Raw genomic sequence first — 71,547 nt, 5'->3', positions numbered from 1 at the left:
TATTGGTGTTCAATTTGCCAACATGTAGAATAACACCCAGTGCTCATCCTGTCAAGTGCCCCCCTAAGTGCCCGCCACCCAGTCACCCCCACCCCCCGCCCTCCTCTCCTTCCACCACCCCTAGTTCGTTTCCCAGAGTTAGGAGTCTCTCATGTTCTGTCTCCCTTTCTGATATTTCCTACCCATTTCTTCTCCCTTCCCCTCCATTCCCTTTCACTATTATTTATATTCCCCCAAATGAATGAGACCATATAATGTTTGTCCTTCTCCAATTGACTTATTTCACTCAGCATAATACCCTCCAGTTCCATCAACTTTTATTTTTTATTTTTAAATGTTACTTACAGCATAATTAACATACAGTGTTATACTAGTTTTAGGTGTACAATATAGTGATTCAACAATTCTATACATTACTCACTTGACAGATGTACTCAGTCCCTTTCACCATTTACCCATCCTCACATTCACCTCTCCTCTGGTGACTATCAGTTTGTTCTATATAATTTATGTTTTCATTGTTAAAAATGAAAACAATAGGTAGAAAAAGCAAGGAACAAAGTTATTTGTAAGGAATTCTAGTAGATTCCTCTGCTACATTCTGTGTTTCAGTTTCACCATCCACTTAGTGATTCTCTCTACAGTGCTATCCATTCTCCTAATCAGTACATCTATACTTTTTAATCTTAAAAATCAATATGCTGAATTCCAAGATCTTTGATTGATTATTTTAAAAAGATATGTTATGTACTAATTTCTGAGTATGTCAGTTTTACTTATTACTAAATTCTTGTCTGGTGATCTTCAACTGTTTTTCTCAGTTGTAAGCTATTTGTTTTTTCAGTTTAATATCTTAATTTCAAGTTGTTAATATTTAACATTTGGCGATTCATGTTTATGTTTGGGGATTTCCAGCTGGCCTGTCTCAGAGTACCTGTCTGTTAATTGCAAAATTTATCCAACAAAATGAGACAGATGTTGACACACACCCAACCATGGTTGATGCATTGTCTTGGTCATCTAGGCTTTGGGGATTTCCTTTGTCCAGGTGTTTTCCCAGCTACCAGAGTAATTTCCTGCCTTTTCCCCAAGTATAATGGGATTTTCCTGTCTTGTACTTCTTTTGCCTCCTCTTGCTCCAATGCTAGAGGTGAAGCCCGAGGAAGGGATATAAAAAGGTCAGCCATGCCCCTTTAGCATTACAGACATCAAGCCTAAAGCAGAGAATCTGGAGAATAGGTAAAACTTTAACCTTGAAATTCAGCATACAATTTTAGATGACTAGAATGACTTTCCTTATAACTGGAAATCATCAGGGTACTTTTTATTTCTAATTACCAAAAGTAAAAGTAATGTAATATACATGTAATTTGATTCATAGAGAAAGAATTGATCCTTGCATTAGGTCAGAGGAGACAATGCTTTATGTTTAACTAGCTGTTATTGCTGGTTACACAAGCCCGGGTATGCTTCTGCACTTTGTGAGGAGGTAGAAGGTGTTGATTATCTTCTCATATATTTATTTGCCATGTCGATGATTCTCCATATCAGATTTCTCATATTGTGTTTTCCTAGACTGTGCATGCATGTACTGAAAATTTAGGCCTAGGACCATGGTATGAATATTCAGGGTAATCTTCCTTGGGTGTCCAGAGAAAAAATAGAGGGATTATTCTTTGACAGGGGAGACAATTCCTCCAATAAGGAGGATGGAGGAGTGGGTGAGAGCAGATACAGATATGTTTTTATATTCAGTGTCTTGAATTTGTATGAGTTTCCAACTGATTGATTCTGATTTAGTAGGCAAGGTTTTCTGCCCAAAGTAAAGAACTAGATTCTGGAATCAAGGCTGGAAGTTTGGATAGGGTGTACCTATGAAGTGTTAATTAGGTAGAGTGAAAGAGTGAGCTGACTTGAGTAAATGTGTAAAGTTGCTGGGCTCTGCTAACAGTCTAGGTTGGTAATTATTTTAGTGGCACCATTTTGCTCTCCAGGTGATCACCCAAATATGGCTTTTGTTTTGTTTTATAATAATGTTGAGATGGACCAGATAGAATGGAGAAAAAGATTTGAAAGATTTGAGCATACTTAAAAGAAATGTATATTAATGAAGGGCAATAGAATATAAAAGTTAATTAAGAAATAAAATCATAAAGTGGAGGTTTAGAAAGGCAATTGTGGTATTAGTAGATTAGCAGTTTGGGGGAAATTAGTACACAAATACAGTCCGCATATGGTTGGGCAAGTAATTGTGGCTAGGCAGTGGGATGTTTGAATTGGTAAACTTGGAGGATGAGAAAGGATGTGATTGTAGGAGTGCATAACTAAAGTAGAGTGAAGGGAAGTGCAATTGAGATCAGAGGAGGAAATGATTTCAAGAGCATAAGGTGAAGAATTGGTTTTCTAGATGGACGTTGAAGTCCCTCTGATATGAGTGCAGAATTTGCATGCATTTGTTTATGAGAGAATCCAGAGGATCTTCAGTCTTGAGGAATAGGAAAGGTAGATAACTTGTGTCTCAAAGCAGTGTTAGATCCTACACTAAAGTGAATGAACATTAGTCTGGAACAAAATTATTAAAGAAAAATTTCTATCAATAATAAATACTACATGGGCCTAGAAACATTGCTATAACAATATTTAAATAAAATTCAGGACACAAATGCAAATTTATATATAAACATGTTCACTACAGAATATTTTTAACAGAGAAAAACAGCAGCCTTATAAATATTAATAATATTGAAATGGTTAAATGTATTATAGTATGTCACCAAGGTGGAATATTTAGTCACTCAAATTTTTCAGGAAATATTTATAGACTACTATGTGGCACTGCATCAGACTAGAGACACATGCAGCTGAATTAAATGAGCTATATGGTATACAGGACATTTGTTAAAACTGGGAATATTTATTACCAATTGTTTTTTTTTTAATTTTTTATTTATTTACGATAGTCACACAGAGAGAGAGAGAGAGAGAGGCAGAGACACAGGCGGAGGGAGAAGCAGGCTCCATGCACCGGGAGCCCGATGTGGGATTCGATCCCGGGTCTCCAGGATCGCTCCCTGGGCCAAAGGCAGGCGCCAAACCGCTGCGCCACCCAGGGATCCCTTATTACCAATTGTTAATTGAAAATTCCTACATTAGGAAATTAAAGTGTGCCACATGTATAGTTTTATCTTATATAAATCCATGAATAAAGAAAAATCTTAGAGGGTCTTCAATTAAAATGTTCCATTGAAAATCCTTGGATGATGGACTCAAAGCATTAGTCGTATATACAAAATAATATAAATATATTTTCAGTGGATTTTATTTATTAACCTTTAATCATGGTGTGGGCAACACAGCACTTAATATATGTTTGTTGAATAGATGGTGAAGCAATAAATGAATGGTTGAAAGAATCTACAGGATTCTAGCTCCTAATATGCTTGCGTGCCCTCTGGAAGTCAAAGCTGAAGAGGATGAGCTGGAGTGAGGTGTGAGGACTTGAAGTTCTCTAACCACAATCCTAGTCTCTGCCCTGCTGTCTCCCCTCTAAAACCTCTCTCCCACCTCTTTTCTTCTCCCAATTTCATATAGCCTCTCAGGGATACTTTTCACAGAGGGCTTTTGGCATTCAGACAAGGAAAGGTTAAGAGCTTATTGTCACTGTCACTGGCAGTAGAGGAGATCCTAGGGGAGAAGAAAGTCACATGAATAAGTCTATGGTCTCCAAAGATGCTCAGAGAAAGAATAATTTGCCTTGCAGTTCCTCTTCCAGCTTGGTCCCTTGGCCATGGCACACAGTCTGCTGGTTGTGGAAACATTCTGCCGTCCAGGCAGGGGCATAGCTCCAGTCTGTTGTTCCTGATGGCTGTGATGGACTGTTTGGAGTGAGGAGAGATGTAGGTTGGTATTGATCCATGATAGCCTGGTTCCTCTCTAGGCCCTTCTGTTCATGGGCATCAATGGTGGGGTCTCACTGAGTATAGGGATACAGGAGGTGAAAAACACTGAGTTTATTGATGAGAGACATAGGAATTATGATGGATTGTTTTCACCATTTGGTAACACTTTAGAGGCTGTATTTGGAATTCTCCATCCCCTGAGAGCAGAGGCAGAGAGGACAGACCGAACTGTTTCTCTAGACACCCTGTGGCATAGTGGAAATACTAGTGGAAGGAGAGGCAAGAGACCTCTTGACTCATTTCCTCTGTGAACTTGGGAAAATTGCCTTTCCTTCTGTGCCCTTGGTAAAACATTCTATGAGAAGATGATTCTAAAGCAAGAGATTGATAAATCTTTTTTGTAAAGAGCAAGCGTAAAAGTCTTAAACTTCAAACATGGTCTCCATCACAACTACTCTGTCCCATAAAAGCAGCCCTAGACAATATGTAAATGTGGGGAATGGCTGTATGTCAATAAAATCTTATTTACAAAAGTAGGTGGTGGGCAAGATTTGGCCCACAGGCTGCAATTTGATGACCTCTGGTATAAAGTGCCAACCAGAATTGATGTTTTATATCTCTGACATATATTTGGGTAAATCAAGAGTGGAATTGATGAAACAGGAGTATTGTCCTATGAGTTGCATTTCTATGAAAGTCCTGTCTTCTGGCAGTGGTAAGGGGACTATAAGCCTGGAGACAGGGGTAAGAATGGAGTAGCCTCTGGAAGCTCCACCTCCTTGAAGAAACTTATGTGATGAGAGGAGAATCAGTGTACTGAATGAAGATTGGCAAATTTATGACATAGATAAGTCATAACTTATTTCTGTGAATGAGTTTGTTTGGTTAATAATGGTGTGTGAATTGGGTGAGTATATATGTGAAGAAAAGTTTAAAAGTGTGTGTGTGAATGTATTCACAGTAAAAACCTATTTGTATGACTAGTGAAAATGTGTGTTAGTGTGTTAATCTTCATCAAAATTTGTATAAGTGAATATGTGTGTGGTGGCTGTATAAATAAATGTGTATGTTAAAATGCACCTGAATGGAAGATTGTGTGTCTGTATGTGGATTTGTAGCAGGCAGAACTGGATTTTTTTTTCTTCAGAACTGGAATTGAACCCAAGTAGGTTTGGCTCTAAACCCCTATTATTTTTTCTTTATCACATTGTCCTGCATATCTTAGATATTATGGAATAAGTAGGAGAATTAGAAGAGACTGGAGAGGAAGCCAAAGAAAAGTGGCTTAGGTAGTCAAAACAACAAAATGGAAGTTTTTAAAGCTAATGGAAGCTTTGATTCCAATCTTGGATTCAAATATCAGCTTATCTACTAACAAGTTGTTTGATTTTGGACAATTTCTTGTCTGAGAGTCAATTTCTTCATGCATGAACTGGTGATACATTCAGTTTCATAGGTTTGCTGTGATAAGTAGAAGTAATATATCTAACAGTAGGTATTTTATGATTGCTATTATCACATAAAAATATTAACAGAAATTGGAAATTCCTAATAATAACAACAAATTAAAAGTAACCTTAGATTTGGCAACTGTTTATGTAATAGATTATTTTAGAGAAGGCAGCCTTAGCAGCATATTAGGGTGATAAGTAAAGTGGCTTTGGCAAAGATTAGGGGGTGGTAAGAGAATAGAAAGAGAGAGCACATGCTTTTTTCTGTGAAACTGAGGTGAAGGGGGAAGAGACAGCTGAACATATTTTCATATGAAGGAGAGGAGCCAACAGAAAGGGAGAATTTGAAGTTACTGGAGTGACAGATTTGTGGGGAGAAGTACTTAAAGAGAAGGTTGTGGTCCAGTGTACAGATGGACAGCTGAACTCTGAATAGGAGGCAAAGGTGATTCAAATATAAATAAATTTGTGGATGGCAGACTGAGGGTGGGAAAGTTAAAGGAATGAAAAGAAATAGATGTTTTTATTGCTTTTCTCCTTGAACCAGGAGTCAGGAAAACATGATCATCTGATGAAGGGGGGCCAAGGTGGAGTAGGGCAGATATGAAGTGATCCTAAGGATGCTATGGGTAGCCACATTCTAGCTCTACCATTTACTAACCAGTGGCCTTGGGTGGCGGCACTATTGAAACTCTCTAAGCTCTATTTTCTCCTCTATCAGTAAAATGGGAGAAATGGCTGTAGTTATCTTAATGACCACAGTGTGAGATAACATACATGCAGCCTTTAGCACACAGACCCTCCTAATTGATCCGCCTCCATTTTCCAACCTGTCTCCTTCCTTTGCACCCACTTTATACAATGCTGCTGGAGAGAGCTACCTAAAATATTAACTTCATCATGCCATTCATCACAAATCCTTCAGTGGCTTTTACTGCTTCAACATAAATTCTAACTTCCTTATACTGGCACTCAAAGTCCTCAGTGATTTGGCCCCCACCTCACTGCATGACATTATTTTCTTGTATTTGGTACCATGCCTTGTTTGCTACGGTAATTGCGAATCATTGTAATTTCCTTCTAAACTCTTATGTTCTTTGGGATCTCTGTGACTTTGTTCATGTTATTCCCTCCTCAGATGACTTTGAAAAAACATTACTTCTTCAAGATTCCACTTAGGGTCTCATCTTTATAAAACCTTTTCCAAACTCCTGGGAAGCTCTCCATGTTTCCACAGCTCCTTGTGTTTAATATTTCCTTTACATTATCCATATCGTTTAGGTATTTTACTTAATTGTCTTCCCCAAGTAGGTCCTCCAGGAGCCATGGTAGGTGCTCGGTGAGACTTGATAAATTATAGTCAGTTCAGTGACCAGTTTCTTTTTGAGATGCATATCACATTCTGATGGTCAAAGTGGAAATTGCAGGATTTGTTTTTCACAGCTCTTAACTGTTTATAACAACCTGAGATTAAGATCTATGGCATTCTAGAACTGGAATAATTCTCTTAAAGGTCAGCTAATCCAACTTCTTTGCAACATTATATTTAAAGCAATAAAAGAGAGACCCATAGCAGGGCAATAATTTTACTGAGATCACATAGTGAATAAAATGTCAAAATCTTAACCCATGTTTCCTGACTTTCTGTCTAGGATTCTTTGCACTGCTCATCCAGTGAAAAATGATCTATTCCTATCTCCCCTACTTCAACTCTATTCACCTTTTTTGGCAAAAGAGAAGAGGTGACTGCAAATCTTTTTTTTAATTAGATAAAATCTTTAAAAGATTATTATTATTTTTTTAAATTTTTATTTATTCATGATAGGCACACAGTGAGAGAGAGAGAGAGAGAGAGAGAGAGAGAGAGAGAGAGAGAGAGAGAGGCAGAGACACAGGCAGAGGGAGAAGCAGGCTCCATGCACTGGGAGCCTGACGTGGGATTCGATCCCGGGTCTCCAGGATCGCACCCTGGGCCAAAGGCAGGCGCCAAACCACTGCACCACCCAGGGATCCCTTTAAAAGATTATTAATCTACTTATGAGAGACAGAGGGAGAAAGGCAGAGACATAGGCAGAGGGAGAAGCAGGCTTCCAGCAAGGGAGCCTGATGTGGACTTGATCCTAGGACCCCGGGATCATAACCTGAGCCAAAGGCAGAGGCTTAACCACTAAGCCACCCTGGTGCCCTGCAAATCTTATACACCAACACCCAGTGACTTGTCTTGGGTATGGCAACCCTCAACCACACTAGTATCAGCCACTCATTCTTCATTCTGCTGGGCATCCCTGGCCTGGAAGACCAGCACACATGGATTTCTCTTCCTTTCTTTATTTCCTACCTGGTTGCTGTCCTTGGGAATATCCTCCTTGTCTTCATCATCATCACTGAACGCAGTCTCCATGAACCTATGTACCTCTTCCTCTGCATGCTAGCTGTGGCCGACCTCATCCTGTCCACTACCACTGTGCCCAAAGCACTGGCCATATTCTGGTTCCATGCAGGGGAGATCTCTCTTGATGGCTGTGTTACTCAAATCTTTTTCATCCACGCCACATTCATTGCTGAATCAGGGATTCTGCTGGCCATGGCATTTGACCGCTATGTGGCCATCTGTGACCCATTGCGCTATACTATGGTGCTCAGTCATACAGTAATCATAAGGGTTGGCTTGGCTGTGGTTCTGAGAAGCTTCTCTGTGATACTCCCAGATGTGTTCCTGGTGAAGAGACTGTCTTTCTGCCATAGCAATGTGCTACCACATACTTACTGCGAGCACATGGCTGTTGCCAAGTTTGCTTGTGCTGATATTCGTGTCAATGTCTGGTACGGCTTGTCTGTTCTCCTCTCTACTGTAGTGGTAGATGCCTTGCTCATCTTGGTTTCCTACACCCTCATCCTCAATGCAGTCTTCCACCTCCCTTCCCGAGGAGCCCGGCAAAAGGCCCTGGGCACATGTGGCTCCCACCTTGGGGTCATTTCCATGTTCTACTTGCCTGGCATTTTTACAATAATTACCCAGAGGTTTGGGCAACATGTTCCTCTCCACACTCACATTCTGCTGGCCAATATCTGCATGTTAGCTCCTCCCATGCTGAACCCTATCATTTATGGGGTCAAGACCAAACAGATTCGAGAGCGTGTGGTCAGTACTTTTCACAGTGGAACCATGCTGAGTCTATGTGACTGATAAGGTGGTATGTTTACCGTTATAGGGTCTGTGACTACTACGGACTACGGTCCGTAGACTACTACGGACTGTGAACAAAGTGATATATTATGACTTTAAAAGATAGATTGCTATGTTGCCTTAAGAACGGTAGTGTTTGGAAAAGAGCATGAGCTTTTTTGAATATCACACCAAAAGTATAAGCAATAAAAACAAAATATACACGTGGGTCTACATCAAACTAAAAAGCTTCTGCACACCAGAGGAAGCAATCAACAAAACTAGCAGACAACATATGGAATGGGAGAAAATATTTGTAAATCATGCATCTGACAAGGGATTAATATTCAGAATATATAAGGAACCCACACAATTCAATAACAAAACTCAATGGCAAAAGAATAACCCGATTAAAATATGGGCAAATGACCTGAAAAGACATTTTTTTCCATAGAAGACATACAAATGGCCAATAGGTACATGAAAAAATTCTCAACATCACTAATTATCAGAGAAATGCAAATTAAAATCACAATGAGATCACCCCATGCCTTTTAGCATGGCTGCTATAAAAAAGACAAGAGATAACATGTGTTGGTGAGGAAGGATGTGGAGAAAAGGAACCCTTTCCACTGTTGGTGAGAACGTAAATTGGTAGAGCCGTTAAGGAAAACATCATGGGGTTCTTCAAGAAATGAAAACTAGAACTGCTATATAACCCAGAAATTCCACTTCTGCATGGAATATATATGAAGGAAATGAAATCACTCAAAGAGATAATTGCACTCCCTCATGTTCATCAGAGCATTATTTACTATAGCCAAGACATGGAAACAACCTATTTGTCCACAAAGAAAATGGTAAAGAAAATGTGATACACACACACACACACACACACACACACACACACACACACAATGGAATACTATTCAGTCACAAAAGGAAATTTGTACCATTTATGACAACATGGATGAATCTTGAGGGCATTTTGTTGAGTAAAATAAGTCAGAAAAAGACAAATATTGTATGATCTCACTTATATATGGAATCTAAAAGTAAACCAAACTCATAGAACAGATTGATGTTTGCCAGAGGTGAGTAGTGGGGTATGGGAGAAATTGGTGAAGGAAGTAAAAGTGTACAACTTCCAGGTGTAAGAGAAATAAGTTCTGGGAATATAATGTACATGCATGGTGACTACTATAGTCAATAATGTATTGTATGTTTGAAGGCCTCTAAGAGAGTAGATCTTAAAGTTAACACATGCAGAAATATTTAACTATGTAAAGTGGTTGTATGAGTTAACTAACCTTAACTGTGGTAATCATTTTGCAATATAGATGTATTAAATCATTATGTTGTATACCTTAAACTTATAAAATGTTGTATATCAATTATATCTTAATAAAGCTGGAAAAAATGGTACATATATACAGTGGAATATTATTAAACTAATAAAAAGGAGAAAATTCTGTCATTTGTAACAAGGATGAACCTAAAGGATGTTATACTAAATGAAATAAGACAGACACAGAAAAAGAAATACTATATGATCATTTATATGTGTAATGTAAAAAAGACAGACTTACAGAAAGCAGAGAGTAGAATGGTGGTTTGCCAGGGGCACAGGGACTGGGGTGGGGAGGGGATAGGTGTTGGCTGAAGATTACACACTTTCAGTTATGAATTCGGAGATCTAATGTACAATATGATGACTATAGTTAATTCATTATTGTATACTTGCTGAGAATTGATATTAAGTGTTCTTACTACACATACACAAAAGATAACTATGTGAGAATCTGTCAATCAGGCTGAATGTGGTAATTATTTCACAAAATATACATATATATTGTAAACCTTAGATGTACACAGTTTTACTGTCAATTGCACCACAATGATGCTGGAAAAAAATTAGAATATGTAGTTTTGTAAAAAGGGAGGGGTACAATAATTTCTAAATTCCTTGATTATTCCTTTATCATACGGCTGTGATAGAACTAAAAAATATAAACAGGATCTTGAATATGTATGATAGTAAACAGTAGATAAGTTTTTAACTTCTGCCTTAGCTTCTTTATCTTTAAATATTTGGTGTGAAATCTCTACTATTTAATTCCTTTCAATGGGGCCTAAGGGGATGGCAGCATATCATTTTGTAGTGGACATCCCCAAGTACTGTGGTAATCTGATATGACAAAGTATTTCGATTTTGAGAAATGAGAATATTTAAATTCATATCATTATTGTAGTTTTCTCCTACCAGTATATAGATAAAGGGAACAAACCATCTTTATACTGGCCAAGTCAGAGACCTAGAAGCAGAAAAGTGGATTTTAAAATTTACCCTTAAAAAATTTCTCTGTGAACTTGACATACAGAATCATGCCATTCCCCAGTACACCCCTATTTACATAGGACTAAGTGCTCCTTTTCTTCCTTCATTTTATCAACTAAGACATCATTGACTTAGCCAACTTACATTGATTTATCTCTGTAATACTGTCATCTTTACTGAGGATTCTGTTCTTTTTATCCTTCCTTCAAAGTAACTTCATTCTGTCCAGTGTTAAGAAAGACCTGTATTTATTCTTAAAAATAATTCTATCAATAAACTTCAAGGTCACTGATCTTTGTTTTTTTTTTAATAAATTAATTTTTATTGGTGTTCAATTTACCAACATACAGAAAAACACCCAGTGCTCATCCCGTCAAGTGCCCCCCTCAGTGCCCGTCACCCATCCCTCCCACCCCCCCGCCCTCCTCCCCTTCCACCACCCCTAGTTCGTTTCCCAGAGTTAGGAGTCTTTATGTTCTGTCTCCCTTCCTGATATTTCCCACACATTTCTTCTCCCTTCCTTTATATTCCCTTTCACTATTATTTATATTCCCCAAATTAATGAGAACATACACTGTTTGTCCTTCTCCAATTGACTTACTTCACTCAGCATAATACCCTCCAGTTCCATCCACGTTGAAGCAAATGGTGGGTATTTGTCGTTTCTAATGGCTGAGTAATATTCCATTGTATACATAAACCACATCTTCTTTATCCATTCATCTTTCGATGGACACCGAGGCTCCTTCCACAGTTTGGCTATTGTGGACATTGCTGCTAGAAACATCGGGGTGCAGGTGTCCCGGCGTTTCATTGCATCTGAATCTTTGGGGTAAATCCCCAACAGTGCAATTGCTGGGTCGTAGGGCACGCCTACCCTTAACTCTTTGAGGAACCTCCACACAGTTTTCCTGAGTGGCTGCACAAGTTCACATTCCCACCAACAGTGTAAGAGGGTTCCCTTTTCTCCGCATCCTCTCCAACATTTGTGGTTTCCTGCCTTGTTAATTTTCCCCATTCTCACTGGTGTGAGGTGGTATCTCATTGTGGTTTTGATTTGTATTTCCCTGATGGCCAGTGATGCAGAGTATTTTCTCATGTGCATGTTGGCCATGTCCATGTCTTCCTCTGTGAGATTTCTCTTCATGTCTGTTGCCCATTTCATGATTGGATTGTTTGTTCCTTTGGTGTTGAGTTTAAGAAGTTCTTTACAGATTTTGGAAACTAGCCCTTTATCTGATATGTCAGATATTCTTGCAAATATCTTCTCTCATTCTGTAGGTTGTCTTTTAGTTTTGTTGACTGTATCCTTTGCTGTGCAAAAGCTTCTTATCTTGATGAAGTCCCAATAGTTCATTTTTGCTTTTGTTTCTTTTGCCTTTGTGGATGAATCTTGCAAGAAGTTACTGTGGCCGAGTTCAAAAAGGGTGTTGCCTGTGTTCTCCTCTAGGATTTTGATGGAATCTTGTCTCACATTTAGATCTTTCATCCATTTTGAGTTTATCTTTGTGTATGGTGAAAGAGAGTGGTCCAGTTTCATTCTTCTGCATGTGGATGTCCAATTTTCCCAACACCATTTATTGAAGAGACTGTCTTTCTTCCAATGGATTGTCTTTCCTCCTTTATCAAATATTAGTTGACCATACAGTTCAGGGTCCACTTCTGGATTCTCTAATCTGTTCCATTGATCTATGTGTCTGTTTTTGTGCCGGTACCACAGTGTCTTGAAGACCACAGCTTTGTAGTACAACCTGAAATCTGGCATTGTGATGCCCCCAGCTATGGTTTTCTTTTTTAAAATTCCCCTGGCTATTTGGGGTCTTTTCTGATTCCACACAAATCTTAAAATAATTTGTTCTAACTCTCTGAAGAAAGTCCATGGTATTTTGATAGGGATTGCATTAAACGTGTAATTTGCCCTGGGTAACATTGACATTTTCACAATATTATTTCTGCCAATCCATGAGCATGGAATATTTTTACATCTCTTTGTGTCTTCCTCAGTTTCTTTCAGAAGTGTTCTGTAGTTTTTAGGGTATAGATGCTTTACCTCTTTGGTTAGGTTTATTCCTAGGTATCTTATGCTTTTGGGTGCAATTGTAAATGGGATTGACTCCTTAATTTCTCTTTCTTCAGTCTCATTGTTAGTGTATAGAAATGCCACTGATTTCTGGGCATTGATTTTGTATCCTGCCACGCTACCAAATTGCTGTATGAGTTTAGCAATCTTGGGGTGGAGGCTTTTGGGTTTTCTATGTAGAGTATCATGTCATCGGCGAAGAGGGAGAGTTTGACTTCTTCTTTGCCAATTTGAATGCCTTTAATGTCTTTTTGTTGTCTGATTGCTGAGGCGAGGACTTCCAGTACTACGTTGAACAGCAGTGGTGAGAGTGGACATCCCTGTCTTGTTCCTGATCTTAGGGGAAAGGCTCCCAGTGCTTCCCCATTGAGAATGATATTTGCTGTGGGCTTTTCATAGATGGCTTTTAAGATGTTGAGGAATGTTCCCTCTATCCCTACACTCTGAAGAGTTTTGATCAGGAATGGATGCTGTATTTTGTCAAATGCTTTCTCTGCATCTAATGAGAGTATCATATGGTTCTTGGTTTTTCTCTTGCTGATATGATGAATCATATTGATGGTTTTATGACTGTTGAACCAGCCTTGTGTCCCAGGGATAAATCCTACTTGGTCATGGTGAATAATTTTCTTAATGTACTGTTGGATCCTATTGGCTAGTATCTTGTTGAGAATTTTTGCATCCATGTTCAACAGGGATATTGGCCTGTAATTCTCCTTTTTGGTGGGGTCTTTGTCTGGTTTCGGAATTAAGGTGATGCTGGCCTCATAGAACGAATTTGGAAGTACTCCATCTCTTTCTATCTTTCCAAACAGCTTTAGTAGAATAGGTGTGATTTCTTCTTTAAACGTTTGATAGAATTCCCCTGGGAAGCCATCTGGCCCTGGACTCTTGTGTCTTGGGAGGTTTTTGATGACTGCTTCAATTTCCTCCCTGGTATTTGGCCTGTTCAGGTTTTCTATTTCTTCCTGCTTCAGTTTTGGTAGTTTGTGGCTTTCCAGGAATGCGTCCATTTCTTCTAGATTTCCTAATTTATTGGTGTACAGCTGTTCATAATATGTTTTAAAATCGTTTGTATTTCCTTGGTGTTGGTAGTGATCTCTCCTTTCTCATTCATGATTTTATTAATTTTAGTCCTCTCTCTCTTCTTTTTAATAAGGTTGGCTAATGGTTTATCTATCTTATTAATTCTTTCAAAGAACCAACTCCTGGTTCTGTTGATCTGTTCCACAGTTCTTTTGGTCTCGATTTCATTTATTTCTGCTCGAATTTAATTAACTCTCTTCTTCTGCTGGGGGTGGGGTCTATTTGCTGCTTTTTCTCTAGTTCCTTTATGTGTAAGGTGAGCTTTTGTATTTGAGTTCTTTCCAGTTTTTGAATGGATGCTTGTGTTGCAATGTATTTCCCCCTCAGGACTGCTTTTGCTGCATCCCAAAGATTTTGAACGGTTGTATCTTCATTCTCATTAGTTTCCATGAATCTTTTTAATTCTTCCTTAATTTCCTGGTTGACCTTTTCATCTTTTAGCAGGATGGTCCTTAACCTCCACGTGTTTGTGGTCCTTCCAAACTTCTTGTTGTGATTAAGTTCTAATTTCAAGGCATTATGGTCTGAGAATATACAGGGACTATCCCAATCTTTTGGTATCAGTTCAGACCCGATTTGTGACCCAGTATGTGGTGTATTCTGGAAAAAGTTCCATGTGCACTTGAGAAGAATGTGTATTCAGTTGAGTTTGGATGTAAAGTTCTGTAGATATCTGTGAAATCCATCTGGTCCAGGGTACTTTTTAAAGCTCTCATTTCTTTGGAGATGTTGTGCTTAGAATCCCTGTCAATTGTAGAAAGCACGACATTGAAGTCACCAAGTATAAGTGTATTATTATCAAAGCATGTCTTAATTTGGTTATTAATTGATTGATATACTTGGCAGCTCCCACATTTGGGGCATATATATTGATGATTGTTAAGTCCTCTTGTTGGATAGATCCTTTAAGTATGATATAGTGTCCCTCTTCATCTCTCACTACAGTCTTTGGGATAAACTTTAGTTTACCTGATATAAGGATGGCTACCCCTGCTTTTCTTTGAGGACCATTTGAATGGTCCATGGTTCTCCAACCTTTTATTTTCAGGCTGTAGGTGTCCTTCTGTCTAAAATGAATCTCTTGTAGACAGCAAATAGATGGGTCCTGCTTTTTTATCCAGTCTGACACCCTCACCTTTTGATGGGGTCATCAAGCCCATTCAAGTTCAGAGTTCATATTGAAATATATGAGTTTAGTGTCATCATGATACCTATTCAGTCCCTGTTTTTGTGGATTGTTCCATTGGACTTTCTCTTTCTATTATAGAGTTCCCCTTAGTATTTCTTGGAGAACTGGTTTGGTGGTCACATATTCTTTCAGTTCCTGCCCATCTTGGAAGTTCTTTATCTCTCCTTCTTTTCTGAATGAGAGCCCTGCTGGATAAAGTATTTTTGGCTGCAGGTTCTTCTCATTTAGGTCCCTGAATATATCCTGCCAGTCCTTTCTGGCATGGCAGGTCTCTGTGGATAGGTCTGCTGTTAATCTAATATTTCTCCCCATAAAATTTAGAGATTTGTTGTCTCTTGTGGCTTTAAGGATTTTCTCTTTATCTTTGGCATTTGCAAGCTTCACTATTAAATGTCAAGGTGTTAAGCAGTTTTTATTGATTTTAGGGGGAGGATCTCTCTATTTCCTGGATCTGAATGCCTGTTTCCCATCCCAGATAAGGACGTTTTCAGCTGTGACTTGTTCAAATACACTTTCTGGTCCTCTGTCCCTTTCGGCGCCCTTGGGAACTACAATTAAACGTAGATTTTTCTTCCTGAGGCTTTCATTTATTTTCCTTAATCTATCCTCATGATCTTTTAATTGTTTTTTTCTGTTTTTCTCAGTTTCCCTCTTTGCTATCAACTTGTGTTCTTCGTCACTCACTCGTTCTTCTACCTCGTTAACCCTAGTTGTCGTTAGGACCTCTAGTTTGGATTGCATCTCATTAAATTGATTTTTAACTTCTGCCTGATTAGATGTAAATTCTGAAGTCATGAGGTCTCTCCAGTCCTTTATGCTTTTTTCTAGAGACACCAGTAGCTTTATAATTGTGCTTGTGAATTGGCTTTCTGTCATTGAATTGTAATCCAAAATTTGTAACTCTGTGGGAGAGAGGACTGTGTCTGATTCTTTCTTTTGAGGTGAAGTTTTCCTTCTAGTCATTTTGCTCAGTGCAGAGTGGCCAGAAACAAGTTGTATTAGAAAAAGGAGAAAAAGAGAGAAGAGAAAGAAGAAAAGAAAAAGAAAAGGAAAATAAAAGAAGAAGGCAAAAAAAAAAAAAAAACCACATAAGAGAAGAAAAGAAAAAAAAAGGGGGTGTGTGAAGCAAACAGAAAACAAAAAATAAGAGGGAGAATCCTCTGATTCTATATGTTGTAAATCCCTCGGCTTCCCCTTGAGCTTTCCATTGCTGCTTGGTCAATATTTGTTTTTCCCCTGTCCGTCTAGCTGGTATTCTGGGGGCGGGGTCTGCTGCGCTGATTCTCAGGTGTCAGCACTTGGGTGAGCTGCTCCGCCCTCTCTGGTACATGGCTCAGTGGGAGTTGTGTATCCTGTTTACCCTGTGAGGCCCTGTCAAGCTCAGTGTGAGTTGTTTATCCTTTGAGGCCCCAGAAGGAACAAGAGTGGCGGCGGCCAGCTCTCCAGCCCTGGAGTCATCTCCCTCAGTAACTACCACAGCTCCCAGTCCGCAGGGGCCTCGATGCTCCCGGGGCGCGGGGTGGGTGGGGGGCGATCTGCACAGCTCCGGCGGTCAGGTGGCAGGAGCGTCCTCACTGTCCTGTGTCCTCCCGGCCTCTGCCTGTCCTGGGGGCAGTGCTGGGTCCTGGGCTGTGTCCCCCGGGCCCTGGGCTTCCCGGCCTGCCCCACTGGAATCGCACTCCGCAGCCGCGCAGCTCCCTTCGAGTGACGCCTCTGCCGGAGCCACCGCCGAGCTGTTCCTGGGGCCTTTCTGGGCATGCTCTGCAGCCCTTTAGGGAGCTCGGCCGAGGGGTGTGGCACTCTCTCCGGGGCGCAGGTGTCTGTTAGTGTCCCAGGGAGCCCGAGGGCATCCCCGCCCTCCTGGGGTCCTGCTCTAACTCCCTGCGGGCGCCTTTCCGCCGGGGAAGTTTGGTGCAGCTCCTGCTTCTCCGGGACGGGGCTCTCCTTTCCTGGGGACACTCGCCCCGGCCTCAGCCCGGCTCCTCGTGGGGCCCCTCCCCCTTGGATGGCTTTTGTTTCTTTATTTCTTTTTCCCCGTCTTCCTACCTTGATAAAAGCGCAAACTCTTCTCACTGTAGCGTTCCAGCTGTTCTCTCTTTAATCTCAAGCTGAATTCGTAGGTTTTCAGGATGATTTGAAATTATCTAGGTAATTTGGTGGGGACAGGTGACTTGGGGACCCTACTCCTCTGCCATCTTACCCTGCCTCCTGATTCTTTCTTTTGTTGTGAGTTCTTTCTAGTCATTTTGCTCATTGCAGAGTGGGTAAAAACGAGTTGTACTTGTTAGAAGTGCAAACTCTTCTCTCTGTTGTGTTCCAGCTGTTCTCTCTTTAAATGTCATGTTGAATTTGTATGTTTTCAGGATGATCTGAAATTTATCTAGGTAAGTTGGTAGGGACAGGTGACTTGGGGATCCTACTCCTCTGCCATCTTGCCCTGGCACCCCCCCTTTTAAGTTTTTATTTATTTTTTATTTTTTTAATAATAAATTTATTTTTTATTGGTGTTCAATTTGCCAACATACAGAATAACACCCAGTGCTCATCCCATCAAGTGCCCCCCTCAGTGCCCGTCACCCATTCACCCCCACCCCCTGCCCTCCTCCCCTTCCACCACCCTTAGTTCATTTCCCAGAGTTAGGAGTCTTTATGTTCTGTCTCCTTTTCTGATGTTTCCTACCCATTTCTTCTCCCTTCCCTTCTATTTCCTTTCACTATTATTTATATTCCCCAAATGAATGAGAACATACAATGTTTGTCCTTCTCCAATTGACTTATTTCACTCAGCATAATACCCTCCAGTTCCATCCACGTTGAAGCAAATGGTGGGTATTTGTCGTTTCTAATGGCTGAGTTATATTCCATTGTATACATAGACCACATCTTCTTTATCCATTCATCTTTCGATGGACACCGAGGCTCCTTCCACAGTTTGGCTATTGTGGACATTGCTGCTATAAACATCGGGGTGCAGGTGTCCCGGCATTTCATTGCATCTGTATCTTTGGGGTAAATCCCCAGCAGTGCAATTGCTGGGTCGTAGGGCAGGTCTATTTTTCTTTTATAATTTTTTTAAGTAGGCTCCATGCCCAGTGTGGAGCCCAACATGGGGCCTGAACTTGCAATTCTGAGATCAAGGGTCAGAGGCTCAACCAATTGAGCCACCAGGGTGCTCCACAATGAGTGTATTCTTAATCCCGTTCATGTATTTTACCCATGCCCCAACCCACCTTCCCTATGGTAACCATGTTTGTTCTCTGTAGTTAAGAGTCTGTTCTTTGGCTTCTCTCTCTCTCTCTCTCTTTTGTTCTTTAGTTTGTTTCTTAAATTCCCCATATGAATGAAATAACATAGCATTTGTCTTTCCCTGACTAATTTATTTCAGTAAGCATTATACTTTCTAGATCCATCCATGTTATTGGAAATGCCAAGATTTCATTCTTTTTAATGGATGAATAATATTTTTTTGTGTATGTATTTACCTACATCTTTATCCATTCATATAGTGATGACACTTGGGCTGCTTCCATAAATTGGCTACTGTAAATAATGCTGCAATAAACATAGGGGTACAGGTCTCATCAAATTATTGTTTTCATGTACTTTGGGTAAATACTCAGTAGTGGATTACTGGACTGTAGGATAGTTCTGTTTTTAATTTTTTGAGGAATCTCTACTGTTTTCCACAATGTCTGCACCAGTTTGTATTGCCAGCAATAGTCTATAAGAGTTCTCTATTGTCTTGCCAACACTTGAGTTTTTTATTTTAGCTGTATTGATGGGTGTAAGGTGATATCTCATTGTGGTTTTGATTTGCATATCCCTAATGATGAGTGATGTTGAGAAATTTTTCATGTGTCTATTGGGCATCTGACATTTGGAGAAATATCTCTTCATATCTTATGTCCATTTTATTTTTATTTTTTTTAAAGATTTTTATTTATTTATTCATGATAGTCACACAGAGAGAGAGAGGCAGAGACACAGGCAGAGGGAGATCAGCAGGCTCCATGCACTGGGAGCCCGGCGTGGGACTCGATCCTGGGTCTCCAGGATCGCGCCCCGGGCCAAAGGCAGGCGCCAAACCGCTGCGCCACCCAGGGATCCCTTATGTCCATTTTAAATTAGATTTTTTATGTGTGTGTTGAGTTGTAGAAGTTATATATGTGATTTTTTTTTGAGAGAGAGAGAATGTGAAAGCAGGGCTGGGAGGGGCAGAGGCAGAGGGAGAGAGAATTTAAAGTGGGCTCCACACTCAGCATCCAGCCCAATGTGGAGCTTGGTCTCACAACTCTGAGATCATGACCTGTGCCAAAATCAAGAGTTAGATGCTTAATCAACTGAGCCACCCATGCACCCCAATTTAAAATATATTTTGAATACTATCCCTTTATTGCCTGTGTTCTCCTCTAGGATTTTTATGATATCACATTTTTAGGTCTCACATTTAAATAATTCATTTTGAGTTTTATGTATGGTGAAAGAAAGTGGTCATGTTTCATTCTTTTGCATGTAGCTGTCTGGTTTTCCAAAACGCCATTTGTTAAAGAGATCGTCCTTTTCCCCTTGCATATTCTTGCCGACTTTGTCAAAGATTAATTGACCATATAGTTGTGGGTTTATTTCAGGGCTTTCTATTCTATTCCACTGATCTATGTGTCTGTTTTTGTGCCAGTACTATACTGTTTTGAACACCACAGCTTTGTAGTATAATTTGAAGTCTGGAATTGTGATGCCTCCGGTTTTTTCTTTTTTTATATTGCTTTGTCTATTTGGGGTCTTTTATTCCATATAGATTTTAAGATTTTTATGGTTCTATGAAATATGCTGTTTGTGTTTTGACAGGGATTACATTAAATATGTAGATTGCTTTGAGTAGTACAGACATTTTAACAGTATTTGTTTTTTCAATCCATAGGCATGGAATCTCTTTGTGTCATCTCCAGTTTCTTTCATCAATGTTTTATAGTTTTCAGAGTACAGGTCTTTCACCTCTTTTTTTTTTTAATTAATTTTTATTGGTGTTCATTTACCAACATACAGAAAAACACCCAGTGCTCATCCCGTCAAGTGTCCACCTCAGTGCCCGTCACCCATTCCCCTCCAACACCCGCCCTCCTCCCCTTCCACCACCCCTAGTTCATTTCCCCGAGTTAGGAGTCTTTATGTTCTGTCTCCCTTCCTGATATTTCCCAACATTTCTTTTCCCTTCCTTTATATTCCCTTTCACTATTATTCATATTCCCCATATGAATGAGAACATACACTGTTTGTCCTTCTCCGATTGACTTATTTCACTCAGCATAATACCCTCCAGTTCCATCCACGTTGAAGCAAATGGTGGGTATTTGTCGTTTCTAATGGCTGAGTAATATTCCATTGTATACATAAACCACATCTTCTTTATCCATTCATCTTTCGATGGACACCGAGGCTCCTTCCACAGTTTGGCTATTGTGGACATTGCTGATAGAAACATCGGGGTGCAGGTGTCCCGACGTTTCATTGCATCTGAATCTTTGGGGTAAATCCCCAACAGTGCAATTGCTGGGTCGTAGGGCAGGTCTATTTTTAACTCTTTGAGGAACCTCCACACAGTTTTCCTGAGTGGATGCACAAGTTCACATTCCCACCAACAGTGTAAGAGGGTTCCCTTTTCTCCGCATCCTCTCCAACATTTGTGGTTTCCTGCCTTGTTAATTTTCCCCATTCTCACTGGTGTGAGGTGGTATCTCATTGTGGTTTTGATTTGTATTTCCCTGATGGCAAGTGATGCAGAGCATTTTCTCATGTGCATGTTGGCCATGTCCATGTCTTCCTCTGTGAGATTTCTCTTCATGTCTTTTGCCCATTTCATGATTGGATTGTTTGTTTCTTTGGTGTTGAGTTTAATAAGTTCTTTATAGACTTTGGAAACTAGCCCTTTATCTGATATGTCATTTGCAAATATCTTCTCCCATTCTGTAGGTTGTCTTTTAGTTTTGTTGACTGTATCCTTTGCTGTGCAAAAGCTTCTTATCTTGATGAAGTCCCAATAGTTCATTTTTGCTTTTGTTTCTCTTGCCTATGTGGATGTATCTTGCAAGAAGTTACTGTGGCCAAGTTCAAAAAGGGTGTTGCCTGTGTTCTCCTCTAGGATTTTGATGGAATCTTGTCTCACATTTAGATCTCTCATCCATTTTGAGTTTATCTTTGTGTATGGTGAAAGAGAGTGGTCCAGTTTCATTCTTCTGCATGTGGATGTCCAATTTTCCCAGCACCATTTATTGAAGAGACTGTCTTTCTTCCAATGGATAGTCTTTCCTCCTTTATCGAATATTAGATGACCATACATTTCAGGGTCCACTTCTGGGTTCTCTATTCTGTTCCATTGATCTATGTGTCTGTTTTTGTGCCAGTACCACACTGTCTTGATGACCACAGCTTTGTAGTACAACCTGAAATCTGGCATTGTGATGCCCCCAGCTATGGTTTTCTTTTTTAAAATTCCCCTGGCTATTCGGGGTCTTTTCTGATTCCACACAAATCTTAAAATAATTTGTTCTAACTCTCTGAAGAAAGTCCATGGTATTTTGATAGGGATTGCATTAAACGTATAAATTGCCCTGGGTAACATTGACATTTTTACAATATTAATTCTGCCAATCCATGAGCATGGAATATTTTTCCATCTCTTTGTGTCTTCCTCAATTTCTTTCAGAAGTGTTCTATAGTTTTTAGGGTATAGATCTTTTACCTCTTTGGTTAGGTTTATTCCTAGGTATCTTATGCTTTTGGGTGCAATTGTAAATGGGATTGACTCCTTAATTTCTCTTTCTTCAGTCTCATTGTTAGTGTATAGAAATGCCATTGATTTCTGGGCATTGATTTTGTATCCTGCCACGCTGCCAAATTGCTGTATGAGTTCTAGCAATCTTGGGGTGGAGCCTTTTGGGTTTTCTATGTAGAGTATCATGTCATCGGCGAAGAGGGAGAGTTTGACTTCTTCTTTGCCAATTTGAATGCCTTTAATGTCTTTTTGTTGTCTGATTGCTGAGGCGAGGACTTCCAGAACTATGTTGAACAGCAGTGGTGAGAGTGGACATCCCTGTCTTGTTCCTGATCTTAGGGGAAAGGCTCCCAGTGCTTCCCCATTGAGAATGATATTTGCTGTGGGCTTTTCGTAGATGGCTTTTAAGATGTTGAGGAAAGTTCCCTCTATCCCAACACTCTGAAGGGTTTTGATCAGGAATGGATGCTTCTTTTGTCAAATGCTTTCTCTGCATCTAATGAGAGTATCATATGGTTCTTGGTTTTTCTCTTGCTGATATGATGAATCACATTGATGGTTTTATGAGTGTTGAACCAGCCTTGTGTCCCTGGGATAAATACTACTTGGTCATGGTGAATAATTTTCTTAATGTGTTGTTGGATCCTATTGGCTAGTATCTTGTTGAGAATTTTTGCATCCATGTTCATCAGGGATATTGGCCTGTAATTCTCCTTTTTGGTGGGGTCTTTGTCTGGTTTCGGAATTAAGGTGATGCTGGCCTCATAGAACGAATTTGGAAGTACTCCATCTCTTTCTATCCTTCCAAACAGCTTTAGTAGAATAGGTATGATTTCTTCTTTAAACGTTTGATAGAATTCCCCTGGGAAGCCATCTGGCCCTGGACTCTTGTGTCTTGGGAGGTTTTTGATGACTGCTTCAATTTCCTCCCTGGTTATTGGCCTGTTCAGGTTTTCTATTTCTTCCTGCTCCAGTTTTGGTAGTTTGTGGCTTTCCAGGAATGCGTCCATTTCTTCTAGATTTCCTAATTTATTGGTGTACAGCTGTTCATAATATGTTTTTAAAATCGTTTGTATTTCCTTGGTGTTGGTAGTGATCTCTCCTTTCTCATTCATGATTTTATTAATTTGAGTCTTCTCTCTCTTCTTTTTAATAAGGTTGGCTAATGGTTTATCTATCTTACTAATTCTTTCAAAGAACCAACTCCTGGTTCTCTGGTTCTGTTGATCTGTTCCACAGTTCTTTTGGTCTCGATATCATTGAGTTCTGCTCGAATTTTAATTAACTGTCTTCTTCTGCTGGGGGTGGGGTCTATTTGTTGCTTTTTCTCTAGTTCCTTTATGTGTAAGGTGAGCTTTTGAATTTGAGATCTTTCCAGTTTTTGAATGGATGCTTGTATTGCGATGTATTTCCCCCTCAGGACTGCTTTTGCTGCATCCCAAAGATTTTGAACGGTTGTATCTTCATTCTCATTAGTTTCCATGAATCTTTTTAATTCTTCCTTAATTTCCTGGTTGACCTTTTCATCTTTCAGCAGGATGGTCCTTAACCTCCACGTGTTTGTGGTCCTTCCAAACTTCTTGTTGTGATTAAGTTCTAATTTCAAGGCATTATGGTCTGAGAATATACAGGGGACTATCCCGATCTTTTGGTATCGGTTCAGACCCGATTTGTGACCCAGTATGTGGTCTATTCTGGAGAAAGTTCCATGTGCACTTGAGAAGAATGTGTATTCAGTTGAGTTTGGATGTAAAGTTCTGTAGATATCTGTGAAATCCATCTGGTCCAGTGTATCATTTAAAGCTCTCGTTTCTTTGGAGATGTTGTGCTTAGAAGACCTATCCTGGGTAGAAAGAGCTAGATTGAAGTCACCAAGTATAAGTGTATTATTATCAAGGTATTTCTTGAGTTTGGTTATTAATTGGTTTAAATATTTGGCAGCTCCCACGGCATATATATTGAGGATTGTTAAGTCCTCTTGTTGGATAGATCCTTTGAGTATGAGATAGTGTCCCTCTTCATATCTCACTATAGTCTTTGGGGTAAATTTTAATTTATCTGATATAAGGATGGCAATCCCTGCTTTCTTTTGAGGACCATTTGAATGGTAAATGGTTCTCCAAGCTTTTATTTTGAGGTTGTAGGTGTCCTTCTGTCTAAAATGAGTCTCTTGTAGACAGCAAATAGATGGGTCCTGCTTTTTTATCCAGTCTGAAACCCTGCGCCTTTTGATGGGGTTATTAAGCCCGTTCATGTTCAGAGTTACTATTGATAGATATGAGTTTAGTGTCATCATATCTATTCAGTCCTTGTTTTTGTGGATTGTTCCACTGAACTTCTTCTTAAAGGGGAATTTTAAGAGTCCCCCTTAAAATTTCTTGCAGAGCTGGTTTGCAGGTTACATATTCTTTCAGTTCCTGCCTGTCTTGGAAGCTCTTTATCTCTCCTTCCATTTTGAATGAGAGCCTTGCTGGATAAAGTATTCTTGGTTGCATGTTCTTTTCATTTAGGACCCTGAATATATCCTGCCAGCCCTTTCTGGCCTGCCATGTCTCTGTGGAGAGGTCTGCTGTTACCCTAATATTCCTCCCCATAAAAGTCAGGGACCTTTTTTCTCTTGCTGCTTTAAGGATCTTCTCCTTATCTTTGGAATTTGCAAGCTTCACTATTAAATGTCGAGGTGTTGAAAGGTTTTTGTTGATTTTAGGGGGGGGATCTCTCTATTTCCTGGATCTGAATGCCTGTTTCCCTTCCCAGATTCGGAAAGTTTTCAGCTAGGATTTGTTCAAATACATATTCTGGCCCTCTGTCCCTTTCGGCGCCCTCAGGAACCCCAATTAAACGTAGGTTTTTCTTCCTCAGGCTGTCATTTATTTCCCTTAATCTATCCTCATGATCTTTTAATTGCTTGTCTCTTTTTTCCTCAGTTTCCCTCTTTGCCATCAACTTGTCTTCTATGTCACTCACTCGTTCTTCCACCTCGTTAACCCTCGTCGTTAGGACTTCTAGCTTGGATTGCATCTCATTTAATTGATTTTTAATTTCTGCCTGATTGGATCTAAATTCTGCAGTCATGAAGTCTCTTGAGTCCTTTATGGTTTTTTCTAGAGCCACCAGTAGCTGTATAATAGTGCTTCTGAATTGGCTCTCTGACATTGAACTGTAATCCATATTTTGTAAGTCTGTGGGGGAGAGGGCTGTTTCTGATTCTTTTTTTTGAGGTGAGGTTTTCCTTCTAGTCATTTTGCTCAGTGCAGAGTGGCCAAAAACAAGTTGTATTGGGAAAAGGAGAAAAAGAGAGAGAAGGAAAGAAAAGAGAAAAAGAAAAAAGAGAAAGAAGAAAAAAAAGGGGGGGGAAAGAGAAGAAAAAGAAAGAAAAAGAAAGAAAGGAGAAAAAAGAAAAAGGGTGGGGTGGGGTGGGGGAAGCAATCAGAAATCAAGAAGAAAGAAAAAAAACACAAAACAAAACGAAAACAAAAACAAAAACAAAAAACCAAAAAAAACACGGGGGAGTATCTTCCGATTCTGTATACTTTAAGTCCCTTGACTTCCCTTGGAACTGGTCCGTCCAGCTGGTCTTCTGGGGGAGGGGCCTGCTGTGCTGATTCTCAGGTGTTAGCACTTGGGGGAGCTGCTCTGCCCCTGCCTGGTGCAGGGCTCGGTGGGGGTTGTTCACCCCCTGAGGCCCCGGGAGGAAGCCACAGTGGCGGGGGCAGCTCTGGGACCCTGGAGTCAGCCCCCGCAGTAGCTCCGGGGCTCTCCTTCTGCAGGGCCTGGGGGCTCCCGGGCGGGGCCGCTGATCTGCTCAGCTCCAGGCAGGAGCGTCCTCGCTGTCCTGGGCCCTCCCGGCCTCTGCCTGTCCCGGGGGAGGCCGGATCCTGGGCTGTGTCCCGGCGCCCTGTGCTCCGGAGCCTGCGCTGTTGGATTCGTGCTCCCGCCCCGCAGCCCCCTCCGCGGAGCCGCCGCCCGAGCCCCTCCGAGCTGCTCCGGGTCCCGCCGAGCGCTGCAGCCCTTAGGGAGCTCGGCGCACTCTCCGGGGCGCAGTTCCTCTGTTACTGTCCCAGGGAGCCCGAGGGCATCCCCGCCTTTCTGGGGATCCTGCTCCAATTCCCGGGGAGCCCCTTTCCTCGGGGAAGGTTGGTGCAGCTCCTGCTCCTCCGGGACGGGGCTCTCCTGTCCTGGGGACACTCGCCCCGGCCTCAGCCCGGCTCCTCGCGGGGCCCCTCCCCCTTGGAGGCCTTTTGTTCCTTTATTTCTTTTTCCCCGTCTTCCTACCTTGATAGAAGCGCGAACTCTTCTCCCTGTAGCGTTCCAGCTGGTCTCTCTTTAAATCTCAGGCCGAATTCGTAGATTTTCAGGATGATTGGATGGTTTTCTAGGTAATTTGTTGAGGACAGGTGACCTGGGGACCCTGCTCTGCCGCCATCTTGCCCCTCCGTCTCTTTCACCTCTTTATTACTAGGTGTTTTATTTTTGTTGTAAATGGGATTGTTTCCTTAGTTTCTTTCTACTGCTTCACTATTGGTGTATAGAAATGCACAGATTTCTAGATTTCTGTACATCAATATTGTATCCTTTAACCTCACTGAATTCATTAATCAGTTCCAGTAGTTTCTTGGTAGAGTCTTTAGAGTTTTCTGTATAGAGTATCATGTCATCTGCAATAGTGAAAATTTTACTTCTAATCAATTTGAGTGCCTTTTATTTCTTTTTGTTATTTGATTGTTCTGGACAAGACTTCCAGTACTGTGTTGAATAAAGTGGTCAGTGGACATCTGCTGAAATGATCATTTGGTTTTTACCCCTTCTTTTGTTGATATGATGTATCATGCTGATTAATGTGAGAATACAGAACTATCCTTGCATCTAGGGAATAAATCCCACTTGATTATGCTGAGTGATTTTTTAAAATGTATTGTTGGATTTGGTTTCGTAATAATTTGTTGAGGTTTTGCATCTATGTTAATCAGGGATATTGGCCTGCAGTTGTCTTCTTTTGTGGTGTCTTTTTTTTTAAATTTCTTTTTTTTTCTTTTTTTTTTTTAGATTTTATTTATTCATGAGAGAGAGAGAGAGAAAGAGAGAGAGAGAGAGGGAGAGAGAGAGAGAGGCAGAGATACGGGCAGAGGGAGAAGCAGGCTCCATGCAGGGAGCCCGATGTGGGACTCGATCCTGGGTCTCCAGGATCAGGCTCTGGGCTGAACGTGGTGCTAAACCGCCCAGCCACTGGGGCTGCCCCTTGTGGTGTCTTTATCTGGTTTTGGTATCAGGGTAATGCCAGCTTATAAAATGAATTTGGAAACTGGTCAGTAAACTTGTGGTTCACCTGTTCTTCGAGCTGACCTTCCAGGGGAGGGGCGTACTGCACTGGTTGTCAGGTGTCTGTGGCTGGGTGGAGTTGTACCACCCCTTGCCAGGGGCCAGGCTCAGTGTAAGCTGTTTGCTGTGTGTGGCTTTTGTTCCCGGAAGGCTTTCTGTGCCTCTTTAGAGGGTGAAAATAAAAATGCCCATGTCCCAATCTCCTGCCCCAGAGCTGAAAGATCAGACTCCTATGGTGCACACCTCCACTCTGATCCTCCCTGGGGTGGAAGGCAAAAGGACACCGATTTATACACCAGGAGGTGCACTTTGCAGGGCCCTGGCAGGGAGAGTATTGGCTGGGTCATGTATGCACCTGCTCTGCCCCTCCTAGGGGAAGGCAGAGGGTTGTTGCATTCAAGTCCTTTGCAGGGACCCTACATGGAGGGTGGTCACCTGATTAGCCAGTTCAGGATTTATGACAAACCAGGCTGACAGTCCCATCCTGGGCTTGCTAACCTAAATGGGTTTCCCCACTCCAATGCTTGGAAACTCTGCTGGCTCAGGCACTCTGGTTTGTTTTTGTTTTTGTGACTCCAGAGATCTTGAGACTCCACTGTCCGGTCTAGGATTCTACCCCACTTTACCTGAGAACCCTTCAGGTAGGGAAGTCTCTTACTGGAGCAGATTTCTAAAGGTCCTGATTTTGTGCTCCAGAGCTAAATCACTTTCTGGTAGTTGCATAAAGTAGGTTCCCTCCCCCTGCCCCGCCCTGCCCCCACCCCACCATCTGCCATTTCTCTTTTCTGTACCCCTACCCTGCAAAAAAAGTGGTCACTTTTCTATTTGTAGAATTTCAGTCATTCTTTTCTTACATTTCAAGTTGAATTCATAGGTGTTCAGAATGATTTGATAATTATCTAGCTAAATTCAGAGGAGTAGGTGAAATAAGGACCCCCTACTCTTCTGCCACCATACCTCTTCCTCCAGTATTAACTGTTCTTAAATATTTGGTAGAAGTCACCTATGAAGACTTCTGAACCTGGGCTTTTGTTAGGAGTCTTTGGAGTACTGATTCAGTTTCTGCTGGTAATCAGTCTGTTCAAATTTTATGTTTCTTCCCACTTCCATTTTGATAGGTTATATGTTTCCAGGAATTTATCCATTTCTTCTAGGTTGTCCAATTTGTGAGCACATTTTATAATATTCTCTTGCAATGCTTTATTTCTGTGGTGTCACTTATTTCTCCTCTTTCATTTGTGATTGAGTCCTCTGTCTTCATTTTTTAAAATGAGTGTGGCTAGAGGTTTATTAATTTTGTTGATCTTTACAACAGCCTCCTGATTTCATTGATCCTTTATTGTTTTAGTTTCTATATCATTTATTATTTCCTTTCTTCTGCTGGTTTTGGGTTTTCTTGTTTGCTCTTTTCTTTCTATATCCTTTAGGTGTAATGTTAGGTTGCTTTTTTGGGATTTTTCTTGCTTATTGAGATAGGCCTCTATTGCTATAAGTTTTCCTCTTAGCCCACTTTTGCTATATCCCAGAGGTTTTGAAAGGCTTTTATTTTCATTTCTATCCACCTTTTTATTTTTTGATTTCTTCGTTGACCATTCATTGTTTAATAGCATGCTCTTTAACCTTCATGTATATGTTCAATTTCCTTTTTTTTTGTGTGTGTGTGTGTGGTTGCCTTCTAGTTTCATAGTGTTGTGGTCAGAGAAGATACATGGTGTGACCTTGATCTTAATTTGTTGAGACTTGTTTTATGGTCTCCTATGTGATCTATTTTGGAAAATGTCCATGTGTCAATATGTATTCTTGAAAAGAATATATATTCTATTTTAGGATGGAATGTTCTGAATATATCTGTTAAATCCATCTAATCTAGTATGTCATTGAAAGCCACTGTCTCCCATGGATGGAACTGGAGGGTATTATGCTGAGTGAAATAAGTCAATTGGAGAAGGACAAACATTATATGGTCTCATTCATTTGGGGAATATAAATAATAGTGAAAGGGAATGGAGGGGAAGGGAGAAGAAATGGGTAGGAAATATCAGAAAGGGAGACAGAACATGGAAGACTCCTAACTCTGGGAAACGAACTAGGGGTGGTGGAAGGGGAGGAGGGCGGGGGGTAGGGGTGACTGGGTGGCGGGCACTGAGGGGGGCACTTGACTGGATGAGCACTGGGTGTTATTCTGTATGTTGGCAAATTGAACACCAATAAAAAATAAATTTATTATTAAAAAAAAAGCCACTGTCTCCTTGTTTTCTGTTTGGTGATATGTCCCTTGATGTAAGTGGAGTGTTAAAGTCCCCAACTATTATTGTATTATGATTGATTAGCTCTTTATGTTTGTTATTAACTGTTTATGGACTGTTTATGGGTACTCCCACGTTGGGTGACTATATATTTACAATTGTTCTGTCTTCTTGTTGAAGCATCCCATTTATCATATCATGCCTTTGTCTTTTGTTAGTCTTTGTTTTAAAGTCTATTTTGTGTAAGTATTGCTACCCTGGCTTTCTTTTCATATCCATTTGCATGATGTTTCTCCATCTCCTCTCCTCATTTTCAATTTGCATGTGTTCTTAGGTCTGAAATGAGTCTTTTGTAGGCAACACATAGGTGGGTCTTATTTTTTCATCCATTCTGTCACCCTATGTCATTTTATTGGAGCACTTAGTTATTTACATTCTGAGTAATTATTGATAGGTATATATTTATTGCCATTTTGTTACTTGTTTCATGGGTTTTTTTTTTTGTCCTTTTGTCATCCTTTTCTTCTTTCTCTGTTAGGCACATCAAATAGGTCTCCTGCTCCTGAAAGTAATGGCCTTATGAAGAAGAGGTCCTGTAGTACCCTGCAGTGCATTGTCCCATTTACTAGAATCTGGGACACTTCAGAGGTGTTTCCTATGTAAATGTGTGCTCTGCTGCTGTGTCTTGGCCACTTTTTCTTTCAGTCCAGTTCCCTGCAATGGCTCTGTTTGTCTGTTGTGGACAAAGTTTGGCCCCTATGGTGTTAGTGAACCAGTCTGGGATCTCCTTGGGCATCGATTTAGTTAGGTCATGCATTTAATCGAGATTTAGTAGCACCAAACTACAGATTGTGCTTTCTTGGTGGTATGCCCTGAGATGGTGGGGCCAGCAATTAGACTGACTGTCTGCCTATAGCCTGCTGCTGGGACTGATCATCTGACTGATATGTGTGGTTATCTTACCCTCACCTGAAGGCAGGAGTCACTTTGAAATGGTGCTGGCTCTTGTTGAGGCTATTTGTACACTGCCAGGCTCATGGCCCTGGTTTGAACAGGCTCTGGCCAAGAGTGTATTGGAGGAGGTGGAGTATACTATGCTTGCAAAGTGTGCAAGCAAGATGGGACCTACCACCACTTCTGGGACCAGGCCAGCCCACGTGGAGTATATGGTGTTAAAAGGGTGCAAGCTGGTCTGCTTGTGAAATGAGACCTGCCACCACTGCAGTGGCAGGGACCAGGCCAGCCAAAGCAGATCTGCAAAGTGATGGGCAGGGTATGCACTTTAAAAAGTCGTCTTCTGGAGGTGGCCTGCTCTGAGATGAGAAACTCTCACCTAGGTGTTTTTCAAGTGGCTGTTTCTATTCTATATCTCCAAGGGCTGTTTGTGGGGCTCTGTAAGGTCTGACACTCAGCTTCCTGTCACCTCAGGGCTCTCCCAAGGCCAGGTCACCTGAATTTTAAAAGTCTAGGCTTTAAGTCCCACTGGTTGTAAGAACTGACAAAATTCAGCCCTTCTAGTTATTGAAGCCAAAGGTTATGCAGATTGGTCTTCCCTGTGTAGGTTCCCTGGTGTGATAGTTTGCTTCTTGCCCTTCTCTGCTCCAGCAGATCCCTTACTCCTGCGGGTGGTCCATGGTCCATCTAGCTCCTGGACATATTTCCACCCTTCCCTACCCTTGTCAATGTGGCCTCTTTTCTATCTTTACTTGTGGTTTGTTCTGCCAGTCTTCAGGTCATTTTCTGGGTTGTTTACACTGATGTGGGTGTTATCTAGTTGTATCCATGGGATGAGGTGAGCTTAGGGTCTTCCTCCTCTGCCATCTTCCCAGCTTCTTCACCTGAGATTCTATTTTAGACACTGGTTGCTGGAAGGATAGCTGTACTCTCAGGGCTGTGTATAGCACTTCTTCCAACTGTAAAAGCTTAAACACAAGAGTGTTTGCTATCAACAGGTGGTACTGTTACTACAGTTCTGACCTTCACACCAATCAGTTCGCCAAAGAAGCAGAACTGGTAGGAGATAAATATGAAGAGATTTATTGTAAGGAATTCACTTATGCACTTGTGGGGTTTGGCAAGGCAGGTCCTAAATCCACAGGGCCGGGCAACAGGAAGGGCAGGCTATAACTGTGGCAGGAGCTGAAGCTGCTATTGGTAGGAGGGTCATCTTCAGTGAACTTTTAGTTCTGCTCTTAAGGTCTTTCACTTGATTGGATTAGGCCTACCCACCTTATCCAGGAGAGTCTCCCTTAAAGTCAAACAATTATGGACTTTAATGACATCTACAAAATACCTTCACAGCAACATTGAAAAACTGGGGGCTTATGGCCTAGCCAAACTGGCATAAAAAAATCCATCTTGCCTTCCATTTAGATTTATACACCTTTTGGCCAACTCCATTATCAACAGGACGTGGTTGGGAGAGCATGGTAGGGATGGGGGAGCACAGGGGCTGGAAATGTAATGTGGAAATCTAAGGCATGCATCATTCAGCCTTTATTTTTAAAGGATGGCTGCTTTTTTTTTTTTTTAAATAGGTATGGAGCTACTTATGCTCTGATGTGTTTATGTTGGAACAGTAATCCTAAATGTATACAAGAACAAGGATTGAATGTGATAGATCAAGACCCAATACATTTAGGAAGCCCCTTTGCAAGCCATGCAAGGTGTATAAGAGATCTTACCAAAGGCCTAGAGATGGAGAGAAAACAAGACTTGGGTCACATAAAGATGGCAGAGACATGTTTTGGTTGATCCAGGTGATTTGGGCCCAATATAAGTAGTTTGTTTCATGGAGGGAGTCAAAGTAATCTAGGGCAGGAATACTGATGTTGAAAGTCATTTTATGTAGATTTTCAGTGAATTCCCTGCCACAATCTGCTTGCTGGTGTCCCGACACCTCTACAGAAACAAAGTGGTTCAGAGTTCCTGGGGAAATGAGGCAGAGTCAATGGCTGAGAAAGACACCAACAGTGGCAGTGTCGGTGTTCAGAGAGTGCTACCACTGCTCCACGGATCCCTACGATCCCACCTCCAGTGGACAGAGCACAAGAGGTGCTGCGTTTCTTCCTGCATCATTAAAACCAGTACCAAAGAAAGGCCGCAGAGGTCCAGCAAAGGCACATTCAGAGAAGGTATAGATGAGGGAGCCATGGTCAGTGATGTTGTAGAAGGAGACTGTGTGGGCCTCACAGTCCAAGAAGATCCCAACTTGGCATGGAGGCACCTGAAGGTGGAGGGGAGTCTGGGGACAGGTGCCAGCCTCATATTTTTGTTTGTTCCACAGCCAAATTGTCCAGAAGCCGTTCCCAGGGCTGAGCAAAAAGTGCCCCTTCCTCTGTGCAGAATCTGTACAAACACCCAGGTCCCAGGCCTCTTTTCCTCTCACATCTACCTCCCAGTAAGCCTTTCCAGAGTCAAAGCACTGGGCACCCAGGACCATGGGATACATGTCAAATCTGCTTTCATTTTCAGGCACTTCCTGCTGGCTGTCTCCAAGCCTCACTTGTCTCCGATCCTCTGAAAGGATGAGCCACGGATTGGCTGTGTGTGGATCCAGGGTGATGTGTACTGCAGAGAGAAGCCCATGGTCAGGCTGGGAGAGGAAGGGGAAGCAGGAGCCCTGGGCCTGTGGTGGGGGTAAGGATGAGGGTGACCGTGAGCTTCACTGTGGGAGAAAATAACCTTCAGGCCTGACCTTTGAGGGAACCACCTCTCTGTCCCTGCCTCACCTACCCTGACCTGCCAGGGACTCACTCTCCACCCTCATCACCCACTTCATTCCCCAGTCCCACACTCCTGGGGCTAGTCTCACCTCCATACGTCCTCAGCATCGTCTTCAGCCCTGGCACGAGGCACACACTCCTCAGACCCGGGGAGGTAATGTCCAGCTCCTTCAGGTTCCAAGCCTCAGTCCTGGGGCAAACAGTTACAGACCTTGTCTCCATCTCCTGCCCCACCCTCCTGAGCCCTGACACTATAACCTCCTTTGTAGGTAACAATTTAATGCAAATTTATAAGCACCTGTGTTAGGATCCTTGGGGGTGGGAGGCAAGAAGATATAGGACATAGTTCCTATCCAGGCCCTCCTGGATACATGGGCCCCCTGAAGCCCCCTGATGCAAGCAAGCACATTCTGTTTCATTTTACAGGTTAGGCACCTGATACAGATGGAATTACTTCTGTAAGGAACTCCAAGGAGTCTTGCCCATGCAGCTGGTCTCACATGGCTCTTTCTGGGAGATTTGTAACCAGCTAGATTCTTTTTTAAAGAAAGAGTCCTAGCAGGCTGCAGACTCAAGATTGAACAGAATTTCCCCTTTTGTTGGGGCTTCACTTCATAAAGCTGTTATGGTCCAATTACTTTGGATAACTCACCAACTGATGTTTTCACTAATTAGCCTCAGACCAGAAAATATTTTGGGTCTTTGAGAATAGGGAGAATGGGGAAAATATCAGTGCATGTCTTTCTAATGCAACAACCTTTTCCACAGGTATATATGCTTCCTGCTGCCCCCTCTTCTTACAAAGAAAACCTCTCCTTACCTTCCCAGGACACTTTTCACCTCCTGAGGAGAGAAAAAAACAGAGTGTAAATTCTGGATCACTGGTTTACCGTTGAGATCTCAGTTCTGTGGGTGAGGTGATGCTCCCCCTGAGGCCCATGGGACATTGTTCTACTCTATTCCTCTAGGCCATTACCTGAACTATTTCTCCCAGCTTGGAGGAGAAGGAATGTGGATGTTTGTGGAGTAACAAGAGTAACCAGCATGGGTGTGACCTACAGCCAGGGAAAGGATGACCAGTTTAAGGACTCTGATTTAGAAGACATATTAGAAAGCTCAGACTTTATGGGTAGAAGAGTGGGAAGAGAGTGGAAAGGAACAAGCAGCCCAGCCTGGCTGAGGTCCAGAGATAGTCACAGGGCAAGAATGGCCACGTCAAGATGGACAGGAACTGCTCTATCTCATTTACAGGCTTGTGTTGTTTGGGAAGGAAGGGCTCTGTTTTATGCTGGAGTTAATGCTGCTTTCTCATGTATGTGAAATTAAATCATTTGAGCATATGCTGTTGTAGGGCTTGGGAGACCTTACCTGGGAACTGGCAGAGTCCTAGACCCAGTCAAAAGTGTGTTAGAAAGCATGGCTCAGTGTTGGGCAGAAGCAAGATTTAGAGAATGAGAAGGGCAAAAACAAAAACAAAACAATGGCTTCATGACCACATCTGACACAGACACCAAAAAGGTTTGAAAGAGAAAAACTGTACAAGGTTAAAGCAGAAGGGACTTTTGAGACCCTCTGGTCAACAGTTTGCCACAACAAGGCAAACATATTAGGGGATGCAAGATAATTTTAAGTAGTACACACATCGATGAGTTTTTAAAAAATAGTTATGTGCTTATTTTAATTTTAGCTCTGCATCTTACTATTTGGGTGAACCTGGTCAAGTTATTCAGCTTTAGTCTCTAAGTTTCTCAACCTCTCTGCCCCTCTGTTTTCTCATCTATGAGACGAGGATCACAGCACCCATCTCACTGCATTGTTGTGACAGATCGAATAGACCGAGGCATGTCATATGTGCTATTTAAGAAAGAGCCGTTGTCATGAAAATAGGAAAAAAATCAGTAACATATCAACACATGATTTCTTGGCTACTGTTGCTTAGGACAAATTTCCTTTTAAGCTAAATTTCTTCCAATGAGGGGTAAGACAATGTCAAGAAAACAACATTCTGGGGCACCTGGGTGATTCAGTGGTTGAGTGTCTGCCTTTGGCTCAGGTTGTGATCGGGGTCCTGGGATGGAGTCCCACATGAGGCTCCCTGCAGGGAGCCTGCTTCTCCCTCTGCCTATCTCTCTACCTCTCTCTGTGTCTCATGAATAAATAAATAAAATCTTAAAAAAAAAACACGCTAACAGGATTTGGGTAGTGCACAGAAGTGGCAGAAAGTGTGAAGATGATATATCAGTGACTAATGTCTGGGGAATCTTTGTTATTCAGTCCACTCCCTCCCCCTTGTTTCACAAATGGAGAAAGTAGGTCTAGGAAAAGGAACAAACTTGACCTAAAATTATGGAAAGGATTGGTGGCAGGGCTGGGGCTGGGCTACTGTCTTTTAATTTCTAGTGCTGTATTTTCAGTTACATGTATGAGAACGTTCCCATGGCCAAAGGCTCACGTAGAAGGTTTTGTGGTTTCTCTCATTTAATCCTCACAAAAATCCTTTGAGAGATGTACCAATATCCATTTAACATATAAGAAATTTGACTCCGAAAGGTTAGGAACTTTCTCAAGGTTGTGGGCCTAGTAAGTGTTAGAGCAGGTTCTTGCTGGGGATGCCTGTTCTTTTCAATTGCTGCAAGGAATATTTCCTCCTAAATCTGCACCATTCTGTGGCTTGAATGCAAACTACTCATGGGTCTGAATTCCAGGGACAGGGTTTCTACTTGCTGTTGGCAGCATCAGGGAGCTCTGGCCATTTTTCAGTTCCTCCAGGAGCCTCAGAGAAGAGGGTGGCTCACCTGCAGCAGCTCTAGGGGTGAGCCCTTGCTCCTCCTCTCCAGCTCCACAACCAGCTCCTGCAGGGCTTGGGTCTTCTGGGCCAGCATGGCCTCTGTCTCCCCTAGGATTCTCAGCTGCTCCCTCTCCTCCACGTCTAGCCTCTGCATTTGCCTCTGTTCCTCCGCAGCCAGGAAGTTTATCTGCTGTACAAATTCTGCGTGAATCCTCCGTTTGTGTTTCTCAACCTGACTCTTTGGTGTCCATGGAAAGAGAGGATGATTTTGTCAAAATCCCCTAAGCCTGGGGAACGGAGGTGGTCATTTCCATTTCTATTCCCCGTAGACTCACCACTCTGGGTCTGAGAGCAAACATACACTATTTTGCTAGGGCAGGAAGTGGGTGAGGCTTCTGGGCTAAGAGTGAAATGGGATTATGGTGGGGCACACTGGGGCTGTCCTACAACCACAGCTGCATTGACCTATGTTATCGACTTTCTACAGCCTCTTTCAAAACCCAGTCTGCACCTCGATGTGCCCAAATCTGTCTTCATATCTCAGTGAGTTCCTGAGAGAGTAACACCTGTCCCCACCACAACAACCATCCAAACACAGGCTCATAACACTGTTCCCCAGGCCTGAGGAAAAGGAGTTTTGGGGATAATCTTGGCTGCTCTTCTGTTAGTGACTGGAAGGTCACCGATGGCACAGGATGACTCCTTTTGCCACCACAGCCTGACTCACCCTTCTCTGATCCCAAATCTTCCTTTCTGGGCTCTATTGGCCATGAGTTCCCTCCATGCCCTTACAGATACAGAACAAGCTTCATTCTCCATCCTACTTTGGACCAGTGATCTGAACACAGTCAGAAAAACCAGCATGACCAGATAGCTGCCTATGTCTGACCTGGATTGTTCCCTTAAGTCTGTACCTCACAGCCCTTGTCATTTCCTGACAGGCCTAGCCGTTGGGCATCTCTCCTGAGAGACCACTGACCAGACACGGAGGCAAAGGTGCTGTTATGTTTTAAGACTAGGCTTAAGGAGCAGGAGCTTTAGGGTATGGCTTGTACCTCTCCTAAGGGTATGGCACCTTCTCCTAAGACTCTTGATTTTGCTATCTGATCTGAGCTCTCTCCTTTTTATTCCCCTCTATCAAGAGACCTAGAGGACAGCTGGTTCATGGTGAGTGAGATATATTATCACTCCTCAGATGGGCAATGCTTAGGGTTTGAGTCTGGGGCCCTGGACTCTGCCCTGGCTTCTGACCTGAGATTCCCTTTGGAGCACAACACTTGCCTTCCAGGCTGCTCTCTTCATTGCAGTATTCACTTCCAACTCCTCAGCCAACTTTTGTTCTTTTCTCAGTTTCCTTAATGCCACCTTAAGCTTTTCCTGCAGAGAGAGGTAGGTTAGCGCCCGACCAGTCCAAGAAGTAGGGTGAGGCGCCATGAAGACATGCTGGTTCTTTGAAAAACTTGAGTGCAGAGAAAGAGGGAAGACTACAGTCTGATTGGGATAGAGATTCTGGGGATGGGAAGACTTTGGCAAAAGCCTGAGGTTTCTTACAAAACACAGCCATGCTGTTGGAGGTGGTGGTGTGGAGTTGGAGCATTCCTCATTCCTAATTAACCAGAAGGCCACAAGGAAGTGTGATCCTTGCAGCGTTTTCCCAAGCATACTCCCTGGTCCTGGGGAATGAGAAAGCTGTGCTGAGCTTGCAGTTCTCTGCTTCAATTAGACCTGGAAGGTGGGAGACCCCTTCCTTTTCCCAACCCTGCAACTACACAGGTGACTTTGCCTCCCTCACTCTGGAGAACAAAACCCCAAGCAGGGACCCAGCTCCCTTCTACTTGGTCAGGCCTCTGTGCTAAGTCCTTACCTGGTATTCCTGAGCAGCCTCCTCGACAGGGACCGTTTTGTGGTTACGGTGGTTCTGGGACTGGGAACATACCCAGCAGAGGATCTTCCCATCTTCCTCACAGAACAGGTGCAGTCTCTCTCCATGTACCTGACACCATTCCCTCTGTGTGACTTCATTGGCATTCTGGCCAATTTGTTTAAGGTTGTCCACCACGTTAGCCAGTGGCCAATTGGGCCGGAGGTTTCGGAGCAAGAAGGTGTGCTGACACACAGGACAGACGCCGCCACCATCTTTCCCGACCTCAGAGATGCATTTGTGGCAGAAGCTGTGGCCACAGTCAATGCTCATAGGCTCCACTACAGGATCCAGGCAGATAGGGCATGTGACCTCCTCCCACATCATTGCCAAGGGCATTGCTGCAGCCATAGGGGTGATGTTCTTAGTAAGCAGCACTGTGGAGATCCTGGGGTAGCCTGGTGGGGAGAGGAGAGAGGGAAATAAGCAGAAGAGAAGGGTTGTGTGAGAAGAAAAACAATCCAAAGGAAAACACGAGGAACAGTGAAGTGGAAGGGGTGAAAACAACACCAGAACATTAACTTGAATAATAAGAGCTTCTCCTCTCTAGTCTCATCCACTTACCTAGTCAGACAGAAGGGGAAACTGAGTCCCCCAAAGAAACGGTGAATGTTGTTGAGAACTTCAGAGATAAAGCTGTTTATAACTCTATTTTCATCATGGCCCTCTCTGCTTCACCCTCTGTCCCAGGCTTTTCCTGTCCATTCTCTGCCCTCTCAGGTCACCAGTCCTCTGCTGAGCAGCTCATCTGTATGACAGGGACCATGTACTCTGTACACTCCATAAGCCAGAGAAGGTGCTACCTGCTTTGAAAATATCTTCATTATCTGTGCAATAATCACAGGAGTTACTTCTACATCTGTGATTATATACATAAGAATATATTTCTATATACCTGTCTGTATGTATATATACCTGCAGGTATATGTGTGCATATGGGTACCTGTATATGTTTATATGCGCACATAAACACGTGCTTGAGCACTCCCTGGGCTCTCCTCTCCCTTCTGGGAACCTGGTAGCTGGCTTCATTGCCTCTGGGGCACAGACCCACAGGTTTCTAGCATCTGAAACTGTCCTGCCCCCTCTCACCCCCAGAGGAGAAGTGTCCAGGGGAGTGCCCGGACTACACTCCGGGCTGGGCTAGGTTTCTGCCCCGGTGCCCCCCGCTTAGGGCAGCGCCCCCGGGGGCTTGGGTGTCACGTTCACATTTGGGGCCCCGTCCCAGGCAGGCTGCCAGCCCGGGAGGAACTGCTGGGGCTGGGGCTGGGACTGGGGCTGGGGCTGGGGCTGGGGCTGGGGCTGGGCTAGCCCTGGGGGAACCGGGACTGCAGGCCCCAGGGGCCAGGACTAGATGGGAGGGGCCTCGGGTCTGGGGCAGGGGAGAGGTCCCCCAGCCAGGGCGGGGGCTCTCGGGTCGGGGCGAGTCACTCACCTTTTCAGGGCTTTCAGCAGCCGGCGGCAGGCTCCCTATTTCACTTTCGATTTCCCGTCAGAGGCGTGTCCGAAGGGGGTGGGCCGAGGGGCGGGGAGCGGGCGGAGAGGGTGGCGCGAGGGGCGGGGGAGCAGGCGGGGCAGCTCGGGAGCCCCAGGCTGGCAGCAGGTCCGAGCTCCGCAGCGTCAAGTCCAGGCTTCGCGTCCCCTCCCAGGTCCTCGGGGTCAATCAAGAAAATATCGCATCCACGATGGAGGGGTCACGCTGCCTCCTTGGACACTGGTCGTCATCGCTCCACACCTACGTGCTGGGCGACGCCCACGAGTGGGAGCTGCTCTCAGGGAGTTAGGGAGGGTGGGATGGCGACAACGTGCCTGGAGCTCTCCCTTACCTGTCACCCTCTGCTTCCAGAAACAGGCCCTTTTCAGGAAAGGCTTGATAGTCTTTTAACATCAGCTGGTGAGGGATTTATATACAGCATGATCCCAAGGCAGGTGTCATACCAGTGAATGGTAAGAAGAGAATTGACATTTATTAGGCACCAACGGTGTACTTGTCACTGAGCTAGGGATTTTTCTGAGTTTTTTTTTTTTTTTTTAATTATGGTAAAACATATGTAACAAAATTTACCATTGTAACAATTTTTAAGTATATAGTTCAGTGGCATTAAATGCATTCACATCATTGTATCACCATCCGCACCACTCATAGGACTTGTTTCATCTTGTCAAACTGAAATTCTGTTACCTGTTAAACAGTACGTTCCCTCAGCACCCAGCAGCTATCATTCAATTTTCTGTCTCTACGAATTTGACTTCTTTAGGTGCCCCCAACGTAAGTGGAATCATATAGTATTTGTTGTTTTGTGACTTATTTCACTTAAAAGGTCCTCAAGGTTCATCCATGTTGTAGCATGTGACAGGGTTTCCTTCCTTTTAAAGGCTAAATAATGTTCCAGTGTTTGTATATGCATTTTGTTTATCCATTCATCTGTGAATGGACACTTGGGTGACTTCCATCTTTTGACTCTTGTGAATACTGTTACTGTGTCAGGTTACATATTTAAGCCACATAACAATTTAGTGATTTAGGAGATGTTAAACTCACATTCCAGAAGAGGGCATTGAGTCTGAATGGAGTAAAATGACTTGAGACATAGTAAGACGTGCATGAGAGTTAAAGGTCCAGGGAAGACCGTCATTTTAGTGACAGCCCAGAGATAACAGGCTGCCTCAGCTCAAGCAGAGACTGTGAGGAGGAACAAGAAACAAGGAAGGGCGAGGAGACTAGAATTCTCAATTCCTTCCAACTCAGACATATTTATTTTTGTCCCTGTATACCTTAAGATAAAAAATCAGTTGAACTTTGCTTAATGTTTTCTATAGATTTAGGAAACCTAAAGATACTTCATCTTTCTTTCAAATTTCCAATTCTGTTTTTAAGAGAATTTGTAAGTAGATGGTTATCAAGTGACCTCTAATATTCAAATTGTATCACTGTACTGATTTGATTCCAGGAACATAGTTCCAGAAAGCAAAGTGGAAACAGTACAAAAAAAAATCAAAGGAAGAAGAGACCTATATATGAATTTGCAGACACTCAGAAAATGAGTCTGCCTCACATCACTGCCCTTGCTCATTCCTATAGGCACTGAGTAAGCCAGCTGGTGGGTGTGGTAGAAAAGAACATAGACCTCATGATGGGGCAGACATGGATTCAGGGCTAACCCTGCTATTTACCAGTCACATGCCATCTCTCTGAGCTTCAGTTTACTTATATATTAAAGGTATTAATACACACACCACAGGGTTGCTTTGGTACCTGTTCAGTAATATACATACAAAATCGATTAATATAACACATGCATGCTGCAACAGTTCCCACCTTGGTATTGGCCATAAAACCAAAGGTACCACTCATTCCAAATTCCCTTCATTCACTGCCAGCAGGTTAGTACTTCAGTGTTCTTTTCCTGATGAGTCATCCAAATCATTCTTGAAGGATCAGTATCAATGTCCCTGTCTTTAATTCACTGGCCATTGTCATCAGGCAGTCATTACTAGGAATATCTCCAATGTATATTTTGGGTTTTAGGCATAGTCGTTATTGCCCGATTATGTACCAGCCACTTAAATTCTCCTTGGTAATAGGAATAGGTCACTCCAGTCAGTATAGAAACCCCATCCTCTGCCTATTTCATCAGTGGCTGAAGAAGCCCCACGGAGCTGGGGGATAGTTGTAAATTCCAATTTATTAGAACCAGGTTTGCTACCTACTCTGGTAGAAGGTCTTCTCCCAGACCTTAGGGCTGAGCCGTATGTTAAGGGATGGAAAGAAAGTGTTCTGTAAAGGAGTTCCTAGTCTGATGGTGATAGGGGCCACTTCTACCTCCCTGCCCTAGATTCTCTGAAGTGTGTGTATATATAGTGGATATGAAAAAAAAAAAGCCACCATATATTAGTTCATTTTAATCACTTACCAGAATTTGTGGGATAACCTTCCTATCTCATAGGGTTCCTATAGGGAACCATAGGGTTTCCAAACTGGTATTATACCTGTGTCTTCAGCAGGGCATTTCATAGTCTTATTGGGCTTTTTCTGGCTGATGGTATACAGTATGAGACCTATGCATTCCATAGGACAATCCCATTATCAGAATTCTTTTTTTTTAATAAATTAATTTTTATTGGTGTTCAATTTACCAATATACAGAAAAACACCCAGTGCTCATCCCGTCAAGTGTCCCCCTCAGTGCCCGCCACCCATTCCCCCCCCACCCCCCGCACTCCTCCCCTTCCACCACCTCTAGTTCGTTTCCCCGAGTTAGGAGTCTTTATGTTCTGTCTCCCTTCCTGATATTTCCCACACATTTCTTCTCCCTTCCCTTATATTCCCTTTCACTATTATTTATATTCCCCAAATGAGTGAGAACATACACTGTTTGTCCTTCTCCGATTGACTTATTTCACTCAGCATAATACCCTCCAGTTCCATCCACGTTGAAGCAAATGGTGGGTATTTGTCGTTTCTAATGGCTGAGTAATATTCCATTGTATACATAAACCACATCTTCTTTACCATTATCAGAATTCTTTGATTGCAAAATCAGTTCCTCGGTTGCAGGTGATGTCGTTGGGATGTCCTGATGTTGTAAGTCTAGAAACGGTGGTGCTGGCAGAAGCAGTGTAGGAAAGTGAATCTGTCTTTGGAATATTACCAGATGTTTTGTGAGGATGAACTGCTGTTGGTTCAAGACAACTAATGTGCCACTAGAAGACTGTCTAGATTCTCCTAGAAATAGTGAAAAATCAGGCTCAGAGTTGGCCTTGTATGTATCTGTCCAGAGCAGCAAGGGTAGAGGCTGTACCTGAGTAAGGGTTTCCCCTCACTAAGGCTTCTCTGTTTACTTCTCCTGATATGGACTCTTGTATGGGAGCCCACTGAATGGCAACAGGTCACTGGGGCAGAGGCTGATCAATATCCACAGGGTGGGTGATCTTGTTTACCTGGATTATTACTAATTACAATTGATGCATTTAGAGTCTAGGTACCTGGCACAGGGTATCTAGTTTAGTCATAAGGGGTTTAAGCCCTGTTTATTACCATATAAAGTGATCTTAACCACAGTTCTGGCAAGCCTTTATTTCTATAAAAATAAGGCCAACTCTTCTTAGTCTCAACTCAAATGCCATCTTCTTTACATAAAGACTTTTCTAGTCCTCTCTTGTCTGTTAGAGTCCATTTTAGTTTTTACATGTGCTACTTTCTTTCAGAGGCATAAATTGCTACAGAATAGGATTGGTGTCTGATTACTCTCTAGGTAAAGCACAGTGAATAGAGGAACCACAATATTGTGAATTATTTTAAAGACTATTGGGTAATGTAGATTTTATTTTATTTTTATAAATTTATTTTTTATTCGTGTTCAATTTGACAACATATAGAATAACACCCAGTGCTCATCCCATCAAGTGCCCACCTCAGTGCCCATCACCCAGTCACTCCCACCCCCGCCCACCTCCCCTTCCACCACCCCTAGTTTTTTTTCCCAGAGTTAGGAGTCTTTCATGTTCTGTCTCCCTTTCTGATATTTCCGACTCATTTTTTCTCCTTTCCCCCTTATTCCCTTTCACTATTTTTTATATTCCCCAAATGAATGAGACCAGGAAATACAAATCAAAACCACAATGAGATATCACCTCACACCACTGAGAATGGGGAAAATTAACAAGGCAAGAAACCACAAATGTTGGAGAGGATGTGGAGAAAGGGGACCCCTCTTGCACTGTTGGTGGGAATGTCAACTGGTGCAGCCTCTCTGGAAAACTGTGTGGAGGTTCCTCAAAGAGTTAAAAATAGACCTGCCCTACCACCCAGCAATTGCCCTGCTGGGGATTTACCCCAAAGATACAGATGCAGTGAAACGCCGGGACACCTGCACCCCGATGTTTCTAGCAGCAATTTCCACAATAGCCAAACTGTGGAAGGAGCCTCGGTGTCCAACGAAAGATGAATGGATAAAGAAGATGTGGTCTATGTATACAATGGAATATTACTCAGCCATTAGAAACGACAAATACCCACCATTTGCTTCCACATGGATGGAACTGGAGGGTATTATGCTGAGTGAAAGAAGTCAATCGGAGAAGGACAAACATTATATGGTCTCATTCATTTGGGGAATAATGTAGATTTTAGAATGAATAGAACCGGGAGCAGTCTCTCACAAAGAGATGGAATTTGTCTTAGGTTTCATCCATCTACTTCCATTTATCATCTTCCCTCCCATCCTGGATTTGAGAGAGAATCTGGCATTTTCTAGTTTTAAGGCAAAGAACACATCCTGGAATGCAAACCTAGAAAAGCTAAAGAAATAATTTCATCAGAAAGATGTCCATATGTCAACATAGTTAATCCATTAAAAATTATCTCTTTGCCTTTTAGAGCCTGAAACACAAGAACCTGAAAATTTTCTAAAATTTCATTGGATGAATAAAAGGAGTTGGGTGATATGTATGGGAAAGCGTTGTATTGGGGTGCAGCCCATGGAGGACAGAGTTTGATCTCTGAATTGGGAAACCCACCAGAAAAACCTTAGGAACCGCTAATGGCTTCAGACACAACCTTGAAATGTCCTGTTTTCAAATATGCAGGAACCTGGAATGGAATAAAGAGGAATCAGGACATCCTGCAGCATAACCTGTTACCTCTACATTGTCTTCTCCATGCTGGAGAGAAAGGAAGAGGTGATGGCTGAAGTTAGTGAATTAAATCCTCTGACTTTTACCATAATAACTCATTTTTCAAGAATATCAAGGTCATGAAAACCAAGAAAAAAAACCTGAGAAACTGCACAGCCCAGAAGAAACTAAGGAGACAGGATGACTAATTGCAGTGTGGGTCCCTGCACTGGATCCAGGACCAAAAAATAGATACTAATGGAAAAGCTGTCAAAATCCAAATAAAATCTGGACTTTAGTTAATAGCAATGTACCATTATTAATTCCTTAGTTCTGACAAATGTACCATGTTTATGTGAGTTGTTAACATTAAGGAAGCTAGGGGAAAGATACATAGAAACTACACTATCTTTGTAAATCTTTTGTAAATCTAAATGTATCCCCAAATAAAAAGTTTATTTGAACTGCCCCCCCACCCCACCCAAAGTTGTAGGAGAGATGTGATCTGTAAATGGGCAAGGTAAGGGAGTCCAGACATTTTTGAAGCCTCTTCTCGATTTCCTACTGGAAGGGAAAGGAGCTCATATGGAGCTTATATGATATGCCAAGTCCTTTTCTGAGTGCCTTTATAGGCTAGCCTAATTCTAACAATCTTACAAAATAACTATTTTTCCTTGTTTATAAGTGAAGCATAAAAGGCTCAAGGGGTTAATTTGCTCATTATCACACAATCGATACTTGAAATAGATCTCAGCTTTTCTGCTACAACATGCTTGATATGTGGCCTCTAAAGGTATTATGAGGAAAGACATGGCTTCATCATTACAGCTTCATTTTCAACCACCTTCATTCCCTAGGTACAGGCAAAAAGTTAGAGAACTTTTTTCCTCTCTAGCACGCTCCTCATGTATAAAGCAGTCATGCACATCTTTTTGGCTACACTATCTGGTTTCTCTTTGGCAGTATTTGGAAAGAACTTATGCTTATTCTGTCCAGAGATAGACATTCCTCATGGTCCCTGGTGCTACAGCAGGACAGTTGTGTGTCCTGGTCTCTAACTATCCTCTTAATCCCCACTTGCCTCCATCTGTCACCAGGCTATTCATGGGGATGGCTCTTTGGGAATGGCAGGTGCTCTGTATGGGGCAACTTAGTATTCTTCTGATCCCCCCAAGAAAAATCATCAGGATGTACTTCTTGATGTTTCCTTCCAAGTCCCAGAGCTGCCTGGCAGCACTCAAGGGGTTCAGAAAGTTCAACTATGAAAATACCTTGGATTTGCACTTGGATCCCAGAAGACCAGTTATTCCCCTACTTCTACCATGAAGATTATAAAAATATTGGTCTTTATTGAAACAGCCAAAAAAAATGCTTTTTACAAACAGAGAAACAGATGAGAAGAGACACACACTCTGGAGCAATGGTGAGTCCTGGCACTGGAGGGTCAAAGCTGGGGTCCAGAGTGAGGAGGTGGAGTACAGAACCTTGTGGTGTCAGCCTGTATCAGCATTTCTGCCTTTGGGTGGCACTGAACAGTCTCCGTTTAGGGCAGGCAACAATCCTCTGGTCTTTCCAAATCCTGAGAGGTGAGTGTTACTTCAAGGCCTTTGCTGATTCCTTTTCTTATAGTAGGCTTGGGTGGGCATCCGTAATGAGTTCCTTTTACATCAGTCAATGCCATCTTTTGAGCTAGATCATTTCTTACTGTTCTGGGCTAAGCAACATGGTTACCTCATGATATAGGAAACCTTGCTCCTTCTCAATGTTCAATTAACTGGCCAAAATCTGGGCAAAATGAACTATAGGTAAATCCCCAGGTTCACCTGCAGAGGCTTCTTGGTAGGACAGGTTGAATTGGGCTGATTTCCTGCATCCTAGTGTGCAGCTTTGATTTTGGGGCAAAGACAGGCACAGGGATGGACTCTGCCTCAGCCTGGGGTTCAGGTGTGTGACCAAACCTCCCTTGAAACAGCATATTCTGACTAGTTTGAGCCAGTATGGAGGGGTCAATTTCCATCTCATCCTAAGTCAAGAAGGCAGTCAGCTATGTAACAGATGATCATAATTAACATTGAACAGATTATGATTTCCTGATGAACTTATTTAACCTTGCCAAAAGTCAATGAGAGTAGTACTTTTATTATGTTTTATAGGTCAGAACATTAGGACAGAGAGGTTAAGAAATTTGCCCATAGTCATGTGGCTAATCAGTAGTATAAAGACAGGAGTCAAACCCAGGCAGTCTGGTCTATTGCGTATACTTCTACTCCGTACTGCCCTTCCAAGATAAGATACATGTAAGATGCCAGCCTGTCCCAAACTCTGAAATGGTAATGTGAGGAGATATATGATTTTAATAGAATGTACATTATTTATTCTAGTAAAGACATTCAAGGAAGTTGGAGAGATCACTTTTGCAGACATCTCTAAGCTTTATGTAGTGATTCTAGAGGGAAGATCACAGAAGGCTGGGTTTTAACACATTCATGGGTGCTGATTTATAAAAACAGGCCTATATACCAGGATGGTTCTATCATTTTAAATTTAATACCATTAAAATTTAAATTAATACTAGAGATCCTCCCACTCCATTCCAGACCTTGGCATCTCATTGTAAATAACCAGGCTTCATCAGTCAAATCTATTCAAGGATTCTGATGGCCAGCTTTCAGAATGAGGCAATACATGTAGTTAAATTTGAAGGGGATCTATTTTTTTAATCACTTTAAATATTTTTTAATACTGATAGAATCAGATTTACTTAATAGGGATTTTTTTTTACTCTATAGATCCTAAATCTACATATAAATGAAAGCCTTTTGAGGAATTTCAATTTTTTCCTTCACTCAGATTTCACTGCAATTTTGTTGGTAGCTTTCAGGATCTAAGTCCTATATTAAAGCTGTTAACTCAGAATCTCTGTTTATATGTGGTATGAGGAGGAATGATGTATGGAGGGTAGGAAATCTCCTCATACATCTCCCATTCATTCATAGATCAGAATAGCAGCTTCAAACAGCTAGAAAGCAACTGGAGGCAGAAGGAGCCTGAGTTATTTCTGGGGAGCTGGAGACCCTGCAGAAAGTCTGTGACTGCTATGTTATGTGTGTGGTCCAGGCAGGTTTATGCTAAGCTTATTTCTGAGCAGAGCAGGGACAGAGTTAATCTTGGCTGAAGCATAACAGCATCATGGGCTTGGGGAAAACTTGGGTCCAGCAGTACTAAAGCCCATTTTTCCATTACCTTCCTCTTGGTCCCAGGAGGGGGCTTCTTCAGTCCCAGGACAAAACTGGCAAATCCAGAGGCTTAAGGCCTTACATCCCCTTGAGTGCTGGGGATTGATACCTGGTTGCCATAGAAATCTTTTGGATTGGGGGAAAAGGGTCTCTAACCTTCTCTAAGCTGATCATTTATTTTTCAGTGGCTCATAGTTTGTCTTTCTCTAATCAGGGAAGTCTGTTCCCAAATGGCCTGTAGCCAAAGTCTTTGTACTATTCAGGGCCTTCTGGAACCTGAATGAGTAAGATTGTAAGGGAACAAAAAGTGTACTTTAATTCTGCCCCTCCCCCATCCTCAGAAGGTTCTCTTCTGCATTGTTTCCCTCTTTTTGTCTCCCTGTTTTTTTATTTCCAGATATAGTTTTATCATGTTTCTCTTTTGCTTTCTCAGGAGATTAATACTTTGAAAAGTCCTCTTCCTAAACCATGAGCCTATAATTAAACCCATGCACTATGCAACACAGGGATAGGATAGTTAAAATAAAAAAAATTGGACCCTTATAAACTTAGAACTTTTCTATGGGGAAGTTCAAGGATTGATGCACATTATAAGTGGTCAGAGAGGATGCAGGGGTGGTAAACGAGGAGATCTCATACTTCTGTAGTCCTATTTCATCTTTGGGGATGAACATTTGTGGCACAAATAATCACCGTAGCTAGCACAAAGTAGTAGCACAACGCTGTGCTTAAGAATATGGGTTCTGGAGTCATATTACTTAGATTTGAATCCAGGCTCATCCACTTTCTTACTTCATGATCTTAAGTAAGTTTTCCAACCACTTTGGTGGCTCATTTTTCACATATGCAAATTGGGAACGATAATTATACTCACCCCACAAAGCGGTAAATACTCAAATATTATCCATTATTATTATTTTTAAGTGTTTATTAGGTGCCAGGCAGTGTCCTAAATGTTTTGCATGTACTCTTATTTTATAATGATATCAAGGGATAAATATTACTGTCAAAGATTTCAGAGGTGAGGATTCTGAGGAATGGACACCTGCATGAGCTTTGGAGTCAAATGGATGGAACTTGAAGCTGATCTTCTCTTCTGCTGACTCTTCATGTGGTCCTTGACAAGTTTCCTTACCTTTCAGGCTCAATTTCTCCATCTCCAGAAGGGGGATGATGCCACTAGGAGACTTTATGAGATAAAATATGAAATCTGCTTGTTACTACATTTTAATAAATGCCTACCATGTGTTCACACTTTGTGAGGCATTATTGTCCTTTGCCGATGACAAGAATATAACTTTTTGGAGAACTCCTTGTCACCCCTGCAGAATGGGAGTGGGGGATGAGGGAGCAGACTCCCTGTATCAGATGCTGCAGCATTCTTGGGTCTTGGGTGCAGGTGGACTGTGGAAGGTGCCTTTGTGACTCATCTCTGGATGCAGGGATCATCCTTGTGGAAAGGATGGAAAAACTAGGCAGGATTGGAGCATGGATTGATGACTGGCTAGATTGATCTGAGGACCACTTCTAGTAGATGATCTCACTCCAGTCTCCCACTTCTGTATCTGCTTTTGAGGAAGTGCGGTTGGAAAAAGGGTACAGAAAGATTGGCCTTTAAATTGTCTCGAGGGCCAAAGATCTAATAACCATAAAGTGCCAGAACTGTTCTTTCTTGTATAAAGCAATTAAGCAAACAGCCTTTGTCTTTAGACCAGCTTGGATTTAAATCTGAGATCTACCTAGCTTCATGGCCTTGGTAAAGCACCTAGCCTCTCTGAGCCCCAGTTTTTTTTAAAATCAGAAAATGGAAAAATATTCCATAGGGTTGGAGGATTAAGAAAGCAATATGTATATAGAGCATTTATAAAAAGCAAATGTATTATTTCTGACTTTTACTATTATATTATATTATTATAATATTATGTATTATAGTATAATAGTATATATTATACTATTATTTTTTAAAATTTCTTTTTATTGGAATTCAATTTGCCAACATATAGCATAACACCCAGTGCTCATCCCATCAAGTGCCCTCCTCAGTGCCCGTCACCCAGTCACCCCAACCTCCCGCCCACCTCTCTTTCCACTACCCCTTGTTTGTTTCCCAGAGTTAGGAGTCTCTCATGTTCTGTCACCCTCTCTAATATTTCCCACTCATTTTCTCTCCTTTCCCCTTTATTCCCTTTCACTATTTTTTATATTCCCAAAATGAATGAGACCATATAATGTTTGTGCTTCTCTGATTGACTTATTTCACTCAGCATAACACCCTCCAGTTCCATCCACGTCGAAGCAAATAGTGGGTATTCGTCATTTCTAATTGCTGAGTAATATTCCATTGTATACATAGACCACATCTTCTTTATCCATTCATCTTTTGATGGACACTGAGGCTCCTTACACAGTTTGGCTGTTGTGGACATTGCTGCTAGAAACATCGGGGTGCAGGTGTCCCGGCGTTTCACTGCATCTGTATCTTTGGGGTAAATCCCAGCAGTGCAATTGCTGGATCATAGGGCTTTACTATTATATTGTAAGGAAAAACTTAGAACCCCAAAGATGAAGAAAGGAGAAAGAAGAAGGCAAGGAGCATTGCCAAAAAAGGAAAGATGGAGTAGAGCAAAGTGGATGTAACTCTAGTACACTAATGTAGGGATTTCTAGGAATCAGAGAAAGGGCATGTCCAAGCTTCTAAGCACCTGAGATGTCAGATGCTGACCTTTCTTCAAGTGTGGTTGTGGGCATGTGGTTGTCATTTCACTGTTATGTACAGAAGGTTCATACAGAATAACACTATGTGGAATGACAGCCAGTGAAAACATTGCTTTGGGTAGGCTCTAAGCTGCTATTTTGCTGAAGAGACCAAGTTGTTTACAGAGAAAAACCCTTCCATTTGGGCTCTGGTCCTTAGATAATGCATGTCTTGCCTTACAGTTTGGGAAGAGTTTTATAAGCTATCTACTACCATGGGGCCTTGAGAATCAGTGCTGAGCTGAGATCAGGATCATTCCTTTACAACATGTTTGTCTTGCAGCAAGTTAGTCAACCTGAGACTCATCTTATGATGATGACTGTAGGGAACATCCTTACTCAGTGTCTGGTACATGGCCAATAAATAATAGCAACTATTCTTATTATCATCAGAAACTGATGAGTGGATTCGTATACACTCATACTGGAACAAAAAAGCACATTCCTTTAGGATATGTCTGCCTTATGTGAGCGTTCATTGCTATAGGCCACTTCCTAGCACAGTGATTGGCATAGAACAGAAAGCCAATTTAGTAAGATAGTGCTTGTAAGAAAAATAATCTATTCATCCCTTCAACGAATAGACAAAATTGAAGGAAGGCAGGCAGATAGAATCATGCCGTGTACATTCTGTTCTAACAGGCAAAATATTCTGTGGTATTAGAAGTCAGAAAGGTGGTTATCATTGAGAGAATGGGGTGACCATAAGGGTCCCAGAGGGTTCTTGGGGGGGGCTGACAATTGTTCTATTTCTTGATCTGGGTGCTTGCTACACAGGTGTGTTCACTTCGAGGAAATTCATCAATCTTTATGAATTATTCAATTATTAAATCTTATGATATGTAGCCTTTTCTTGTGTATTTTATATTTCAATGAAAAAGATTCTAAGAATGATCTAATATAGTAAATTTTCTGAATAGGAAGATGTCTTATGAATGGTGTTTATAATGGTTAGGGGAGAGGTGATTGAATAAACTCCAGATGCAGGATGGACAAAATCTCTCCGCTTCTGCACCCAGTATAAAGATCTCACTTAGACTTGATCCTGCAGAGTCAGGGGCTAGGAGATCATTAAAGGAAGTTATAATAGGAGACATCCTCTTATAAAAAACTGATAGTTGCCTTTCTTCCCTATGTATGTATTCCTTTAAATGTCCATACTTGCCTTTTCTTAAGTATCTGAGAATTGTAATGGAAGTTTGGATAATGAATCAATACAGAAAGACTGAAAAAAAATAGGAGGCTGTTGTTATAATATCTACAGAAATGATGACAATTTGTAGTTTCACTGGGATCTGAGAAGAGGGGAGTGTCAAATAAAATTGATTTTGGTAATAGGATATGGGGTGAAAAGGTGTACTAGGTTTTTTGTTTTATTTTTTCCTGGCGATTTCATGGATAACTGGAATGGGAGGAATGTCTGACAATATTAGAGGGTGAATTTTGGGGATAAAGTAGGAGAATTACAGTTTAATGTTCTGTGAGAGACTCAATTTATAATGCAAACCATTATGAGCATAGTTTATAGACCCATGGAGATGCAGAGTTATTGCTGAGGAGAGAAGCTGGGGAAACTGGAGAGCCTGAAGGTACAATGTGGAACTTACACAGCACACTCTGGGCCCCTGTTTAACATTATTAATCCTGGGGCTCTGGAAGCTTAGCTGCCCTAACTCTAGGAGGTTACCGTCAGGCAGGTCAGCCTCACCCTTCTGTCTACACTAAGAACTTCAAAGTACTTGGGGCTGTCAGAATATTTTTTTATGGTAGGAGGGCTGAAAAAGATATTTCAGAGCACAGTGTCTTCACGTTGAGTCCATGTCCACAGGATTGTCTCAAGGGCAGAGTCAGAAGAATATGTACAAGCTTCAAGAAGCAAGGGAGATGGAAATGGGGCTGGAGAAGATGGCAATTTAACAAAAGTGAATCATCTGAGTTCCCATCTTGTTTATCAAACTTAGCTTGAAGAACTCTTGGATATTTCCTCTAAGCCAACCCATCTTCACAGGAGAGAAATTTGTCACTATTGCATATATTCAAAAGAACCTATTTGGGGCCCCAAAGGCATTTCCTGAGAAGAAATACAGAAAATGTTGATTTGATAACAGCAGTAGAAGAAAAACCAACCCGCTTCCTCAGATGAAGTTTTTGAAAATACATCCTTTGTTTGAATATGTACTATCTAGTGTATTTGTTAATAGGCCAGGCTGTGGAAAACTTGTCTCTAAGAATAAATAAAAATGGAGTTGTAAGTGCTTATTCATAATACCACCCTAAATTTTGACAGGAAATTATTTTCTTTACTTCATTATTTAATCTGAGAAGGCACTCAGGAGATAGGCCTTTGGGTATAGGTTAAGTGAATAAAGACAGTTGTTTAGGCCCAAGAAAAGATACTGAGTGGCTAAAGTAGTAAGCAGAGATCAACTCTTAAAATGTACTTATTGTCACCTAAATTAGCCATGAAGGGATTGAGGCTTCTAAGGGGAATGAGGTTTCTTTAATGGCCTAAGAAAGGATTGTAGGGCAGGCCTTCCTTTCCATCCCACACTTAGTAGGGACTTTATAAGTGATGATCAAATGAATGGATTGCCTCTTCTCTTACTTGCAGAGTGGACAACTCCCTCCTGGAATCACTATGTTCTCCTGCAACACCAGCACTTCTGGTCACTCTACATTCCTCCTCACTGGCTTTCCAGGCCTGGAAGCCTCTCATCATTGGGTTTCCATCCCCGTCAACCTCACCTGTGTGGTTTCCATCCTGGGTAACAGTATCATCCTTCTCCTGATTCGTACAGATCCAGCCTTACATGAACCCATGTATTTTTTCCTATCTATGTTGGCAGCCTCTGATCTGGGACTCAGTGCCTCTACCTTCCCCACGATGATGTGGCTCTTCTGGCTGAATGCTCGTGAGCTTCCCTTTGATATCTGTGCAGCACAAATGTTCTTCATCCATGCCTTCACCTATGTGGAATCTGGTGTACTACTGGCCATGGCCTTTGATCGTTTTGTTGCCATCCGGGAACCTCTGCACTATGCCACAATTCTGACTCACTCAGCCATGGCCAGAATGGGGGCTGCCATCCTTGTGAGGGCTGTCTTGCTCAATCTCCCAGGACCCATCCTCCTGCGACGTCTGCTTTTTCCCCAGATCAGCGTACTCTCTCACTGCTACTGCCTGCACTGTGACCTTGTGGGACTGGCCTGCTCAGACACCCAGATAAACAGCTTGGTTGGCCTAGTCTCCATTCTCTTCTCACTAGGCCTTGACTCCTTCCTCATTGTGCTCTCATATGCCCTGATCCTACGAACAGTGGTGAGCATTGCATCACCTGGGGAAAGGCTCAAGGCACTTAACACGTGTGTCTCACATCTCTGCATTGTTCTCATCTTTTATTTGCCCAAACTGGGGCTATCTGTGTTGCACCGGGTAGAGAAGCACAACTACCCTGCTCTGGCAGTGCTCATGGCCAACCTGCACTTCTTGGTCCCACCTTTCATGAACCCTATTGTTTACTGCATCAAGTCTAAGCAGATACGTCGGGGCCTCCTAAAGCGCTTCCAACGGAAGAGGGTTGACGTCTCCTAGAAGAGCAGAAGGATCCAGAGGCACAAGAGTTCTCTGGGGACAATCTGGTTCTTGGAGCGGGGTAGAATTAGTGATGGATAGTTAATTCTTAAGGTTTGAATGATTCAGGTTTTACTGTTGAGCCTTTGTGAGGCACTATAAGCTTCTATAATTATAATTTTGAGGAATTGAGACCATTGAAAAGTATATTTAAGTATCACCTTAAAAACCACTCATTGTCTGATTAGAGCCAAACTATTTCAGACTTAAATACAGTGATATCTCCTTTCCTCGGGGACTTAGCCATAGCAACTGAGAGGATGTGTGTGTGTACCCATTTGTGCAGGCACCTCTCTCCTTTTCCCCACTGGATTCCCTTCCCCCCATTTCATTTCTAAGCCTACAGAAGAACTATATCCCTTATTTTTTAATAATAAATTTTTTTATTGGTGTTCAATTTGCCAACATACAGAAGACCACCCAGTGCTCATCCTGTCAAGTGCCCCCCTCAGTGCCTGTCACCCATTCACCCCAACCCCCCCGCCCTCCTCCCCTTCCACCACCCCTAGTTCATTTCCCAGAGTTAGGAGTCTTTATGTTCTGTCTCCCTTTCTGATATTTCCTACTCATTTCTTCTCCCTTCCCTTCTATTCCCTTTCACTATTATTTATATTCCCCAAATGAATAAGAACATATAATGTTTGTCCTTCTCCGATTGACTTATTTCACTCAGCATAATACCCTCCAGTTCCATCCACGTTGAAGCAAATGGAAGAACCATATTCCTATTATATATAAGGTTAGGTAGAAGTAAACTATATTCACCCTAACACTGGCTTTCTCCCAAATTCAATATTAACCAGCTCACAAATCAAGAAATAGACAAAGGGTGGGGGTGGATAGTGGGAAACACACAGGATGATACTGCATATGCTGATTTATCTAGCACTTATGTGCTGCCTGGGGAGCTATAGTTTTCTCTTAATTCTCTTCAGGTGCGTCTCTGCTTTTTTTTTTTTTTTTTTTTTTTTGCATCTTTGCTTTGAGCTTGAATTTTGGTACTATTAAACCTGGGAAAGCTGCTCAGTAGAACTTCTGGATAGCACTGGTTTCTCAAGCACCAATGGTAAAGGTGGCATGTGATGTGATGAACACTGGGTATTATAAGCAACTGATGAATTATTGAATACTACATAGGAAACTAAGTATGTACTATATGTTGGCTCATTGAATTTAAACAAACAAAAAAACCCCCCAAAAATTGTAAAAGTGAAATAGCCCAATCACTTCCAAGGTAGGTGGATCTGCTAGATTATAAATTCCATGAAACCAGAAGTTTGGGGACTATTCTTTTCACTGATGTATCCCTAGGTCCAAGAGCAGTGCCTACCATATAATTGATGATTAATATAAATTGTTGAATAAATGAGTAGGGAAGACAAATGACAAAAGAAATTGATGGCTAATCCTCAGGAAAAGAAAAGACTAAAAGATCTGAATGTCTCAGGCCTGTGGGGGGTAATGAGCAGTTAGTAAACTGTGATGGAATGAGGTGAGGATGGATGTCAGAGGCCTTGGAGATAAGGTCTGACTCTATATCCCATGATCAAGAAGGTTGTTTCCAAGAATACCACTCAGAGAGGAGCTTACGTTTTTTGTGGAGATTTTCCCAAAGCTGTTTGCAAATTTCCAGAAGAAATTTTACCCATAAACTGAAGGGTGTCCCACTTCAGCACTAGCATTGCCCTTGGCCTGCTCAGCTCTAAAATAACCAAACATTTCATGGAGAACTGAAATAGGGATATTCCTGGTGGGAAACCACCACTCAAATTTAATGGAAAAAGCCATAATCGAGCTATTTGGAACTTCTTGCTTCTATCCATAGCCATTCAGATAATTGGTAATTTAATGATTGTCGTCATTTCTATGTATTATTTTCATGAACTAAGAGAGAATGAGGAACTCAGAGGCAGGAGGCAGGGTGCGGAGCTATGAAACCAATACATGCAGTTCCAGCTGGAAGGTCATTTCCCCCATTAGATGTATTTACGTGACCACTGTAGCATAGATTCTAAGGAACTCAGATCCCTGTGCTTATCAGTAACTAGGAGGAGGCCACTACCAACCCTGTATGTCTGAAGGTAACAGATCCTGCCCACAGAGGTCAAGAAGCAAGGATAACAAACGACAAGTTTAGTTATCATTTTAGAATATTGTGTCTAGTAGTAGCTACCAAAGGCTTCAGTAAGTCTAGTTTGACAGGCTACTTTTGAAGAAGAGGTAGTTTAAAAAGATAGCTGTGCTATATGACAAAGTTTCTCATCAGGTCCGCAAATCTTGTATTGAAGAACTCTGTTATCCAGGCCCCTCTGCCCTTTTTACCCTCTATACCAATAATAGGAAGGTTCTGATCTCTATTAGAAACTCTCTATTAGGGGATCCCTGGGTGGCTCAGCGGTTTAGCGCCTGCCTTTGGCCCAGGGCGTGATCCTGGGGTCCCGGGATCCAGTGCCGTGTTGGGCTCCCTGCATGGAGCCTGCTTCTCCCTCTGCCTATGTCTCTGCCACCCCCCCCATGTGTGTCTCTCATGAATAAATAAATAAAATCTTAAAAAAAGAAACCCTCTATTAGAAACCCTCAGCTGACATGAGTGTTCAGGATCACAAGCAGTTAAAGCAAAAAATGTATACAGGCCTCAAAGCTGGAAAAGTCCTATTCAGAGGGTTAGCAGAATTAAGCTTGGATATTAGACATCCAATCTATGATTGTAGGGGTCCCTTGGCTTTGTCATTTTTACCTTTTCTCAACAGCAATGCTGAACTTGGAGACTTCTTTCATTTTATTTGCTTTCACCATGCACAACCATTCTTACATTCCATGGCTCCACTGACATTAAGAGCTAGAAGAGATCTGGGGTAGTCTGTGTCTCTACTATTTTACCTTCAGGATACAGACATCCCAGCATGTTCCACCAGTAATGTTTTCCTCTGCTCTGCAGACCTGATAACTACTGAAATATCTGAGCCTGACACAGGTGGAGTCCTAAGGTGACTTCTAGAAAGCTTTGCTACTAGTTTGCCCAGTTTAAAGATTATCAGATTTATATATATATATACATGTTTTTAGATTTTGTAATTAGTTTTAAAAAAGTCTTTGTACATGTATCTAAAGCTCCTGCTCCTAATCTTTAGGCTAAGAAGACTATGTCCCACCTATGCAGAAAATTAGAGTTAAAAAAAATCTTATTTCTGGCCTAGACCAGTAAAAGGCAGAGGTCCTCTATGGTAGCTTTAAGAGGGACTCTAATTTCCTCCAGCCAGAATACAGACTACTGAAAATAAGACCCAGGATTGGATTTTAAGGCTGGCAGAAATATAAAGATGACTGAATGTAGAGTTTCAGTAAGTCATCTACACCAAGGTAAATTTCCTAATACAAAAGTATTGGACCTTACCAGCCAAAAAGAGGCATTTCAGTGAATGAACCTAAAAATACTGTATCTTCAATATTTTCTTAACTTTCCAGGCTGGCAGAAGCACTTCTTTTCCCCTAGCAAGAAAAGGACAGTTTCTCTGCCTGGGAATCATGACGTGACCTTATTTGAAGCCGGTGCTTTGCAAGAAGTTTCTTGCTCTCTTCAAGATCTATTTCAGCACTTCCAAACCAGGGTATACCTTAGAACAATGTAGGTGGAGAAATACAGTATTTGCTTCTAGAAGGAGATAACTTACATGCAAAGAAAATTGTAGAAGGTATAAATGTGGTGTACCTCTTATTTCCCCTACCAAGAATCCCGGAAGTCTGAGTACCAGTTGAGAGATATTGTATTAACATAATAAATTATGTTAATTCATAATTCTTAGTTCATCAGTTGCTTCCCTTCTTTGCTGTCTTTTCCTCTTCTGACTTGTATTCTAGGTTGGCTCGGGCTCTGCATACCAATCTTAAGACCAACAACTGTCTCTATTTCTTAGAAAAACTTAATGGATTGTCCTGACCCATTTCACATAGACATTCTCCTGTTTCTAGCCACCAAGCATTTAGTGTCTGTCTTCAGACTTTTTTTTTTTGTCTTCAGACTCTTCAGATGGTCCAGGCAATCATTTTACATCTATTCATTGCTTCAAAGAATTTTAATAGCAATAACTTGCTTAATCCCATCTAATCAGTCATCTGCATAGGGTAGAATGTTGGCCCCCAGGCCTACTGGAGTTATAAAATAGAGAAAAGCAGTGTCATTAGAAAGGCTTGGACCTCTAACCCTGCTGGGAGAATGCTTAAATAGTGGATATCAGAAAGGACAAAGAAACTAAAACACACTAAAGTAAACCGTTGAGTGAGAAGGACAGGTGGCCCTAAGGAGAAGATGAGACAATAGAGCAGTACATGTTATGATGAACCAGCTGGACAAGAATGAAGGAAGAGTGTGTGCAGTGATCTTGGTCACCAGGTATAATTTTTCCTGTATTACAAGGTCAGAGAGACTACAACTAAGAAAGTAACTGTACAATAGGTTAAATAGGATAGCATCCCTGATATCAGCAATTTCCTGTTGTTAGTGAAACTAAAATATCAAACTGTGTCTTCCTAGGTTGAGAACAATTGGTAACACTTGAGACTTTAAACCTTCAGAAAATCTGTGCCTTAATATTACATCCACATTCTAAGGGCTTTGATCTTGGAACAAGAGAAAAAAATGAAATAATAAAATCTGAAAGCCTAAAGTTAAACCTCTTAAAATGGTCGACCCATCAATAAGTTAACTATACCTGCTCAACAAAAACTAAGAACTCCTCAAAGCAAGATAACAGGGCCAGAGATTTTTCAATATATCATTTACAATGTCTACTTATACACTGGAAAATTATTGTACATATCAAGGGTATGTCCTTGGAACAGCTCCCAGTGTGAGAATGGCAGGCAGAACATACATCTCAAGGACAAGGGAGGAGGTGAGGAGCCCCTGATTGCCCAGATCCAGTGGCTCTCCTGATTACCTCATGAGGATAAGGGGATTTAAGGGGAAATTTAGTAATTGCATAAAAGAATTAAATTCTAGATCTGAAAATACAGCTGAAGTAAAATCATTGTTGGGAATAACATCAGACTGGAAAATGCAAAAGGAAGGATCAAGAACTTGAAGATCAAATCAATAAAAATTATCCAGTATTCTATTAACCAGTTAATAGAAACAGAGAAAAAAGAGTTTAAAAAAAATGGAATGAAAAAAAAAAAAAAGGAATGATATTTGGGTCTCTATCAAGTAGTCTTACACTTAGGTGATTGAAGTCCCAGAAGGAGAAGAATGGGTCAGAAAAATACTTGGTGAAATAATTAAAAACATTTTTGAAATTTTATCACAAAATTATAAAATTAACCCACAGACCCAGGATATTCAGAGTCACAAGCAAAATCAATAAAAAAGAAAATTATACATTGACCCAAAGTCAAACTGATGGAAACTAAATATAAAGAAATAAATGTAACCAAAGTTTCTGGAAAAAGATGCATATATGGTAATAATGATGACTGATTTTCATAAAAAAATAGGGTCAAAAATAAAGGGCCAATATATTTAAAGTGCTAAAAGGAAAAATAATACTGTCAATCTAGAATTCTATAGCTAGCAAAAAATTTTTTATTCAAAAATACATTTTAAGTAAGAATATTTTCAGATAAAAGCTGCGAAAATTTCTTTCCAACAAATTTATACTACAAAAATGCTAAAGGAAGTTCTTCATGTTGAAGACAAATATTATATGAAAATTTAGATCTACAGGTAGGAAAGAAGAGCACTGAAAATAGTAAATGTGTGCATTAAATAGTTTTCTTTTATTAAATTCTTTAGTTTTTTTCTATAAAGTAGTTTAATTAAAATAGTTTTCAAAGTATATAATGCATACAAAATATTTGTAAGTGAATGAGACCATATAATGTTTGTCCTTTTCGGATTGACTTACTTCACTCAGCATAATACCCTCCAGTTCCATCCACCTCAAAGCAAATGGTGGGTATTTGTCGTTTCTAATGGCTGAGTAATATTCCATTGTATACATAGACCACATCTTCTTTACCCATTTATCTTTCAATGGACACCGAGGCTCCTTCCACAGTTTGGTTATTGTGGACATTGCTGCTATAAACATTGGGTGCAGGTGTTCCAGCCTTTCACTGCATCTGTATCTTTGGGGAATATAAAAAAATAGTGAAAGAGAATAAAGGGGAAAGGAGAGAAAATGAGTGGGAAATACCAGGGAGGGTGACAGAACATGAGAGACTCCTAACTCTGGGAAATGAACAAGGGGTGGTGGAAAGGGAGGTGGGCAGGGGGTTGGGGTGACTGGGTGATGGGCACTGAGGGGGTAATGTGATGGGATGAGCACTGGGTGATAAGCTATATGTTGGCAAATTGAACTCCAATAAAAAAACACAAACCCCCCCCCCAAACCACACAAAATACATGTACATGTATTTTAGTAAAATACATGTAAAAATAGCATGAAGGACAGTAAATGGAACTGAACTGTTATATCACTTGATGTAAAACAGAAGAATATTATAACATTAATTCAAGGAAGATTGTGATAAATTAGGGATATATAATCCTAGAGGTACTTACATGAACATGAAATATTTTATTTTATTTTTATTTTTTTAATAATAAATTTATTATTAATAAATTAATTTTTATTGCTGTTCAATTTACCAACATACAGAAAAACACCCAGTGCTCATCCCGACAAGTGTCCCCCTCAGTGCCTGTCACCCATTCTCCCCCACCCCCCGCCCTCCTCCCCTTCCACCACCCCTAGTTCGTTTCCCAGAGTTAGGAGTATTTATGTTCTGTCACCCTTTCTGATATTTCCCACACATGAACATGAAGTATTTTAAACATAAGTAGAAGGAATAGAATAGTATTTCAAAGTATGTCCAATTAACCCCGTCCCCCAAAATTTGATACAGGAGAAATAAAGGAACAAAGAAGGCAAATACAAAACAAACAGTATGATAGACTTAAACCCAAGTATATTATAATCTTAAACGTAAACAACACTACATATTCCAGTTAAACAGAATTTGTCAGACTAGATACTTAAGTAAGGCTCAATGTTTTGGTCTTTACAGTTAACTAAATGTAAAGCCATTGATAGTTTCAATGTGAAAGATGCAAAATGATGTACTATAAAGAAGAAAGTTGATTGTATAATATCAGGCAAAATTAACTTAAAAGCAGATTACTCGGGGATCCCTGGGTGGCTCAGCGGGTTAGTGCTGCCTTCGGCCCAGGGCATGATCCTGGAGTCCTGGGATCGAGTCCCACATCGGGCTCCCTGCATGGAGCTTGCTTCTCCCTCTGCCTGTGTCTCTGCCTCTCTCTCTCTCTGTCTCTCATGAATAAATAAAATCTTTTTTTTTAAAAAAGCAGATTATTCCTCAAGATAAAGAGGATCATTTTATAATACTAAAAGTGTCAATTCAAATAAGATGAAAACAGGGAGGGAGGCAAACCATAAGAGACAACTCTCGGAAACTGTGGAAGGAGCATCGGTGTCCATCGAAAGATGAATGGATAAAGAAGCTGTGGTCTATGTATACAATGGAATATTACTCAGCCATTAGAAACAACAAATACCCACCATTTGCTTCGAGGTGGATGGACCTGGAGGGTATTATGCTGAGTGAAATAAGTCAATAGGAGAAGGACAAACATTATATGGTCTCATTCATTTGGGGAATATAAAAAATAGTGAAAGGGAATAAAGGGGAAGGAGAAAAAATGAGTGGGAAATATCAGAAAGGGAGACAGAACATGAAAGACTCCTAACTCTGGGAAACGAACTAGGGGTGGTGGAAGGGGAGGTGGACTGGGGGTGGGGGTGACTGGGTGATGGGCACTGAAGTGGGCACTTGACGGGATGAGCCCTGGGTGTTATTCTATATGTTGGCAAATTGAACACCAATAAAAAAAAAAATATATATATATATATAAAAGAAAGGACAAATACCCACCATTTGCTTCAACGTGAATGGAACTGGAGATTATTAATCTGAGTGAAGTAAGTCAATTGGAGAAGGACAAACATATGGTTTCATTCATTCAGGAGAATATAAGAAATAGTGAAAGGGGGTATCCCTGGGTGGCTCAGCGGTTTGGCGCCTGCCTATGGCCCAGGGCGCGATCCTGGAGTCCCCGGGTCGAGTCCCGCGTCGGGCTCCCGGCATAGAGCCTGCTTCTCCCTCTGCCTGTGTCTCTGCCTCTCTCTCTCTCTCTCCCCCCTTCCTCTCTCTCCCCCCCCTATGTCTATCATAAATAAATAAATAAATAAATCTTTTTAAAAAAAGAAATAGTGAAAGGGATTAAAGGGGAAAGGAGGGAAAATGTGTGGGAAAGATCAGAGAGGGAGACAGAACATGAGAGACTCCTAACTCTGGGAAACGAACAAGGGGTGGTGGAAGGGGAGGTGGGCGGGGGGTGGGGGTGACTGGGTGGCGGGCACTGAGGTGGGCACTAATGGGATGAGCACTGGGTGTTACTTTGTATGTTGGCAAAGTGAACACCAATAAAAAATAAATTTATAAAATAAAAAAGTCAATTAGTACACTCTAACAATAGAATGAAGGAGAAAAATCATGATTACCTAAGTATATGGAAAAAATTATGACCAAATTCAACACCATCTGGATAACTTTCAACCCTGGTAAAGGATACCTATGAAATACCTACAGTTAATATGATACTTAGGAGGAAAGTTTTTGGGGTGTCTGGTTGGCTCAGTAGGTTAAGCATCTTACCTTGGGCTCAGGTCATGATCCCAGGCTCCTGGAATTGGCCCCCATATCAGGCTCCCTGTTCAGCAGGGAGCCTGCTTCTCCCTCTCCCTCTGCTGCTCCCCCTGCTTGTGCTCTCTTGCTCTGTCTAATAAATAAAATATTATAAAAGAGGAAACTATTCAATCTTTCATAATTAAGATCAGAAACAAGGCAAGACTGCCTAATTCTATTAAATATTGTATCAGAGGTCTTAGCATGAGATCAGAAAAAAATTTCTTTTTTTATTTAAAAAAATTTCTACAAGAATTGTTGCTAGATTTTAGATAATATATTTTTTAACAAATTGATTTCAAAATATATATAGGAATGCAAAGAACATGGAACAGAGTCACAGTAGAAGTACAGTGTCGGAGGACTTATAAAGTTATAAAGATGGTGTTGATAGGAGAATGAAATTGATATGATAGTCAAATAGATTAATGGAAGAGAAAAGAAAATCCAGAAATACATCCATACATATAGTTGACTGATATTTGACAAAGCTGCCAAGGCAATTCAATTTGAAAAGAGTCTTCTCAAAAAATTCTGGAACTGAATATCCATACATGAAAAAATAAATCTTAATTTCTACTTCACACCATATACAATTATTTTTTTGCATTGGATCACAGAGCTAAAATTAAAAGTTAAATCTGTAAAACAAAACACTAACTATGAATAGGATTGCTAATTGAGTTTATCATAATTAAAATTTTCTTTTTATCAAGACACCTAGAAGAAATCAAAAGGCAAATCACAAAATTAGCCAGTATTTTCATTATTTTTGTATAACAAATGACTTGTGTTCAGAGTATATAAATGGCTAGTACAAATCAATAAGCAAGGAATTCAATTAAAAATGGACAAAAGACATTATCAGACATTTCATAGAATGTGTATTCATGAACAGTAAACATAAAAGGTTGCTTACTGTCAGTCATCAGAAAATGCAAATTAAACTCACAAATTACCATTTTACACATATTGGAATAGTTAAAATAAAAAAAATAGTTTCAAGTGTTGATCAGGATGCAGAACAACTCAGAAGTGTCATATCACTGGCGAGAGTATAAAATGGTACAATTACTTTGGAAAACCATTTGGCAGGTTCTATTAAACGTACCTTAGAACCCAGAAATTCTACTTTTAGTTTGAGAAATATTCATAGCAGCTTTATTTATAATAGCCAAATAAAAAAGGGAAGTAACTCAAGTGTTCCAAAATAGTTAAAGTGTGGCATATTCATGCAATGAAATATTAGCAAATAAAAAAGAATCAACAGCTGATGCACAAAATGATACAAATGAATCTCAAAAACATGTTGGACCAAGGAAGTTGGACACATAAAATATATATTGTATCATTCCAATTATAGGAACTTCTAGAACAGTAAGTTTGATCCAAGGTGATCAAAAATCAAACAGTGGTTTTCTCCATGGGGTCCTCTAAGAGTATTACCTAGAAAGAGCACTGGGAACTTTCTGGAATTATAAAAATATTCTGTATCTTAAGATGGTGGTTATACTGATGCACACATTTGTCAGATCTCATCTAACTATATATTTAACAGATGCATTTTATTTTAGGTAAATTATACCTCATTAAAAATAGTTTTGGAAAAATAAATCCAACTGTAACCAATGATCCCAAATAGAGAGTATAGCTGTTATTCTTGATTTCTACCATAATTTGAATATTCTGGGGACTAGAATTTATTGGCCAATATGTGGTCTCTAGTTACCTAGCAACCTGGGCTATTTGTGGGCAAGTTAAAAATACTAATTTTGAGCCCTAGTGTGAAGGAAGAATTATTATGGTGAGACAGGAGTCACAGAGTACATGGGTGAGGGGCTGAGGTTTGCTGAGGTCTCCCATTCAAGTTGTCACCAGGGATAGATCTTCCTGAATCACCATTAAATTTCCAAACCCTAGAACGGTGTTTGGCATGTTGCATATCCTCAGAAATGTCAATGATATTAGGAAAATAATTATCCCCTCATTCCTAGATTAAATTTTATTAGATTTTTGGTTCCAGCTAATAGATTTATAGGAACTCACCTGGTAAGTGGTAAACAACACAGAATTTAAAGTTAACAAGATCTGAATTCTGTCTCTGATATTTACTTGATTTCTTGGACAAGTCATTACCTTCCTAATCTTCTGCCTCTGGCTCTTAAAGTGGGGATAATTATTTGCTCCTCATCAGATGGTTATAAGACTACAAGAAGGTAATGCACATCCTCATGAGGCACTGCAGTGTTAAGCTAATCCACTGCTGTAACCAAAAGTTCTGATGACCTAGGTCTTCCTGAGTTGCTAGTGGCCTTCTCCTGTGCAAGCTCTTCCCTAACTTATTAGCATATTTTGCCTGAGCCAAATACCTATTAACTCCCTTCTAATCTGCATGCAGATTCTGAGCAGGGATGTCAGAGACTCTGAGAACTTCTGGATCCTAATGGGTCTTCTAATCACAGCTACTACTTTCATTTTTAAAACCTACTCAGAAGGTTAAATGAGACTGTTTTTTCTAATTTTCTCTCCAAAGAAGGGGTTTGGTCTTTTCTCTGGAGCTTTGAGGCTTGGTGGAGCTCCATATGGCCACTTCCAGGGAACAGAAGACTTGATATCATCTAGCCTGAGGCTTTGTCCCCACACATTACACCTAGGCATAGTTGAAGTCTTCTAAGAAAGCAGGTTTTCTTACCCATATAGAGGTGGAATGGGACGAGGGACTTCTTTTTCCTGAGCAAGTGTGGTCCCCATGCTTATCCTAATCACATTTGCTTAATTTGGCTAATTACACTAATTTGGTTTCACTGTTTTCTCCATATTTGTAGTTCTCTAAGGGAGCAGTCTTCATAAGGACTTTTTACCTAATCAAGTCCATATCCCTAGATTTTAGCATAGTGCAAACTCAGTGAAAAGACAAAAATTCTTGCTTTTCAGAGAACCTTCTTAGATTGACATTATACCTTGTTGCTTATTCCTCTGTACAATGGACATAGTTGTCCTTGTGGCCCATTGCTGAGTGCTCCATCTCCAACTTTTGGCTTCTCTTCTCTGTGTAGGTGTTTCTCCTGTCAGACTTGAAGTTCACTGAGGAGGTATTCATGTGTTTGTATCAGAGTAGGAACACCTGACTGTAGATGAGGGTTATTTTTCCTTGTCGGATCATCAGGCATATCTTTCTCATTTTATCAAGGTCTCCTAGAAGGTTGCAGCCATGTCAGAAAGGCAGTGTGGAATTCCCTGGGAGGCAATCATCAGCTTGATTGCCATGTTTCCCAATAGACAGGGGATCCCTAGGCTTTGGAACCATATTTACATCACAAGTGGGAAATATTTGATGGTTCTTAACCCATCAGACTTGTGCTATATCTCCTCATCAAAGTAAGGATACTATTGAGTACGGGTTTCTCTCTTTCCACCATGATGGGAAATGCTGGACTCTTAAATATTACCATTGGTTCACAAATTAGCACCCATACACAGACAGAAAGAAGAGACCAAGGAAAGAGGCAGGCCACTCCAGACAGGTAGATGGCAGGTTTAAAAAGCAAGGGAACTTATGAGATTTGCTTTGGTGGCCACAGGACAGGTACCCACCTGCCAAATATTAAAAGTTTATATAGAGGCCTTAACTGGGTTCAGTCATGTATACTGTACAGATGGGCTCAACATCACCTTACTCTCTCAAGGTTGTGTATTTGGAACAGTGCTCACTGTGGGGATGACGGGCAGAATGTATATCCTAAGGATAGGGGAGGGGATAACAACCTCCAATTCCCCCAAACCAGTTCACATGTTAACTGATGGTCACATCCTCTCAATGGCCTATTCCAACAATTGCCCAAAGCCTCAGGGAAGAAGATAGGGCTCCAGGGTGGGGTTGAAGACTTAAGACTGAACAATGCCCCGCTTCAGCAGTCGGAGGGCTCCAACCCGGATCTGTTTGGTCTTCATGCCATAGATGATAGGGTTGAGCATGGGTGGTACAACAAGGTAGAGGTCAGCCAGGAGGATGTGGATGTGCCGGGGCACATGCTGGCCAAAGCGTTGTGTGTAGAATGAGAAGAGTCCTGGTGTATAGAAGAGAAGAATGACACCCAGGTGGGAGCCACAAGTACCAAATGTCTTAGCCCTTGCTTCTTTGGAGGAGAGGCCTAACACAGCCCGGAGGATGAGCGCATAGGAGACAGCGATGCAAATGGAGTCTGTGCCCACAACTAGTGTGGCAGCAGTGATGCCATAGATGTTGTTTGGCCGTGTGCCCCCACATGCCAGCTTTACCACAGCCATATGCTCACAGTAGGAATGGGCCACCACTCGGCTACAGTAGCTCAGTCTTGCCAGTAAGCAGGTGAGTGGGGTCATGAGCCCCAAGCCACGAAACACAGCAGCAGCTGCCAGCTTGCCCACAGCCTCTGGAGGCAACAATGACCCATAGTGGAGTGGCTGGCAGATGGCCAAGTAGCGGTCAAAGGCCATTGCTAGCAGGATACCAGATTCAACAGCTGAAAAGCCATGGATAAAGAACATCTGGGTAGCACAGGCCCCAAAGTTGATCTCAGTATCATTTGTCCAAAAAAGTGCAAGGAGCTTGGGCACAGTAGAAGTGCAGAGTACCAGGTCAATGATGGACAGCATACATAGGAATAGGTACATGGGCTGGTGCAGAGCAGGCTCCGATCGCACCACCAGCAGCACTGCCATGTTGCCAAACACTGCTAGTGCATACATGGAGCAGAAGGGAAATGCAATCCAAAAGTGAGATGCCTCCAGGCCAGGAATTCCCATGAGCAGAAAAGAGTTTGGGTTCTGATGGCTGTAGTTTGTGAACTGCATGGTTAGGTCCAGGTAGGGTGGGTAGACAAGACCTTACTGCCCTGCTATGAACTCTAGGAAGCCTTGAGAGATGAAGCCATTGGGATTCATTATTTTGCTGTGGCTGAAACAGAATGGGGCAACAGAAAATATTTGAGTTAGTTCTCATAAGAAACATCCAGGATAAGAAGGTTGTAGAGCATTGGGAAGTGATGCAAGGCAGGAGGTGAAGTTATCATTACCAGGGATAAAAGGAGCCCTTTCCACTTGTGTCTGAATCCGTGATGTCTAGGCTGGAGTTGTAGGGTGAATGGCATGGCTATGGAGCTCTCTTTATGGTGAAGGTAAGTGACTAGAGACTCTTACCAGTCTTCCCTCTGCCTGTGAATTCTATCGCATCTATACTCTCATTTCTTTCTGACCCATCTGCCTATATGACAATAAAGGGGTAATGTAATGATTAAAGGTCAGGAAGATTGGATGGAGGACTCAAAAGTGGTTACTTTTCAAGAGGGGGAAGATCAGGACTGAGAAGAGAAAGGAAAGTGGGGGGATATTCGATATGTTTTTCAGGCCATTAAACCCATGATTACTCATAGATGAGGCTCAGAACCTGGCTTTTGACTCAGAACCACCACCATATGGTGAGAATCTGAGTCTCTAGGGCTTTAGCAGGCTATATTGCCTGCCTTATGTTAATACTAGGATCCTGTGCTTGCTGTAGGTGTCTGTATGGATACTGGTAGAAACAAGTGGGATCATGCAGAATTAATCAATTGTAGAGGTCAGGCTAATTTGGCCATAATATGTGATCTGATAAAGTTCTTGAGGGATGAAAACAGTCTCATAAAAATCAAAGGTACATAAAGATGGTATGAGAATGGACTTTTAATCACTAGGAATGCAACTGTTAACTGTAAGCAAATGTTAACAATATCCACTGCACTTATTTGTCTATTATCTACATTTTCTATATCTTCTGATCTTCCCTTACCTACATGTACCTTCTCATTACTCTCTTATCTACTAGCCAGCTATTAATTGAGAATTTGAGAAAGAATTAAGTAAAAAAGTCAGGAAGGGGACAGGAGAGGGAGAAGAGGATGAAAAGAAAAGTTGAGAACAAGAACCAGGAATACACATAGGAGAGAGAAGAGTGCCATTCTCACACTGATTTTTAATATAATAATAATATATAATGGGCTGTGACTGTGCTCTGGTTGCTAGCTGGGACAGAGTGTGGAACTAGTTGAGCCCTCTGGAGATAGCCCATTTATATCCCTAAACATAAGTTGCAATATCCTTATAATCCCTTGCATCAGCTATCCATACCCAGAAAAAAAAAGAGGCAAGAAAAGAAAGGGTAAGGTCTTCTAATGTGGTCTGGGTGAAGGAACACCAGACTGGATGCTATCTTAGTGCCAGCTGTGGCTGTCTGTGATATTGAGACAATCATCTTGTTTCTTTATGTTTCATCATCCCTTCTTCCATGTGTTTCTTATTTTTTCTTTTGTGCTATTTCCCCTCCCTGGATTTCTACTTTTCAGCTTGGGACCAAGTATATCCAGGGGATATTTCAGTATTGGTGGTGGCTGAAGAGTCAGGGGCAGAAAAATCTGGATGTTGGGTTCTTGTAAAATGGCATATGTAAAATGGTTCTTTCTATGAATGGGAACTCTATGTGCTTAGTGCAGCATGTATATATGTTGCTGTATAAAATGCATGAACAAGACCATACTCAGAAGACACAGGTGCATACATTTAGTTAAAACATTGTTTTGGGGCATACTTCAATGCTCTTTCTTTGGTGTGCAGAAAATTGAGAGTGGAAGAATCCAGACATTAATGGGACAACCTTGCTTCCTTTTTTATCTTCCACTCAGGCTCTTAATAATTGAATCAAATTTCCTTAGCCTCTGAGTTGCCTCTCAAAGTATGTTCACTCTATCTTTGTAGTTACATAGCACAATGACTGCATGTTCCCCTTGCCTCAGCCCCATTTGCACAGATAGAGAAAATAAAGTTGGAAAAGCTTATGTTGATCATAGTATGCCCAGATTCTAAGAGAGATCAAGGTGAAGGCTTTGGGATCATCATTTTCTGCCCTCGATAATATTTGAGTTAGATTTCATGAAAAATGTCCAGTAGTAGAAGATTGTAGGTCACTGGAAAGTAATGCAAGGCAGGAGATGGATTATCATTGTCTGCATTCAAAGAAGCTCTTGTCACTTTTGATGAAATGATCTCTGGGCTGTGGGCTGGGAGATGAATGTCATGGCTGCAGAACCTTCTCCATGGTGGAGATGAATGGCTAGAGACTCTTACAGCTTTTTTCTCTACCTGTAAATGATCTTCTGCTATACTGTTATTTTCTTCTGATTCATCTACCTCCAGAGATATGGCAAGGAGAGTCTCTCAGCCTTTTCCATATGACTTACCCAGAATAACTCTACTTTATGTCTCCTCTCTTTGTTCTGAATTATGTTAGCATTTGGTATAAAAAAGGCCCTAAGATGTGTTAGAACAGGAGCTCAAGTAGAGGAACAAAGCTGTCTCATGAGGAAAGGAATAAGTTGTCAATTGCTGGAAGTGCTCCTGAACATCTGGGAAGCTACCCACCAAGGATTCAACTTTTGTTAGTGGATGAATAAGAGCAGTCAATTTCAAATCTCAGCTGTATGACCTCACCAACTGTGTGATCTCAGTCAAGTCACCTAACCTCTGTCATCCTGCTTCTTCATCTGTGAGCTGGAGAGGTTGATTCCTACTTCAGAAGCTACTGTAAGGAATTCTTATGGGAGTCATTCATCTGAAGAGCACTACATGGTATATAGCAGTGATCAAAAAGTATGATTTATTTGTAAGTCTTTTTTATCTGAAGTAGAGAAAATGATCTTAGTGCAGCCATATCTCTAGTCTGTTAGCAGTGTGCTTATTGTAGGGCTGAATGCACAGACAGACTTACCAGGTCTGGGGCAGGGAGCGGTAGTAAAGTGTCAGGTCCTGCAGGGATTAGTGTGTGGAGCAAAAAGGCTGGAATATTTATCCTATTATTAAGGCCCTAACTTAAAAATTCCCTGGGGATGAAGGCATTTAAAAAGACCTCTGGGATTCTGGAAAGAGGCAGAAAATTGAAGCTATGATATTTGGGCCTTGATTGGGTAAGGTGGGGGAAAGAACAGGATAATAGGGAAGACCTACCCTGAGAGCTCAGAGTGGATAGGAAAAGGGTAGGTGGATAGACCCCTGCACACAAATAATCTTAAAGGTTTTCTGGCATAAGAACACAGTTTAGAAAATTGTACTGATTTTGCATTTTCTCCTGGCCCTTTCTATGTGTCCCAAATATGTTTCTCAATGTTTCTTTTGGTTAAACTACTTAGCTTCTCTGAATGTTAGCCTTTAAGCTTCCTCCTTGTAAATGGGAAAGCAATGAATATTAAATGAGATGATATATGTAAGATATTTATTATTTTGCCTGGTATGTGCCAAGCACTTGGTAAAAAGTTTTTATTATTTTTGTCTAATTCAATGATCGTTGGCTGAGCATCTACTATACTCAAAGAACTATGCTAGATGTTAGGGCATAGAGTTGAAGGATCACACCTTTGCTCATAGTCTGGTTTGGGATGTGCGGACATAAAACTTAGTTATAATTCAATAAAAGACTTATAGATATAAAAAAAAGACACAGAATCATTTGGCAGAAAAGCAGTTAGTGTTGTAAAACTTAGTCAAAGATTCAGAAATAGAATGTAG

General features: G+C 41.4%; 4 protein-coding genes across 9 annotated transcripts; 2 read left to right on the top strand and 2 right to left on the bottom strand.

Moving 5' to 3' along the window:
- Positions 1 to 7,577: 7,577 nt before the first annotated feature.
- Positions 7,578 to 8,537, top strand: LOC112928744 (olfactory receptor 52B4-like). The gene has a single exon (XM_026010623.2). The coding sequence runs from the start codon at positions 7,578 to 7,580 to the stop codon at positions 8,535 to 8,537; it is 960 nt and encodes a 319-aa protein (XP_025866408.1).
- A 23,831-nt stretch (positions 8,538 to 32,368) lies between these two features.
- Positions 32,369 to 39,486, bottom strand: TRIM21 (tripartite motif containing 21). Of its 6 annotated transcripts, none has more exons than XM_072725799.1 (7): positions 39,413 to 39,486; positions 37,921 to 38,375; positions 37,308 to 37,433; positions 36,064 to 36,294; positions 34,089 to 34,111; positions 33,358 to 33,458; positions 32,369 to 33,113 (listed from the first exon to the last, which is right to left on the bottom strand). In XM_072725799.1, exons 2-7 carry the CDS (start codon positions 38,326 to 38,328, stop codon positions 32,563 to 32,565), a joined length of 1,440 nt encoding a protein of 479 aa, XP_072581900.1. In that variant the 5' UTR covers positions 38,329 to 38,375; positions 39,413 to 39,486; the 3' UTR covers positions 32,369 to 32,562. The 6 variants fall into 6 exon arrangements, with proteins under 6 accessions (XP_072581900.1, XP_025866380.1, XP_072581903.1 ...); XM_026010595.2 differs by having other exon boundaries at positions 37,338 to 37,433; XM_072725802.1 differs by having other exon boundaries at positions 36,064 to 36,246; positions 37,338 to 37,433.
- A 13,734-nt stretch (positions 39,487 to 53,220) lies between these two features.
- LOC112928748 (olfactory receptor 51H1-like) lies at positions 53,221 to 54,174 on the top strand. The gene has a single exon (XM_026010625.2). It carries the CDS (start codon positions 53,221 to 53,223, stop codon positions 54,172 to 54,174), a length of 954 nt encoding a protein of 317 aa, XP_025866410.2.
- Positions 54,175 to 66,861: 12,687 nt separating this feature from the next.
- LOC112928673 (olfactory receptor 52P1-like) lies at positions 66,862 to 67,809 on the bottom strand. The gene has a single exon (XM_026010530.2). The coding sequence runs from the start codon at positions 67,807 to 67,809 to the stop codon at positions 66,862 to 66,864; it is 948 nt and encodes a 315-aa protein (XP_025866315.1).
- Positions 67,810 to 71,547: the final 3,738 nt, after the last annotated feature.

This window comes from Vulpes vulpes, chromosome 11 (genome assembly GCF_048418805.1).
Source record: "Vulpes vulpes isolate BD-2025 chromosome 11, VulVul3, whole genome shotgun sequence".
Taxonomy (NCBI): Eukaryota; Metazoa; Chordata; class Mammalia; order Carnivora; family Canidae; genus Vulpes; species Vulpes vulpes.
Note: the sequence above shows the minus strand (reverse complement) of the source record. Positions and strands in the feature narration are given on the sequence as shown.

Excerpts from the sequence above, each read along its gene's own strand:
- TRIM21 (XM_072725799.1), bottom strand. The coding sequence starts at position 38,328 with ATGGCTGCAGCAATGCCCTTGGCAATGATGTGGGAGGAGGTCACATGC. Across the intron at positions 36,295-37,307 it reads TGCTCCAAAGGGAATCTCAG|AGTCAGGTTGAGAAACACAA; the intron begins GTCAGAAGCCAG and ends TGGACACCAAAG. Across the intron at positions 33,459-34,088 it reads GTGAAAAGTGTCCTGGGAAG|GACTGAGGCTTGGAACCTGA; the intron begins GTAAGGAGAGGT and ends TGTTTGCCCCAG.
- LOC112928673 (XM_026010530.2), bottom strand. The coding sequence starts at position 67,809 with ATGCAGTTCACAAACTACAGCCATCAGAACCCAAACTCTTTTCTGCTC.
- LOC112928744 (XM_026010623.2), top strand. The coding sequence starts at position 7,578 with ATGGCAACCCTCAACCACACTAGTATCAGCCACTCATTCTTCATTCTG.
- LOC112928748 (XM_026010625.2), top strand. The coding sequence starts at position 53,221 with ATGTTCTCCTGCAACACCAGCACTTCTGGTCACTCTACATTCCTCCTC.